Raw genomic sequence first — 72,089 nt, forward strand, 5'->3', positions numbered from 1 at the left:
GCTAACAGTTGTTTTCTTACCACAGTCTTTCTTTTCTTTTGGCTTCTCGTCTTGAAAAGCTTCCATACCTGCAACAGTTGGGTAAACATGATCAATAACATAATCAGAGGTAGAATAGCTCAACAACAACCTCCTAATTCTTTCATTTTCAATCTTTTCAGTTTCCAACTCTTGCTTCCATCTTGCACTTTCTTCAATATAGAAATTTATAGCTTTTTGCTTCGACATTAAAGTTGCATTCATCATCGTCAGCGCTTGTTCTCTTTCTGTGTTTGTCTTTTGGAGACCAGTTACTGTTTTGTTCAACACGTCGTACGATTCTTTCACATAATTGAGATTGAACAATAACTGCTCTTTCTTTTTCTCATACTCAGCTATGATGTCGTCTTTTGCTGCACACTCTTTGCAGGCTTCCAAACACTTCTCACATGGCTTGACGACTTCAATAATCTTCTCAACTTCGATTGTTTTAATAACTTCAACCACTTTTTCTACTTCGATCACCTTTTCTATTTCTTTCACAACCTCACCAATCTTCTCAGCAACATTTTTAGAATTCTGAACATTACCTTCAGATTCAGATTGTTGTTCTTTAGCAGCTTGTTTCTCTTTCAGTTTCTCCATTCTTTCTGCAAAATAAAAATGAAAACTTTCAGGAGACATATGAGATTTTGCAATATTTATATGTTTCTCTTCCTCATCATCACTGCTACTATGATATGGTGATTGATCAAAATGTACAGATTTTTCAGAATCATCATCAGATACACTAGAATCAGATGGTGTTTTGTCAAATACAACATCCTGTTCTTGAACAGTTTCATCTTGTACAATTTCATCTGAATTATCTGAAACATCCCCAGAGTTTTCTGAAAGTCTATTAGTACTATCTGAACTTTCATCAGATGACACAGATTTTTCATCTCCACTTGACACATTCTCTCCAATGGATCTCATCCAAGTAGCAAACAAATTTGGCTCTCGGTTGATCTTGGCAATGAAAGCTTTAAAACTTCCCTTTTCATCCACGAACATATCCCAACTGAAACCTTCTGGTAGTTTCTCATCATCTTGATCAATAACACGTTCTGCTGTGGCTTCAGATGATATGTAATCACTCCAGCTGAAATCTACAACACATGCTCTTTTGGAATCTTCAATCTTTCTCCCATGAGCTATCTGCGGTTCTTGGGATTGACCAACTTGTTGATAGATAGCTTTGCGGTAATAATCATCTTTCCCGAATGGATTCTGTGCTCCGCTAGCTTCTCTTCCTTTGCACTCCCGCTTGAAATGGCCCTTCTCCCTGCATCGAAAACAAGTAACTTTAGATTTATCAAAACCTAAAGTAGAAACATGTGCATCGAGAAAGTCATTTCTCCCGGTAATGGTTTTGAATTTCTCAGCCCGACGAAGAACACTCGCAAGACACCATTTGATATCCATAAGTTCCATTTCCTTGGCGTCTATTTGATCGTAATCCTCTTTGGTGAGCATAGGATTTCCGATCCGACCAGCAACAAGACCTTCATAAGATAACAGAACTGAACCCAGAAGTGCCATATGATCTTTAGCAGTGTCTTCGGAGAAGCTTTGACCTTCTGGAAGGTTGAGAGCTATGTTGCATTGAATCACGTATCCATTTCCGGTTTTTGTACTCTGAGACTGAAAGCTTGTGTTAGTCTCTTTCGGATTCACACTCGGAAACGATGAAAACCCGCTGCTGCTCTTGTTCGAATCCTGATCAGCTATCTCAGATGAATCTCCAGCACTGAAAGCAGTTTGAATCTTTGGACTTCTTTCAGCTTCAGAAACTGGAATACTACCTTTATAATACATTTTAACATCTTGTTGACCACTAGGATTATTCATCCTCGCGATCTTTTGCTACTCAAGATCATGACTTTCAATTTTCTCAATAAATTGACCAATTGTAAGTTTGTCATAAACACCCGTGTTTTTCAGTATCATTAAATACGTTCCCCACTCTTTTTGAGGTAACGCGTCAGCCAATTTATCAACCCATTCCTCACGACCTTTTTCAACTCCCAACATTGATAACGAACGCACTAAGTGACAGTATCTCTCAATCAGCTTTTTAGTATCCTCTCCCGGCAAACTACTAAACAAATCAAATTCTTTTTTAAGCAATGCCTTCTTGCTTTTGATCATACTTTCACTACCCTCGAATTTTACTTTAAGAGCATCCCAAATTGACTTCGCAGTTTTGTCGTGTTGTAGCAAAATGAATATATCTTCTTTAATCGCCTGCTGTAACAAACTGATCATCATTTTCTCTGCTCTGTACATTGCACGTTCTTGTTCTGAGAATTCAGATATCTGTTTAATGACTTGCAATTCTGTTCGAGGCAATGTGTACTTTTCCAATATGCATTCCCACGATCTGAGATGATTTGCCTGAACCCAGTTTTCAAAACGATCCTTCCACCCGTAGTATTCTTCAATACTCATCAGTTTCGGGGGTTTCTGAGTGGTTCCAGTCTCATTTTCCAGGTTCATAGCTTGAGCAATCGCGGCTGGAGTAGTCGATGTAGCAAAGGCGTTGTAAAACTCAGAATTCATGATGACTTGGCACAATTTTCAAGACACCTGACAGAAAAGCGATTCAACAATGAACAGATAAGCGAACCAAAAATATCCTTTGGAGCGATCCAGCACCAATGTCCTAAGAGCGGTCCAATATGAGCGATCCAAACAAATCTTTGGAGCGGTCCAACAACAATATCAATTCGAGCGATCCAAGAATGTTCACAAGAGCGGTTCAAGAGTAAAATTTCGAGCGGTCCAGCAACTTTCCTTGGAGCGGTCCTAAAATGTGTACTTTGGAGCGATTCAAGAATCAAAACTGTACGAATAAGCGGTCCAAAACAGTGAATTACGAGCGGTTTATGATGACGTCATTTGAGCGGTCCACATTTTGAATGTGTTTTGATCTGTAAAAACTTTGAATTTTTGCTTCAAACTTTCCAGGGTTTGTCTCGGTATGATAATGAACAATCTGTGAGTTTTTGAATGAATTTCAACCGTGAAATCTCTCCGAATCAGAAAAAGAAGGTGTAGAAGTAAGAAGAAATGATGAAATCCGGCTATAATCTGCAGAAAACCTCCTTCCAAGCTCTGATACCACTTGTAGGATCGTTTGCTGACCCGAACGAGTCGTTCAGAGGTTGTCTCTTGCGTTTCAGATGCGGAATAATAAGAAACGTAAGTAGATATAGCTCGTTTTCTCGTATAACATGCCCTATGATATACAATACAATACAAGACCTGATCCTAGCACTAGCTCTGATTGACTCATTAGTGTGGTCAAAACTGATAGAAATGAGTAGAAAACAGAGAGATCTACACTTTAATCACTTTTACTTCACTTGATAACGATTGCCAAACGGTCAGCAGTTCGACGTACAGCACAAGACAACGTTACAAATGAAAGGAGCACAGGGGTATATATAGATATCTGGAACCGCTCATGTGACATGTCCACATGAGCGATCCAGCTTGGGTCGCTTTTGTGGACAACTGTCACAAAAGCGGTCCAGCAACATAACTTTCATACAATTACACTTTTAACCCCTGAGCTATTACAAAATAACCTATCTAGACCATATACGTTAATCTAACTTCACAAAGACGCAGGCTTCAGACATTATGCACTAACAAACTCCCCCTTGGATGAAGCCGCAGTCTTTGTCTTGAAAATTGGTCTTCAGATAGCAGCTTTGTAATTTTCTTCACGCCCTTTAGGCTTCCTGCTCAATGCAACTCTGATCTTTTCACGCTTACGTTTCTCTGCCTTCTCTTCTTCCTGTTGTTTCTTCAAAAACTTTCCTCTTTTCTCTTCCATCCTACGATTTTCAAGTTCACGTTCACGTTTAGCCTTCTTCTTCATCTTTTCATCCAATGCCCACCAAGACGATTTCCACTTGCTTTCGGAATTGATTCCTTTTTGAAAGCACAGTAATACCACACGCTGGAACTGTTGAGCTTGATCTTTATCTTCTGCTTTATAACGAATCTTGTGAATAAACAAGCATTCGATATCTTTTGCCGAACAATTCACCAGCCACATCGGATCATAGACACGAATATATCTCAGCTCACTACCAGCTCTGTATGTAATGATAGCTTCAGTTGTAAGACAGCTATACACCCAATCAATGAACCCTTTGTAAAAATCTTGTTCCATTTCTGGCATAGGAATCGTCGTCATGGTTCTTGGAGGCTTTACATTCAGAATAGTTTCCCGTACACCAGTTTCAGGATCTACTCTTTCAACCCGTCTTGGACGATGAGGTTTCCATTTCAGATAACCTCTGAGAGTCTCATACTTGATATATCCCCACATTGCTTTATCATTCTGTCTCACCTGATACTCCAACGTTCTCACCTGAGATAACTCATCAACATCCCACCATGGTAATGACATAATGTCATATAAACGTTTAAAGTATTGGACACCATATTCTCTTCTAACTACATAGGCGTTGACTTGAGGAAGAAAACCCCAACTGATGATATCACCAAGAGAAATAGATCTATCACGTTGAAAAAACTTCAAAGGCCTCTTGAACTTTCTTTCATGACTGTCTTTAAACCATTTTGAATGATCTTCTCTATCAACATTTGATTGACTTTCTTGTTCAGCTTCTTTTCTCAAGCACTCGAACACATTTTCATTCACCGCTTCAGTCACTTTCTGACGCAACTCTTCTCTGTTTTCTGCTGCGAAAAACTCCATTAACGTCGGAAGTTTTGATGTATCTTCAGGGACATCCTCATTATCAGAACAATCCTCTACTTCAACCCTATCGTACTGATCTGCATCCTCAACATAGTTATACTTGTAATCTTTCTGTTTATTGATATCAAAAGATTCCAGATCAGCTTCAAGATCAATTGGATTCTCGGGATTTACATCATTTAACATCTCCCTATACACGTCTAGACATAAGAACAGGGGTTCGTGATGCTCTACAATCTGATTCTTGCTCGACTCCCCCTTTCCCCCAGCTTCCTCACTTTCCTCATTGACTGTGTCGTTCAGCAGATCTTCAACGACTTTTTCTTTTGAAGCTTCAAATATTCTAACACCTGTACCTCCTGCAGCGTCATCGTCATCATCACCTTTTGAACTGTGACTGCTTGCAGAATAAACAAACTCTTCCTCATCATCATCTTCATCATCCTCTTCTTCTTCGCCACCAATTAACTTTGGCGATTGAATTTCTTCTTCAACTATACCAGGAACTGAGGATATAGGCACTGGATTATCTGCCACCATTGAAGGCACAATAGACATTACAGAACTTCCTTCAACAGCTTTACCTTTTTCTTTCATTTGCCTTTCTACTTCTGCTTTACGTTCAACACGAAGATCCTCTAACTTCAATTCTTCATACTTTTGTTCCACAGACGTCTCCAACATACTTTCCACAACCCTATTCAGCATGTAGAACTTATGTTCATGTAGTGCTTTAGCAGCCATAAGTTCTTTGTTCTTCAGCTTATAGTACTCGTTTTCACTTTCCCGACGACTCTTCTCCTCTTCTAACTCAGACACTCGAACTTTCAAAACATCAATTTCTGTCTGATCAACTTCAATCTTTAGTTCCAACACTTTGTTTTCACCTTCTAATCTCTGAACCTTTCCAGCAAGAGACTTTTCTCTTTCAGCAATTCTTTTGCATTCATCTTCCAACTTTTTGTTTTCTGCTATCACCTCATCAATTCTCTTTTCCAACTTTAATACTTGAGAATTGTTTGCAAAATCAAAATCAACATCTAGCAGATTATCATGCGGTATTGCAAGACCTCTACTTGAAGAACCATGTTGTGCTTGAGCAAGAGGAGGTGTGCCAAAAAGATTTTGTGAAGAATAAAATGTTTGATATGGAGGTGGTGATGGTGGAAACAAAGGAGATGATTGTCGTTGTGGAATAGGTTGTCTGGGTGGAGTTGAATGTGATGGAGGAGTAGGTTGTTTTGGTGATTGTTGTGGTGTTGGTTATCTAGGTGGTGATTGATGTATTGGAGATTGTGGAGGTGTTGGTTGATGTGGAGGTGTTTGTTGACGTGGAGGTGTAGATTGTGTTTGCATGATCTTTTGAGGGCGCTTTAATACTTTTATCTTTGGAGTAGCCTTCTTTCTACCTCCAGCTTTCTTTTTACTCTTAGGAGTAGATTGAGATGCAGAAATATGTTCTGGAGACGGTTCATAAGGTGCATCTTCTTTCTCTTCTCTCCTCCTCTTTCTGAGTAACTTCTCTTTTTCTACCTCCTCTCTCATTCGCTTTTCACGTTCTTTTGCATCAACTATCTCAAACACAGACCCACTAGAAGAACTAGTAGTGTCTTTATCAACATCGTCGCCTTCAACATCATCTATCACTTTCTCTTTCTCCTTTTGAACCTCAGAAGTAACTGGTCTATCAACAAAATCTGCTTCTGTTGTGAACAAATCAGTCTCAATTTCAATATGTGCTACACTAGCCGCCTCTTGTTCCTCTTTAATGTTCACCTCAGGAACTTCTTCTTCAGACTCATCTATTAACATAGTTTCAGCCTTCTTCTTTTGTTTCTTTCTTGGCTTTGATGAAGAACCTTCACCTTCAGCTACCGGAGATACAAGTCTACGTCTGCGCCCAGACTCCTTCACATACCACTCATTCTTGGTTGGTTTGAAACCCTGAATTATCTTCAACTCCGCAGCATACAATGCTTCTTTCATTTCCTCTTCATTTCTCCAGTTTTGATGATTTTCTGGATCAGGATCCACATAACTTGCATCTTTAAGTAATCCGAAGTTTTCAATCACCAACTCCGGCTCTGGATGATGAGGATGGTACTTGATCAAGTTCTTCAATGAGATATTAGACATGTGTCCTTAAACAAGAAGATCATCTTTAATGTGTCTGTCAATACCAGGATAAGCACGATCAATCATCATTTGAACAAAGCGTGGATATCTCCAGACTCTAACATCTGACGCTAGATTCTCCACCATATAATGAAAAATAATGTGCGAGAAGTTGTATTTCTTGTTCAATACTAAAGCAGTTAACATATTCATTTGATAATCCCTCATCTGATCATAACTTCCCTTTGTGTGACTCAGGGAAATCAAAATACAGTGAATCAAGAACTTGAATGATTTCTGGAATTTTGACTTCAAGTAATTTCCAGTATTCAACGTGCTTCTGTATCCCAAACGTAGCATGCAACCCTTCACCATCCTTTCAGGAAATCTAGTTGGGTAGTTGTCTTCATCAGGGAACTCCATAACTTCTCGAACCAACGCTTCGGACACTAGTATAGTCTCTATCTTTCCATTCACTTCCACTTCTGCTGAAATCACTTTGTTTTCCTCGTCATACTTTGCACTGTTCCAAAATCTACTGATATGCGATCTATACAACGGCCTCTGTTCCGTCATCGCTTTCTTTACTGGTATACGATCCATGTAACTCAAAATACTGCTGAATTCAGATAACAGCGGATATTTCTCCACATCTAAATCCACACAACTGTTGTGGACTGGATCGAACAACACATTCGTAGAAGCCTGCATAACAACAATAGAAATCAATACTTAGCAAATTTTGAACTTTTGAAATTGACCAAAAAAAGCGATCTTAGATAAGCGATCCAAACTCATTTCACCCATAAAAGCGGTTCATAAACTGTACAACTCTAAAAGCGATCCACAAGAATGACTAAAAAGCGGTCCAACTAAAAACATAAAAAGCGAGCCACCCCTAGCCACATAAGCGACACACCCCTAATATGCCTTAAAAGCGGTTCAGAATTTGTTCCAATGGGCGGTCCTAGAAATGTATGAATGAGCGATTCAACATGGGACCTATAAGCGGTTCAAAGTACATCTGCTCACAAAAGCGGTTCAAGAATAATCTATGAGCGATCCTAAACAAACCCAACTGTAAAAGCGGTCCACATATCTACAACGTGTAACAACAGCTTAAAACTTAAAATTGATTCGAAAATCAGATTCTGCTGAACATTCCGATCCTAAGGGTGTCTTTTAATTTTGTTAGAATAGCCTAAAATACCCTAGATCTAGATCTAAACACCTTCAGTTCCGACGACCCTCATCTAATGTACAAATCTCATCAATTTACATGTAACATAACATCTCATATCATCATACGACACTGAATCAACAATAATTTCACACAAAACAGATATTAACATGCTTAAAACATGAATCGTTCAGACACACACGCCGACAGACATGGTTTATCACATTAGAACTGAAATTAAAAGAAGATTTACCTTGCCCATGATGTAAAAAGTAGTAATCTATCACGAACAAGTGAAAACACGGTCAAAACAGCACGAAATCTTGATGAACACGATAAACAGGTGGAATCGCCCCAGAGACAATTGTCGTATAAGCGGTTTAGGTTAATGGTAGAATAAGCGGACCCTGTTCCTTATATATGAGGGTCTGAACCGCTTATTCGTCATGCCCTATGAGCGGTTCACACTGTTACTTTGCACAAGAGCGGTCCATAGATGTCATAAAGGCGATCCACCCTAAACTTTTCAAAAAATTCAATTTTTAATCATTTTTCAACTTGTTCGATTTCACATGCTGGCACCCAGTTGACCAAGTCCAAGTTAATGACCTTGGAACAACTGATTGATCTTCCAAGTCCAAGTTAATGGCCCTGGATAATCAGATTTATGAAGTACTCTGTCTTTTTGTTACAAAATCAGTTCAAATTAATGAACTTTTCTACGTTTAAAACATTTGCACATTTTATCTTTCAAACATCATCCCAGATCTTTGTTTGCAATCACAGCTTACCGAAACCTCATCAAATACCGACATGAACTGCACACAGGCTTTGAACTTCCAATCCCCAGTATCAGTTGTCGAAACTAAAATGAGAAAAGAAAATCTTTTTGGGTTTAAAGCTGTACAAACAGAAATATATACACACACTATTTTTTCGAGCGTGTTAAGGGATCATATCAGCTGCCGACAGAACACAAGCACCGTTAAGCTTATTTCATTTTAAACATTTAAACAATTCGCGTTGATTGTCGGTATATTGATCCACTTTAAATTCTCACAGAATTTTCAAACTGTTCGGGATACGTTAATAGTGTTTTAGAGACTTAAACGTCAACGTGTGTTCCCACCTCAGTATATACTCCCGTATCCGGATCCCAGTATTCAGTCTTACAGGTGAATATACCACAACTGATATCTGTTAGGGGTTAAATGCGAAACCGTGAGAGCTCAGGTCAGAACTTCCGTTCAGCAGAGAGATGACGGCTCGACTTTTCGGTGGGTCCCCTTTAGAGGATCTTTTGCATTTCAACAGCAGCGACTATCAATTTTATTGTTTCATCAGCATGCTGAGGGTGAAGCTTATGTTTCAAAGCTTTTTGCATAAAGTATTATCCGGGGACTAGGTCAGTATTTCCATACAGCAGAAGTCCCGGGATAATACCCCAGATATCACCGAGTATAAAGACCTAGTATCTCAGAATACGGGACCTTTCAAACAGGATTTCAGGGGTTACCTATATATCCTGGAGGTGTTCCCCACGAAAACGCAAGTTAAATTTAGTTTATATCCCAAACCGATCTACTAATTTTGTAAGAACCTACCGGCACATCTTTAGCGAGACTGCTTAATTGTATTTTTCATTACATATCACTAGCGTACTGTGCCTGTCTAGCTGATGTATTATCATTTCCCCTATACTACACAGCTCTTTTTGCATTTTTTTAATGTTTTTGGATTTTTATGATTTTATCATGTTTTTGTATTTTTCTGCCAATATCTCCCCCTAAAACTAAAACATATTTTTGTGTTTTTGTTTTTAATCGAAAAGCAGGAAATACAACTGTACAAACAAAAGTTGACAACACGATACGGTTCAAGTCAGATCGCCGCCCAATTCGGCTTCACACTCGATGACCCTCCCAGATTGCAGATTTTTTAACCCATTTAACCTTAAAAGATAATAAAATCTCTTTTTATCAAACGGTTTCGTGTAAAAATCAGCTTTCTGATCATCGGTGCTCACATGTTCAATCCGTATTAATTTCTTTTCGTAACAATCTCGAATAAAATGGTGACGGATTTCTATATGTTTCGTTTTTGATTGGTGAACCGGATTTTTCGTAACATTGATGGCCGCTTCATTGTCCACAAATATTGGTGTATCCAAGAATTGCAGACCGAAATCGCGCATCTGCTGTTGAATCCAGAGAATCTGAGAACAATAGCTAGAGGCTGAGACGTACTCAGCCTCGCAAGTTGAGAGCGCGACTGCAGTTTGCTTCTTGCACTGCCAGGTAACGAGCCGAGTTCCGAAGAACTGGCACCCAGCAGTGGTGGACTTAGCGTTCTGCTTGCAACTACCAAAGTCTGAATCTGCAAAGCCAGATAATGTAAAATCACCCGAGCGAGGGTACCACAAGCCGATGCTTGGGCAACCCTTCAAATACCGTAAAATGCGTTTGACGATCGTCAGGTGTGATTGCTTCGGGTTTGACTGATATCGTGCGCACAAACATGTCGGATACATGATGTCGGGCCGGGAAGCTGTAAGATACATCAACGATCCGATGATCGATCTGTATAATGTTTCATCCATCTTCACACCTTGTTCATCCGGACAGATACCATGATTTTGTGCGAGGGGGGTTGATGCAGGACTGCATTCTGTCATGTCAAACTTATCCAGCACGTCCTTTACATATTTCGATTGATGAATGAAGATTCCGTCGGGTAGTTGTTCAACTTGTAACCCAAGGAAGAACTTCATCTCCCCCATAGAACTCATCTCAAATTTCTTCTTCATCACAACTTCAAACTCTTTGCATAGCTCGTCGTTGGTGGAACCAAAAATAATATCATCGACATAGATCTGCACAATCAGCAAGTGGCCAGCTACTTCTTTTGTGAACAAGGTGCTATCTACTGTCCCTCTTGTGAACCCGTTGTCAAGCAAGTAGGTCGATAGCGTCTCATACCAGGCTCTCGGGGCCTGGTGAAGACCGTATAAAGCTTTATCCAGCAAATACACCTTGTCTTTGTTTAGCGGATCTGCAAACCCCGGTGGTTGCCCCACATAAACTTCTTCTCGAATCTTGCCATACAGAAATGCTGATTTAATGTCCTTTGAAATCTTTCCATGAAGCAAAGGCTAGAAAAATGCGGATTGCTTCAAGCCTTGCTACCGGCGCATAAACTTCTTCATAGTCTATTCCCTCCTGCTGGCTGAAGCCCTGGACCACGAGACGTGCTTTGTTCCTCACCACGACTCCTCTATCATCACGTTTACATTTAAACACCCATTTTGTCTTTATCAGCTTCTGATTTTTCGGCAGATCGACCAGTCTCCAGACGCCCTGTTTCTCAAATTGTTGCAGCTCTTCCTGCATAGCATTCACCCAGCTGTCCTCGGTCAATGCTTCTTTGTAAGTCCTAGGCTCTATCTGCGAAATAAAACATTTGTATGAGACTTCTTTCTGCATATTAGCTATATCAGAATAAAAACATGAAAAAGCTTGATCTATCTGATGTCTTGTTTTGTCACCACTCTGTAAATCGCCAATAATTTGTTCTGAAGGATGGTAAGACAGTGTCCGTGGCATAACAGTATCAGGCACCACAACTTCCGATTCCAGATTTGAAATGTCGAGATCAACAATTTGTTCAACACCCTCCTCTGATATCTCATTTGGTTCCTCGTCAAAGGTAGGAGCGGGTTCCTCCTTTGAGTCGTCAGAAATGTCAAATGATGGAGTTGGTTCCTCTGGTTCCTCTAGCGGTATATGAACTGTTCCACTTGGTCCAGCTTCATCATCGTGAGTGCCCACGGTGGGCGTAGGAACATCTAGCGGTCTAGATTCCGGCTCGTGCAACTGACTTTGTTGATACAGGTACATAAGAGCAATTTCCTCCTCACTCGGCTCGGACGGCAGATGAAATGATTCCCAGAGTTTGTCATAATCAAATAGGAATCTTTGTCCAGGAAGTTGTTGTGACGGCGTATGCTTCTGACAATCCACATGATGGACCTGAATCACCTTCCCCAGACACGGTACAAACACCCTCTTTAACGGGCTGGCGTATCCTACGAAAAATCCTTCATTTGCTTTCGCTCCGAATTTACCATCAGCATCGATGAACGTACACGGAGAGCCAAAAGGTTCCAAGAACTCAAGATTTGGCTTATAGCGATGTAACAACTCAAAACAAGTCTTTTTATATTTCTTCACTGTCAGTACTCTATTCAGAGTATAGCAAGCTGCTGACACTGCTTCACTCCAGAAGAAAATTGGAAGCTTTGAATCGGCCAACATAGTACGTGCAGTCTCGATTAGGGTTCTATTCTTTCGCTCAGCCACGCCGTTTTGTTGTGGAGTATATGGCGCACTGAATTCGTGAAGTATCCCCTTTTCATTGCAGAACTCGTACATTTTGTTGTTTTTGAACTCAGTTCCATTATCGCTTCGAATTCTTCTGATCGGCAGCTTGTACACCGTTTCCATCTTTTTGAACAAAACCATTAAAGCCTCAAACGTTTCATCCTTCTTTTCCAAACAAACGACCCACGAAAATCTTGTATAATCATCCGTAACCACCAAACAGTAAGAATCTCCACTGATGCTTTTGACGTTGACCGGCCCAAAGAGATCCATATGCAATCTCTCGAGAGGTAACCGGATTGTGTTGATCATCTTTAGCGGATGAGACTTCCTTACCTGTTTACCTTTCTTACATGCAACACAATCGTCAGATAAATGAAAATTTTTAACATTCACACCTTCTACCAAATCGTTGTGCACAAGAAAGTTCATTTTACGAATGTGTATATGACCCATCTTTCTGTGCCACATAACCGACTCTTTTTCAGTCGCTTTAGATTTTGTCACAAAGCATTGTTTTTGAGGAGTTGTTGGTGTTGCAGCGCTCATGTCTAAAATGTAAAGATCATTAACCCTAGGGGCGCGCAACAGAACCAACTCATCAGGGACTTTAAACCCTGGTTTTAAGACTAAACATTCTGTTTTTGTAAAGTGTACGCTAAAGTCTTTGTCGCAGATTTGCGAAATACTTAACAAATTGTTCGTCAGTTCAACAATATAATTCACTTTATCAAACGATATGATGCCGTTCGTGAGCATTCCCTGACCAACAATCCTTCCACCTTGATTACCGGCAAATCCAACGTAACTTCCATTAATCGCTTTAACATCATACAACAGTGCTAAGGATCCCGTCATGTGTCGCGACGCTCCGCTGTCCATTATCCACCTTGAGAGCACAGACTTGGGCAGCTCCTGCAATCAATACACAAACACATCAGTTAAACAATGATGCCCACGATTTTTTAACTTCCGACACTGTACCAAAAACTACATTGCATTTCTCACTCGTTTTAGGAAAGTTAAATGTGACATTTGGCTCAATTTCTTTTTTATCTTGTTTCACATTGCTATGAAGTTTGGGAAATTCCGACAAAAACTGATCAATTTCAGACTCAAAAACAGCAACATCATCTTTCACAGACAGTGACTCATTTTTCAAGACATTTTCCATCTTTTTAATTTCACCAGATGATTTAGATTTCGCAATCCATGATTGTTTTTCAAAAGTTTTTGCTTTAAGATAAAATTTTGAAGTCTTGGGGGACATAGAAGACTCGCCAATTTCGAAAAGCGATTCTGGCTTATCCTCCGACTTCAACTTTTCACCTCGTTTGAGAATTCGAATCGGCGAAACCATCACTTGTTTATCTTTTGCAACGACCGGTGATTTTGGTCGAGGTTTTTGAATAGTCTGTTTTGGCACATATTTGTTTTTATCCTTAGGTTTTTCAACCTTCGGTTTCTCAACCACTTGTTTCTTAACCGTTTTTACCACAACCGGTTTTTCAATCACTTTCTTACACTGCTTTGCCATGTGGCCGACTTCATTGCAGCGATAGCATACACGTTTGTCATACTCGACAAATGTGCTACCAACAGTTTCTGCTTTCAGCTTTTGCGCTGCATTGAAATCGTCCACAGCCTTTTGACTAAAAATATACTCTTTTTCAGTCTCAGTGCTCGGACCACAAACAAATACATCATCAATTCTGTCCTTTGGCTTTACCAACTTCTTAGTCATTTTCTTCTCAAAACCAAGACCCTTATTTTTAAACTGATTTTTCTTGTTTTGGTTCTTGCCCACCCCCTCTCTCTTTTCTGAACTAGTAGGACGTGACGAACCAACTGACTTATTTAGTTTTGAAAAGAAATCATTTTTCTTTAACTCATTTACGCTTAGCTCAATCAGCTTAAACACTTTTTGAACATTCTCAAATTTAACATTCTGAAGTGGAAACTCGATGTTGGAGTAAAGTTTGTCAGATCCAACCATAGTGTAAGCCACCATGATTGAATCATCATCCACACTTTTATCCGTTTTCGTCAAATAACAATCTAAAAAGTTTCCGTCCTCCTCAGAATCACTACCGGACTCCACTGATTTTGCCTTCTCAGATTTCTCACTATCATCGTCCAACACCTGATCAATAACATTTTTGATTACCTGGGATTCGTTGTCAGTGTCAGACGCAGTAAATGTGATATCAATGTTATCAGGTAAATCATTCTCAAGTGTTTTCAGTTTGATGTTTAATGCAGCTTCCACCCCATCTGGATATTTTTGTGTATAATGATTCCACATTGGGGGTGGAACACTGTTAAAGGCAGGTGACGCATGTGGTTGTTGTGGTACTATTTGCTCTAACACATATGATGACGCCACATAACTCATCAGTTTCTGATCAATTCTATCATTTTCAATTTTAATCAACTCAAGCTCTTTTCTTAAAGATGCGATTGTGTCTAAATGAAAGTTTACTTCTCTTTGTTTGTCAAATAAGGTTGATTGTGCCAGCTTGGTTGCTTTATCGTTTTCAAGACTTTCTTTTTGGATCATTTTTACTGACCTAGACAATGTATCATATGCCTCTTTTAATTGCCCTAAGTCAAACTTCATCAGATCTGCATGTCGTTTCAATTCCTGATACATGGTGTCTTTCTCAAGACACTCCGTGCATGGTTGTGAACAACATTGGCACGGTGTATCAGAGACTGAAACTTTTTCTACTATAATCTCATTCTCACAAACAATTTTGTCACACCCCGACCGCGTATAACATGCAACCGCGGCGGAAACGTCGGGGAGTGTTGTAACAGAATCAATTGTTTCAAATCCATGGCAAATGAAGTTTCGTTTTATAAATCAAACATGAAAGTTTACATTGTCTAAACAAGAAATCAAAGTGTACATAACATAAATTAACTAGTTCTTGTCTCGTTTTAAGTCACTAAGGCACAGGTCTGCCTAAGTATGTCTTGATAAGTCCTATGCATCATCTCCTGAAAACACATGTGAAAATAGGTACGTCAGCATAAAAATGCCTGTGAGATACATTGGTTTTGTGAAAACGGAATTCATGACTTGAGTTTGAGAAAATGTTTAGTCATGAACCTCGTATTTTGCTATGTCTTGTAAATTATTTGAAAAACGGTAAGATCAAATGATATGTATAAATAAGAGAACAATGCATGGTTAACTGAATAACCATGTAAAAAGAGTTTGTATAAGATTTGTTGTTTGTAAATCAATGTCTTGTGAAAAGCGTGTTATTTGTATAAAATGCTCTATGTCTCAAATTGAAATGATTCAAATAACGCTACGATGTGTAATACCATACAAACACTTATATATAGGAAGTACCAGCGGCGTATCCACCATGCTTGTATCATATTACACACGCCTCGTTACTTAATCACTTACTCAAACCAAACCATCAAGATGAAATGTTTAACAACGGTAGAAATGTTCATGTATAGTCAAATGTCTATTGTCAAATGTAATTCATGTCAACGGATGCAACTGGTTTACACGGTTCAATGGTTACAGACGGTTCATGATGAGGGTGACTAGACTTCCATCTGGTCCTTTTAAGTAGATCGACAGGGGATCTTCTTAGTTAGGCACCAAAGAGTCCTTTCAGCTATATCATCACATGATATCCCTAACCAAATTTTTTGGATCAAATTGTTTCACTGGACCACTCAAGGGGTCTAATTATGAAGTAGTACTTCATAATCCAAGGGACTTAACTATAACTTAGAAGTCCACTGAGGATTTTAAGTAATACCTTTGGGTATCCTACTATGAATCTCTTGTACAAGGATATGTAAAATTCTACGAAGATTTGGATAATATAACAACACATAAGGGAACACATAAGCACAAAGTCACATAATTGTTTAACTTGATTATAATTTGTTATTAACTTGTTATTGATTGAATACGGATATGGAAACCAATCGACGGGTCTCAATGTTCACTGGAATCTATCTGAGAAGATAGGCAGATCTCCCAAAATTCGATTTTTGATTACAAAGAATCACCACATTCGAAGGAAGGTATACAACAATTAAAGACTTACGGGAAATCCTTAGGCACCCTATTACGGATTTATAGTGGTACCTTGGGTATTCGTCTTGTGTTGTAACCTGCGCCTTGTACTTCGTTTCCTTAAAATAAACGGGTACTTAGGAATTTTGTGGAAGACGCAAGTGATTATAGAATGGGAGAATTTTGGGGGTAGTTTGTTCTTCAAGGAATACGGTTTCTTGATTGTCGGTATTGTAAGGGATATGTCGTTTATACATGCAACCATCGAAATACATTGCAATGTAAATGAAAGATTTATTTATAAACAACGATATCAACTGTTCCTTGGATCTTGACAACAAAAGAAACTTAATACATAAGACATGATTATTTCTAAACGATGTTGTCTTCTAGTCAGTCGGGTGATCATCCTTGTGCCGGATTTGCATTAGCAAGCTTTGGGCAATTTCTTCGGAAATGACCCATCTCGCCACAGTTGAAACAAGAACCTGGTAGGAAACGACCTTGAGTGGGATTGTTGCCAGCTTGGTTTGGTGCAGCTGCAGCTGGGCAGATTCTTGTTGTATGGCCTATGAGTCCACAAGTTTGGCATTTGCGGCACTGTACATTGGCGTGATGATGGAGGCTACATTGGTTGCACAAGGGTGCAGTTCCATTGTATGGTTTTCTAGCAGGGGGTTGAGCTGGTTGGTTGGGGACGGCTTGACCATTGTGAGCGACCACGACGAAGTTCTGAGAAGCCTTTCGCTTCCTTGACTTCTTAGGAGATTCAGTCTGTTCATCCATGGTCTTTGATTCCTCGATTGGGTTCGATTCCCCGGCTGATTTCTTGTCACCTTTCCGAAAAAGTTTATGCTTTCTGATCTGCGATTCAGTCAAGGTTGCAGATAGCTCAATGGCCTGACGGAGTGTGGTAGGGTTGCTACCAGTGACAATGTCTTGTACCGAGTCAGGCAGGCCGTCGATGTACCTTTCGATAGCCTTGTCGAGTGGGGCGACCATAGTCGGGCAAAGTAGACTCAACTCCTCAAACCTATCAGTATATGCCCTGTGTTCGCCACTATCTTGTTTCAAATCATCAAACTCCTTCTCCAACGCTCGTTGTTCATGACGAGGACAAAACTCTCTCATCATAAGTGCTCTCAGTTCAGCCCATGTTTGTGCTAGAGCAACATCTGCACCACGGTCTCTCATTACCCCGTTCCACCATGTAAGAGCCCTCTTCTGAAACACACTCGAAGAAAACTCGACCTTGCGATTTTCCAGACACTGCACGTGGCGAAAGGTATTCTCGATGCTCTCGAACCATTGGAGAAGCCCAGTTGCTCCCTCAGAACCACTAAACTTGAGTGGTTTAGCCGAGTTAAAGTTCTTGAAATTGCATGTACCATTGTTGTTGTTGTTGGCTTGGTTCCATTGAGCAAAGAGATTTGGGAATTGAGCAGCCATCTGCTGCGCAATAATTTCTGCCAGCTCGACAGTTGCTATCTGGTGTTCGCGTCGAGGAGGCATTCTAAAAGAGGAAAACATGAAAGGAAACAAATAAAATGGTATTGGGTAAGAATCGGATGTTACAATCACTGACCATAATCACGGTTGATGGTCACTTGTTTGAATCATGAAGCAAACAAACAACACCAGGGCTGAATCAAAGCAAATAGATCCACATAGTGTATCGCGAAGACATGCTCGCCTATAAGTGGACACTCACCCCAAGAGTTCCCAGGTAAGAGTGACTGGTCCGATTATGCGGATTTGTACGAACACTCTAACCTTAGACAGAAAACCCAGGGTACAGGCATTCACCCTTCCAGTTCGCACGTGTTCACACTATTTAGGACCCAAAACTTTGACGGGAGTTTTGAAAATTCAAAGGGGTTCAAAACCTTACAATAGAGGGTTCAAAACCTAGTAATCAATCATCCTGGAACAGATGATTAGCTTTCAAGGCGGTTTTGAAATTTATGTTCTTGTTGTGGTCGTCGCCTAAGGGTAGGTGACGGTATTGTTTTGTGACTAAACGCAAGTAAACTCGCGTTAGGTTCCTAGGAAGGTTATAGACTAGGTCAAAGCATTACTAATAACCTAATTCCCTATAACCATTGGCTCTGATACCATCTTTTCTGTCACACCCCGACCGCGTATAACATGCAACCGCGGCGGAAACGTCGGGGAGTGTTGTAACAGAATCAATTGTTTCAAATCCATGGCAAATGAAGTTTCGTTTTATAAATCAAACATGAAAGTTTACATTGTCTAAACAAGAAATCAAAGTGTACATAACATAAATTAACTAGTTCTTGTCTCGTTTTAAGTCACTAAGGCACAGGTCTGCCTAAGTATGTCTTGATAAGTCCTATGCATCATCTCCTGAAAACACATGTGAAAATAGGTACGTCAGCATAAAAATGCCTGTGAGATACATTGGTTTTGTGAAAACGGAATTCATGACTTGAGTTTGAGAAAATGTTTAGTCATGAACCTCGTATTTTGCTTTGTCTTGTAAATTATTTGAAAAACGGTAAGATCAAATGATATGTATAAATAAGAGAACAATGCATGGTTAACTGAATAACCATGTAAAAAGAGTTTGTATAAGATTTGTTGTTTGTAAATCAATGTCTTGTGAAAAGCGTGTTATTTGTATAAAATGCTCTATGTCTCAAATTGAAATGATTCAAATAACGCTACGATGTGTAATACCATACAAACACTTATATACAGGAAGTACCAGCGGCGTATCCACCATGCTTGTATCATATTACACACGCCTCGTTACTTAATCACTTACTCAAACCAAACCATCAAGATGAAATGTTTAACAACGGTAGAAATGTTCATGTATAGTCAAATGTCTATTGTCAAATGTAATTCATGTCAACGGATGCAATTGGTTTACACGGTTCAATGGTTACAGACGGTTCATGAAATCAAAAGGGTAAGACGGTCCACATAGTCAAATGGTTACAACGGTTCAAAATGTAGTATAACGTGTTCATATGCTGGATGAGCATATGCAACAGAAATGCAATGTGAAACAATGTACTACGTATGCACACAATGGGCGTACGTAGCATGAAATGTATTGTAGAGTACAACGGTTCAAAATGTAGTATAATGTGTTCATATGCTGGATGAGCATATGCAACAGTAATGCAATGTGAAACAATGTACTACGTATGCACACAATGGGCGTACGTAGCATGAAATGTATTGTAGAGTACAACGGTTCAAAATGTAGTATAATGTGTTCATATGCTGGATGAGCATATGCAACAGTAATGCAATGTGAAACAATGTACTACGTATGCACACAATGGGCGTACGTAGCATGAAATGTATTGTAGAGTACAACGGTTCAAAATGTAGTATAATGTGTTCATATGCTGGATGAGCATATGCAACAGTAATGCAATGTGAAACAATGTACTACGTATGCACACAATGGGCGTACGTAGCATGAGATATGATGTACAGCAATGTACTAAGTACGCACACAATGGGCATACATAGCATAAAATGTAATGTAAAGTGATGTGCTAAGTATGCACACAATGGACATACATAGCATAAACACAATGAAATCATGTACTATATATGTACTATCGAACATAGCAAGTATATGATGTGAAAACCGGAAAGCATGAAAGTAACAGATAGGCACATGTGTTTCACCCCAAAACAGTTTGGAAAACAGTAAAAGAGGGGTTCAATGTACTCACCTGAGATTGCTTTGAATTCCTTGTATAATAACCAGATAATGCTAGAGGTCACGGGATATCAAACGGCACCTAATAGGTAGCTATATTAATATACCGGACCAAAATCGGAGGGTCGGATAGTATGCGGGTTCGTAAACCAAACGAGTATGGAGACTCGTGTAATATGGTTTAACAAAGCCTACATACTAAAATGAAACCTAACCTAAGTGCTTACGCCCCATCATGACCCGTTTAGGTAGCTTAGGCTACCCTAACGCGTCGTTCGCGTAGAACGCGTCTGGAACGCCTAACATCGTGACCACAAGGTATAACCTCGGAAGGTTATAGCTATGGTCACCTAATGTGTTTGGTCGGATCCTAAAGATCGACCAAATGGGTCGGGTTCGAAAGTATAAGCGATGGTTTAGATCGCTTACCTTACGACCCTGTATAAGCACTAAACTAAAAGTGACGAGCTAAGCATGTTAGAACATGCTTAACTAAGTTTAGAAAACAGGTTTGACATCAAAACAAACGGCTTTGATGCTCACGAGTAGTTTGGTTACAAAATATGCAAGAATGCACATTTTGGCCGAAACTACGACCCGTCACTGAGCCTAGTTAACGTGGTGATCAGTAGGTATAGTCACTACGGACTATAACCATCGTGATCACGCTCACGTTATGAAGTTCCATGAACTTCGCATCGACCATAAGCTGGTCAATGCAGAAAGTCAACAAAATGTTGACTTTCGGACTCGAAAAGCGATAAAAGAGCGAAAGAAGACTTACGGAAGGTCCCCGAGTGCTAATCTAGATCAAATAGCTCAGGTATGGAACAATGGTTCCAACTTAGAGCCTTAAGATCAGATTTTGTGGGTTTTTGGAACAAGGGGGGGGGGTATTTATAGGAAAAGTGGAACCGTTAGGATCGTTTATCGAATATCGTGCCGCGATCTCGAGCGTACACTTGTCAAATTCTTGTGGTAAGTCAGAACTTGGCCCTTGGCTCCTGATTGGGTGAAAGGGCATTGCCCCTTGATCGAACGAAAGGCCAAACTGCATTAAATGCAAAGATTTTTCTGTCTGACAGTCTCACGCGCCCCGCGTAAGGATTTGGTAAATCCTTACGCGCCCCGCCTAAGGTTCCCAGATCAGAATTTACAATTTTGGTCCCTGCACTTCAGAAACACGTATTTTGGCCCATTTTTGGCACGTTTAAGCCCCGTTAACCTCATTTCAAGGCTCTAAGATGAAGTTAAAGTGTAGGGGACATGAAATATGCTCAAAAATATTCCGGATGTCGGTTCGTTTGGCCGTACGATTGCGATGTTCGCTTAATTACGACGGAATGCGCATAAGCGCGAAAGACGATCCAAATGACGCGACGAATGGATTTTTCTCATGCCCAACACTAAGGCATAATATAAGGATGCTTACATAAATTTTTGGATGTCCGGATGTATTCAGAACGTAAGTTATGCGCGAAAGTGCAAACTTGTGCACTTTTTGACACTTTTAGTCCCTGAATGATCCAAAAGTTTGTTTTAGCATACCAAACACCTCAAAGCCTATTTCTAAGCTATGTAGAGGATATTTAGGGTATGTTTAACTTATGAACATGTTCCGGAATGTTCGTTACAGTTCAAATTGGCATACTTTCGCAGTTTGTCAAGTTTAGTCCCTGTAAGCGAATTAACTTGGTTTTGCTATACCCAAGCCTTCAAAACTTATTTCTAAGTTATGTAAAGGTTATTTAAGGTATGTTGAGTATATGTTGATGTTCTGGAGTATTTGTCGCATTAAACTGAGTACGTTTACGCACCAGTTTGCGTATAATGCTCTAGAAAGCAATGTAGAGTTTGAAATTGAACAATAATTGATATGTGCAAAACATACACGTATTTATACAAGATCCCAAGTATGAAATACAATATTTCATCGGCTTGGTATTTGTTTGATGGTCGTGGTGACACGGGTGTCACAAATTTTACCAACAGGATTTGACTCCAACTCAGACGACTTGACCATGTTGACTACTAAGACTCCAGATTCCTCTCCTAGACCTGACACTTTATCAACCGACTCCTGAATGTCTGAATCTACCTCTTTTAATTTGCTCATCAGTGCTTTATCCGCAATCTCCTTTAGAGTTTCTTCAGTCATTTCCTTTGACACATCAATAATCTCCTCGACCTCTTCTTTCTCTGCTACGAATCTCGGACACGTTCCGGTTCTTGGATCTTCAAAATAATCTGCAAAAGAATCAAAGACGTTAGGAGGTAAAATTGATTTCATAGTATAGACAAATTCCTCCCGTCGAGATTGAAAACTAAGAACATCAGATACAGATTCCTCAGTTTTTGCAGAATCTTCCATAGAAACATCTTTAACGATCTCCGGAACTTCCTGATCAACAACTTCAATAACCTCTTCAACCACGATCTCAGGAACAGACTTAACAGCTTTAGTAACTGCTTTATCAACCACCTCAGAGCCAGACTCAACAATTTCAGTAACTTCTTCACCAACATTCTCAGTAACTACCTTCTCGAAAACCTCTGGTTCATCACCCGTCTCGGTAATCTCTACAACTTCAGCCATCATTGCTTGATCGTCCTTTCCTGGAATATACTTATCCCAACTAAAACTAGACGCAACCTTCTCATCATCTTGGTTTACGATCAACGCTTTCTCAGGTTTGTTCTCGATCTGAGGTCTCTGAACTGTAGACTGTTGGTTCGGGCGATGATATATAGCTTGTTTATAATAATCATTGGTAAACGGATTCTGATGATTTTGCACCTCACGATTCGGACATTCACGCTTGAAATGACCTTTCTCTTTGCATTTAAAACAGGTAACCTTGGTCTTATCGAACCCTAATTTCTGATCCGGACCCGACAAACTGTTTCTACCAGTGATTTCCATAAATCATTGAGCTCTTCGAACTAAACTTGCCATACACCACTTAATATCTATCAATTCTAGTTCCTCCGGATCGATCTGATCGTAATCCTCTTTCGTCATATCAGGATTTCCGATCCTACCAGCGACCAACCCTTCATATGCTTCCAGAACTGAACCCAATAACGCGATGTGCTGCTTGGCTGCATTTTCGGAGATTTCATTTCCATTCTTGATGTTAATTGCAATGTTACATTGTACTCCTGACACAACTGTTTGTTGATTTGATCCAGTAGAGCTTTGAGGAGTATTTTGATCTGAGACTTTGGCATTCGGCTCGTAGTTGGCAAATGGAGTCGATTGACTTGACTGATAGACATTTGGAGCAACAGATGAAGTGTTGTCTGCACTACTCTTGTAATACAAAGATACATCCTGTGGCATATTCGTTGCATTCATCTTCTTGACTTTCACCAATTCCAACTCATGAGCTTCAATTTTCTCTATGAACTCACTTAAGCTGTAATTCACGAAATCCGAACTGTTTTTCAACATCATCACGTACGTTCCCCATTCCTCATAGGGAAGTGCATCGCACAATTTGTCTATCCACTCTTCATTTGTCTTCTCTATGTCCAACCTTCTCATCTCTAACACCAGATGACAGTACCTCTCGATAAGCTGCTTTGTTGACTCACCCTTAATCCCTGTGAAGATATCAAACTCTTTCTTTAGCAATGTCGTTTTACTTTTAATCATTGACGCGCTGCCTTTGAATTTTTTCTCTAATGCTTGCCATATTGACTGTGAGTTATTTTTGTGCTGTAGTAACACTAAAATATCTTCTTTTATGGCTTGTTGTAAGATGCTGATCATCTTTTTCTCGGCTTTGAATTCGACCTGCTCTGCCTCTGTCAGACTGGCAATTGTCTTTTTTATATTCAACCCGTCTACTGGAGGAACATACTCTCTTTCGATCTTGATCCAACTCTCTAAGTGATTTGCCTGCACCCAATTTTTGAACCTCTCAGACCATCCTGAATATTCATCCAAACTCATCAATTTTGGAGGCTTCTGCATCGTTCCAAGTTCGTTTTCTAAACTGACATTTTGCATGATACTTGCTTGGCTTTGAGTCGCACCCACACCCGAAAACATGTTGTAGAAATCCTGACTTTCCATTTTCAGCTTTATCGGAAAAATCTTTCAAACAGTCTGAATAAGCGATCCAAAGAATGCACTAAGAGCGATCCAGATATGTTGCACAAAGAGCGATCCAGAAAATTTGCTCAAAAAGCGATCCTAGAAACTGTCCAATGAGCGATCCACAGATGACGTATAAGCGGTTCAGAAGACTGTATTTCGAGCGATCCACAGATGACGTATAAGCGGTTCAGAAGACTGTATTTCGAGCGATCCACAGGTGATACAAGAGCGGTTCAGAAGATTGCCAAATGAGCGGTTCAGAAAAGCGATCCAACACCTAAAACAGACATTTGGAGCGATCCAGAACAAAAATTATGAGCGAACCAGCTAAAAATGTACTTATGAGCGGTTCATAAAAGCGAGTCACAGATGACGTCAGAGCGGTCCAAACTTCACAAGTGTTTTTATGTCACTTTTAGGCCATATTTTGATCCGAAACTTTCAAGGGTTTGTTATTACTGTGTTTCACACCTACTGTCCAAATCTCAGTCCATTTCCACCGCTAAATCAGTCCAGATCTACAAAAGTCCGTGAAAACCACTTCGTATCTAGCAACTAACTCGCAACTGGCTCTGATACCAATTGTAGGATCAGTTTTGACCACACTAATGAGTCAATCAGAGCTAGTGCTTACTGAAAATGTGGCGGAAACACATTTTCAGCATGATACGATGATAAAACTGATAGAAATGAGTAGAAAACAGAGAGATCTACATTTTAATCACTTTTACTTCACTTGATAACGATTGCCAAACGGTCAGCAGTTCGACGTACATCACAAGACAACGTTACAAATGAAAGGAGCACAGGGGTATATATAGATATCTGGAACCGCTCATGTGACATGTCCACATGAGCGATCCAGCTTGGGTCGCTTTTGTGGACAACTGTCACAAAAGCGGTCCAGCAACATAACTTTCATACAATTACACTTTTAACCCCTGAGCTATTACAAAATAACCTATCTAGACCATATACGTTAATCTAACTTCACAAAGACGCAGGCTTCAGACATTATGCACCAACAAAAATGGTGTTAAACGAAAATACACAACAAAAAATATAACACACACGACATATAAAATGGTGTTAAACGAAAATACACAATAAAAAAGATAATGCACACAACATATACAACATAAAAGTATGATGCAATGCAAGTATTCAAGAGGGAAAGGCAGGCCTTACAGTAATATCTTAGAAGACATAACATATATAACATTCATCAATTGTGTGGTGATACAAAAAACACCAAAATGAACACAAAATTGAAGCACAAACAGAAACCTAGAGAAATAGACCGACACCGGTTTATCCAATATCTTATAGCTGAATTCAATTCTTTCACATCTCTATTCATCCAACCGGAATATAAACGATGTTAACTTCGGAACATGTACTTCAGTTTATAATCCAATATATTATGCATTTATAGTTTTATTTATTTTATTCCTTTATCTTGTTCTTTAGGCTTGGTTTTTCTCAAGGATCTATGCAACCTCGATTACTTTCCCGGTGTTGAAATTGCTTCCCAAGGACGGATTGTACTTCTCTCAAAATTCACGAGGTTGTGGTTTTACCGGCGACTTTAATTTGGTTTTATATTAAATATAGAGTAAACTAACATTTTGGTCCCTGTGGTTTGGGCACTTTTGCCATTTTAGTCCAAATCTCAAACTTTTTAAATCTGGTGTCCCTGTGGTTTGCATTTTGTTGCCATTTTGGTCCAAAAGTGAAATTTGACCAGAACCCCAAATTAAAACCCTCTGTTTTGTCCTTACCCTCAAGGGTATTTTGGTCATTTTAGAATTATTATAACTAAATATTAATTAAATCTTTTTCTATTTATGATTAAATATAATATTGTCTCTCTCCTCTCTCTCTTTCATAATATCATTTGTCTCTCTCCTCTCTCTCTCTCTCTTAAAGAAAGCTGACTTCTGGTTTTCTTCAATCCTCATCTCTCTCTACATCTCACCTTCTTCATTTCAAGAACTAATAAAGCTGAAACAAACAACTATCTTGATCACTTTTACGGATATTTGATAAATACAATAAGCCGATTAACAACAACATCAATCCGATTACACCGAAACTCTTTCAGATCTTGAATATTCTTTCAGATCTTGAAAATTCTTTCGGTGGCGGTGGTGTTCGAGAGATCTTGAAAATATGCTCACCGGAGTCACAGTAGGAGGAGCAGTCACAGGGGCCATTGGCAGGAGCCATTGGAGGAGCTTCCACAGGAGCTGTCGGAGGAGATGCCACCGGAGCTTTCATCGGAGCTACTGGAACAGTAGAAGGTGACGTAGCCGGCAGCGTTGTTACGACAGTTGACGGTGGATGGCAATTCGCTCGCTGCTCACCCGTCTTCAGTCACTCCGGTATGCCCTTTGTCTCAATCACTGTATTTATACATCAAATACTCAATACAGACAACAAATCTTGTGCAGTTAGGGTTCAATTTGATTTCTGCGTTTGATGTATGTGTGAAACAGATACAAATTAGGGCTAAACAGGATTTCTGTTGTATGTGTGAAAACAGAACGGTTAAAGAGTGGAAAGGGAACCTGCTCCGACTAGGATGATGATCTTAGAGAATCCCATGCCTGCTTGCATTGCCATGGCTGCGATTCAAGATTTGCAGAAACGAACGAATTCGTGTGAAGACGGAGATGATAGAGAGGAGAGAGAGAGAAGAGAGGAGAGATGGGTGGTGGGGATGATGCGGTGGTGGGGGTGGTGGTGGTGGGGATGATGCGGTGGTGGGGGGTGGTGGTGGGGATGATGCGGCGGTGGGGTGGTGGTGGTGGTGTGGGAACTCTGAAGAAGATGATTTATGTTGAGAGAGAGAGATAGATGTCTAATGAGGTTGAAGATGATGATGATAAGGGGTTTTATTATAATTGAGTTATAATAAAGAGATAATAAATTTAAAATGACCAAAATGCCCCTGAGGGTAAAGACAAAATAGCATGTGATTGCTGGAAAATCTGGTCAAATTTGAAATTTGGACTAAAATGGCAACAAAATGCAAACCACAGGGACCCAGATGTAATAAGTTTGAGATTTGGACTAAAGTGGCAAAACTGGCCAAACCACAGGGACCAAAATGGCAGTTTACTCTTAAATATATATTATTTTATAGTAATTACTAAAATACCATTGCTTTTCACTTAGTTTTAGCCAGCGTTAGTTTTAATACGCAACAATATTACAAAAATAAACATAAAGCCATAACCTATTACTTAAAAACCCTAGTACCCAAACATGTTACTTTTGAAAAACCAAATAGAGTAACTGCGTAATTAACTCTATCTTTTAAGAACAAAACGATGCAAACTCTATAACATGATTTGGTGTTGTCACGAAACTAATCATTAACTTACAAGTTTCAAGTTATTAATCATTATTTGTTGGTATGATCTTGATTCAAACTGCAAGTAGCTGCTCCACATTCATTGGAACCATGAGCTGTTGTGATCCACTATATAAGACTTCAATCCTTGTAGCATCATCTTCAGACTATCATTATACTTGGTCGACCAATAATTTAGTTCAACGTTGCATTCACTGGCTCGGTTTGCCTTTCTTTGAGAGGAGAAACAACCAATCGTTGGAGCTCCACTCACTACCAATTTCCGCGCACCCAGTCCAGACAACGTCTGCATTTCTTTCAAAACTCAATCATTTAAGTCATTCAAATATAACAAGCTTCTTAGTTAACAAAAGTTGTACCTTGAGGAACCCTTTGAAGGTGGACAACATCCGATCAACGTATTGTTGTGGGCTGTACTGTCCAATTTGTCATGGACCATCGTGAAGTAGTCCAGTTGTTGTGCTAAAGAAATTGATTGTTTTTTCATTGACATTTATAAAACATCAAATTAGTTAAGTCTAATAAGCTAGCGGGGATAGCTCAGTTGGGAGAGCGTCATATTGAAGATCTGAAGGTCACGTGTTCGATCCACGTTCACCGCATTCTTTTTAAGTTTTAGTTTTTTAAAATTTAGTTTATAGGGTAATTGGTATCCACTTTTACAGTTGGGATAACTCAGGTTGCACAGATCAGGTGCCGTGGGTAAATGGTAACAAGTTTGGGTTAAGTACATTAAATCTTTATAGTTTTATTAATAATAACAAATTTCAATAATAATACTAATAATAAATAATAACAAACATTAGGATAAATAATAAATAAACACTAAATTAAGTTACAAAATGGGTTTTAAGATTAAATAACAACAACAACAATAATAACAAACATTAGAATCATGGTTGTAAAACAAGGTTTCCAAGGCCGAGTACTCCCCTAGTAGTCGCTATAAAGTAGGCTGCCGAGGCGACTTTCTCTAACTCCGCCTTAAGTGTACTCCAAAGAAGCTTTGCTTATTACCACTGGGCTACAACCCAAGTGGCAAATAATTGAGCATTTATGACCGTTCAATAGCTTTGGACCAAATTGACCATAAGGTTTTCTCATTAACCATAACTAAAGATTAATGACCCTAGTTGACTATCAATCAATCACAATGATAACCGTAAACAAAGATTATTGAACATCTACGACCTTATTTTACCATCTTTGGCTCAAATTGACCCTAAAGTATCATCTATGGACCTAATTGAACATCATTCACCGTAGTTAACCACAACCACCCTTATTGACATTAATTTTTAATGTTTTCATATTTTTGAGATCAATTTGCGGCCACAGTTTTTTATTTTTAGTTCACATATCTGTGATCACTATTTACAATTTATTTTTAATTAATTTAACTTGAATTCATGGCTCCGGTTTGGATCATCTCGAGATATCTTCCGAAAGCTCGTTTAAAATCTTGTTGATTTTTGTATCACATAAAAAGCATTTTTCCTTTATTTATAACTAGGTTATAACCCCGTGTATTACACGGGTTAAGTAAATAAAAAATCAAATAGTTAATCTATCTATACTTTCTATAAAAGGAGAAACCCAAGTGACATAAGAAAAGTTGATGTGTCAGCTAGAGAGCATGTGCAACAAGGCTTTTCTTATGTGAGCAACAATGAGGTGGAAGCCAAAGAGAGAGTATGGTGACATCATAAATTCAAACCACTGCCCCACTTTAAAATTAAAAGGTGACCCACATTCACCTTTTCAAAGGTCTGCCCAAGATGTTCATACAAAACAATCACTGATATTCGAACCACTGATATTTCATTCAAATGGAAGGGTAATTGAAACCTTTGATGTTTATTCAAAATTCAAATCTAATCAGATTCAAAATTCAAAATCTTGGCTCGAGATTTAAAATTCAAACCATATCCATGTAAGTTCTCTCTGCTCTCTCTCTTCGATGAAGGAATACGAAATATAGTTCTCTCTACTCTCTCTCTTCGATGAAGGAATACGAAGCATCAGAAGCTGCCATATGAGAGACTAAATGAGAGAGAAACCCTGTGTTATGTATTAGGTTTATAACAAATCCCCAAATTAGGGTTCCAAGTTTCTCAGAAAATCTGTTCAATTACCTTCATATCTCTCTTCTAATCATTTAATTTTTATATTTGCAGAACAAGGCACGTTAAAGAAGAAACAAAACAACCATAATCAGACATATCAGACTTCTTATTGACAAAAATGTTCGAATTTCTTTGCACAAAAGGTATGTAACTCATCCCCAATCATTCAATCGATAACCTATTTCTATTTCTATTTCTTTCTGGCTTTCATACGATCTTAGGGTTTGTAATTTGTGTTAGGATTCTGTTTTGTATAACTTCGTTTGGATCTTACATCTTATGAGTTACGAGAGTTCGTTTGGTTTAGTTTGTGTTTGATTTCTAAACGTCCAAACACAAATTCAAAAAAATACGCGGAGAAATTGCGGGTGGTAATCAACAATCCGGAAGCCTAAAAGTCGACGAGTCTGACTTACCATTGAAAAAATTGGATAAATTTAATGATTATCTGCAAGAACTTCAGAAAGAGAAGGTACAATTTGACCTAAATCTTTTAGCAGCCAGTTAGTTAAAGCATAATTTACATCTGATTGGACGATTTTTTTTGGTGAAAGCATAATGGCATGCCTTATAGCGTGAGCAGGGTTTTAAACTGTCATAGTCAGTGTAGAACATTTGAGACGATAACATATCTGTATTGACGAAATGTGGTTATCTGATATCATGTGTGTAATATGTTTGTGTGAAAGTTGAATGTAGTAGTGAAATCTGTGTAATAATCATGGGAAGGCAGTTACTGATAGCTAACTAAGAATGCCGAATTTTGATAGTGGAGTTGAGGCATTAGGGGAATTGATTATAGCACTAGGGCAGTGATTATAGCACTAGGGCAGTTACTGATAGCTAACTAATTATGCCGAATTTAACAAATTTTAACAAAATTAAACAACAAGAACCCTAAATTTAACCCTAAACATAAACAATCGAAGATAAATTCATACAAAAAACAGTCAATTTACATCTGATTGGACGAAATTAGATAACTTTCAGCAAAATAAGTACTTACAGAAGAGTAAACAGAAGATCTGGGCTGCCGATTGAGATTTGAGGCGTTCGATTATCACAAAGATGATAAGATCTGTGGTTTTATGGAGTGTGTATATGATTGTATGTGTATGGGGGGTGAAACTGGGATTAAAAGGGGGATTTGCATGTAATTTGTGACCTTTTTTAAACTGAAATGCCGAATAATCTTAACTATATTTTGATTCGTAGTAGCCAAAAGATCTGACCTTTATTCCATAGTTTGATTTGCAGCAGCTAAAAATTTGTATCATAGCAACTTATTAGTAATGTTGAATGCCAACTTTGTAGCAGCCAATGATTTTGTAGCAGCATATTTCAAATCCAATCGTGTATCTACTCACTATATCTCTCTCAAATCCAACCATGTTTCCACAGGCCTCCACCACCGACGCCACAGAGCCTCCGGCCGCCGCTATGAATTCCGACAACAGGTCAGTAATTACTTCCATCATCCGCATTCCAAAAAACCAGACATCAGGTCAGTTTTCATTCATTTTCGTTGAAAATAACAATAAAATTTGATTAATTCGTTAATAATTTGTGATTTTAGGCTTTCGGTGAAGAAGAGAGAGGCTCCGAAGCAGAAGAAAGCGCCGGTGAAGAAAGCGAAGGAGGCGAAGGATCCGAACAAAGTGAAACGGCCTACGAGTGCGTTCTTCGTGTTCATGTATGTTGCGTTAATCTACGTTTTCTGTCCGTTCTATATATAATTTTGTGTTGTTGTTACGAGTAGCTTCATTGTTACATAAAGTTAACGAATTTAAAGTAATTATAAACTTTTCGTATGAGGCCTGCAAGAGAAGGTGATATACCTGTTAGGGTTAAAAATTCATATAACCCTAATGCTCCTGGTACCTTAATAACCAAATCAAGAGATATGAGTAAGGTTAGTAACACTATACTTCAGAAAAAAAAAAAATTAAAAATCTAGCTGCTAAATGCTAATTAGTAATTAGATCTTCATATGACTGATATAATGTCCGTTTATCTCATTTTCAGGCAGTACTAACTAGCATTGTTTGAAACGTAATGTAACCATGTTAGACATCGTTAGCACTCGCATGCTCGGTCAATGTGGATTTCTTGCCAAGGTAAAACGACTTCATATTTAACGACATAACGTCTACTCTTTTTGTGTGGTGCACCGACAGTTTTCAAATCTGCAATTTGTACATCATTCAGGTTTTTTCAATATTCGAGGATTTGGGTATATCGGTGGATGTTGTCGCTACGAGTGAAGTTAGCATTTCGTTAACTTTAGATCCTTCGAAGCTTTGGAGCAGGGAGTTGATTCAGCAGGCAAGCGTATGATATCACTCTCAGTTTTATTACCATAAAAAATAATCTGAGTTTAAGTTAGAAGTTAAGCTGATAAATGCATACCATTTCTATATGTAAACGTTCAACTGTTTGTGCAGGAACTTGATCATGTTGTAGAAGAGCTTGAAAAAATCGCTAAAGTGAATCTTCTTCAACACAGATCGATTATTTCGCTGATCGGGAATGTTCAGAGGTCATCACTTGTATTAGAGAAGGTATGCTTTGTTTTGAGTCTTTAATTGTATTGCGGTTTTTGAAACTGAGTTTTTTTTATGTTAATTTAGGCGTTCGATGTTCTTCGTGAGAATGGAGTGAATGTTTAGATGATATCGCAAGGAGCATCAAAGGTGAATATATCACTTATAGTAAATGATGATGAAGCGGAAAGATGTGTGAGAGCTCTGCATTCGGCATAGATTGAGATGCCTAGATTGAGATGGACTCCAAAACTTCATCACGCGTTTGTTCGTGTTGTGAAACGACTCGGTGGTCAAGAAAGTAAGAATATCAGTTAAATCTTTCTTAAAATTCAAGTTAATTTTTGTTTTATTTAATCTTGTAAATGATCTTTCTTAATTGATTTACCATGTATCTGTGTAGGAGCAACCCCTTTGAAGGAGTTGGATGAGATGAACAAACGTTTGAAGGAGATGGAGGAAGAAGCTGCCGCTCTTCGCGAGATGCAAGCCAAAGTTGAGAAAGAAATGGGTGTTCAAGCTCTACTTACTTTTTCTCCATTATTTTTATTTTTATTGTTATCTGATCTGTGTGATTTGCACTAAGTTTGCAGATGGTGGTCATAACGATGGAGATGTCGATGAGTATATTTTTATGGAAGCTTTTATCTGACCCGGAGGCCTATCAACAATTCTTGCTATCAATTGATCCTGTGAGAACTCAGAACAATGTAAGCACTAAATTATTTTTCACATACAATAAAACAGCGGTTGAGACCACTGTTCGGTTAAAACATCGGTTGAGACGACTGTTCGGCTAAAACAGCGGTTGAGACCACTGTTCAGTTAAAACAGCGGTTGAGACCACTGTTCGGTTAAAACAGCGGTTGAGACCACTGTTCGGTTAAAACAGCGGTTGAGACCACTGTTCGGTTAAAACAGTGGTTGAGACCACTTCATCTTGCACCAAAGTGCTTTTCAAATGGTCAATTTGATTTTACCTTTGGGTTTCATCAGTTTGTGGAGATTGAACGACATTTATCCTAAGCGTTTCTTAAATCATCTTGGCTTGTTTGATCTAAAACTGTAAAAGGTTATTGCCAGTATTGAGCTAACAGATTGTTTAAATTGCTTGTAACCACTTTGAGATTCAGAATCCCTTTTTGATTATCACAAACTATAGTGTTGTCCTTTCAGTTCTTTGTTTGAACAATTCTTACTTCTGTAACAAAAATAAATATGCATACAAGTTTATTAACCGTTTTACCTTTTCGGTTTTCCAATGCAATTCTAAATCCATATGATTCTGATTTAGCTATAGAAACACCTCAAATGGAAGCTCTGTTCTTTCAGTTTTTGAAGATAGTTGGAGTTGGTTTCACAGCAAGAGCTGAATTCCAAGGGCGGCTTTTGTTTCTAAAATTGAGTTACAGTCATGAGGTTCAATTGACCATTCCTCTTGTTGTTAAAGTATTTTGTTTCAAACCAAATATTGTGTGCTTCACTGGAATAGACAACCAAAGGGTGCACCAGTTTGCTGCTGGCGTTCGTAGCTGTAAGCCCCCTGAAGTTTATAAAGGCAAAGGTATCATGTATGTTGACCAAGTCATAAAGAAGAAATAAGGAAAGAAATCAAAGTAGGTTGCTGTTTTAATTAATCATACTGTAATGTTCTTGGACCAATTATTGAATAATGATGATTTGATCCAGTAAAATCATACAATCATTACTTGCCCCTAGCTTGGTAAGTGTTGTTGATTTTGTTTTAATCAGTTGTTAATAGAAATCGATTATTATTGTGCAGGCACACATGTGCAGCTAGTACCAATTTGTGCTCTAAAACCCTGGTGAACTAGAATTATTTTCTGTATGTCGATATTAAATCTTTCTTAAAATTCAAGTTAATTTTTGTCTTAAAATTCAAGAATATCAGAAACCGATTATCACCTCATTTTGGGACATTCTTGCATTTGCATTGCTCTGTGTCATCTGCTATATGTGGACACCATCATAGAGTTCTCAAAGGTAAAGTAGAATTATTTTCTGTATGTCGATAAACGTAGCGAGTTATCTGAATCAGGTCAACTAGGGTTGTATTGCCAAACAGTAACATATAGAGTAAAAGGTAGCTAAATATGACATTGGTTGAATTTGTTAAACAGGTCGAAAGTCATTAAGATGTGTTCAAATGCTTTGAAACATATATGCATATTCATAAGAGAAAGGTGAAGATTCTGATGAAGAAACCAAAGCACTTAACAGTGGATCCCCCAAAGGTGACATCAGCTAGAGAAAAACGGTCATAGAGGGTTAACAGAGAATGTGGATTACCATGCTTTGATTGGCTTGAGACGCGGTTGTTCACGATCCGAGTTGGAGCGAGCGCATTTGTTGATTATGCTACGTCACAAACCGGATAAATCGATAACCTTCATTGATCGGTGCGAACTCACTGGTGAAGTTGATGTGCATTCGATTAGAGAGCGGGCAAAGATGTCTGGTATATTGTTATACAGATTGATTCAAAGAGGTTACACCAATGTTTTGCGCATGATTCCAGAGGATGAAGTTGCTGAAAAAGAGAGGAAGAAAGCTTCTGCAGCTTTACAACAAGAAATGCAGTTGCTACATCAAGAGCACATTAAAACCGTGACCAAAATGGACGATCAGGATTGCGAAAACAAGCTGAAGATTGTTTTTAATTCCCTACGGGATTGACAGTAAAGAAGCTGAAGATGTTTTGGCGCAAGCTGAAGATTGTTTTTAATTCCCATTTTATTAAATCGTGTGACTGATTTCATACATGTTGATCGTGTGATTGATTTTATCACAGGATATGATAAAGCAATTCGAGAATGATGGATTCAAGTCGGTCATTACCCTTTTATACTTGTCTAATCTTCTTTTGATTTGATCTCATTTTATTTTTTCATTTCTTGATTCAGTTGACGAGCTACTCAAGAACACATTCGAGGTTTGTGCTGCTGGATCTGCTGTTTATGTTTCAAGATTGACCCACTTTTTGAATCGGAAGTCAACATTTAAGTTGTAATCCAGTCTGAAGTTTACTTTAGTATTTGTTGTGAAGGCAACTTGGATTTTAGTAATCTAAATTATTATTATGTCAATTTAACCAGGGCAGTGGTTGCCCAGGCACACATATTCGTTATAGATTCACACTGATTATAATAATATAAGCCAACTGGGGAAATGTATCTTCTGTGTTAACTGTAACTCCATGATGAATATGTTTGTGGTTGACAACAAACTTATGATATCCCCAGTCTATAAGGTCAAGTCAAGTTTTGCCAAATTTAATTTTTTTCTACTTTTATTGCCTTTGAGTCCCGGGTCTGAAACCAACTTTGATCGTGCGATGTTATCATACAAGTTGATCGTGTGATTGATTTTATAGTTGCGATGTTATCATACAAGTTGATCGTGCGATGTTATCATACAAGTTGATCGTGCGATGTTATCTTTGCTAAAAGCGACCCGTGTTTGCACACGGGTCTTACCGCTATCTATACTTTCTATAAAAGGAGAAATCCAAGTGACATAAGAAAAGCTGATGTGTCAGCAGGAGAGGGTGTCCAACAATGCTTTTCTTATCTTATTATTACATCATAAAGCCTAATATTAAAAGACTTTAAAATTCAAAGTTGGCCCACATCAAACCACTGCCTTGGTCTGCTTTATACTCAAAGGTCTGCCCTGATCGTTTATATTAAAGTACTGATGTTAATTGAAAATTCAAAAAACCTCTTCTCACGTTCAAAATTCAAAATTCTGGCTCCATATTCAAAATTCAAAATTCAAACCATATACATTCTAATTCTAATCCTATAAATAAGATATAATTATCTGGCTCCTTCAAATCTCTCTCGCTCATATCTACATATGAATTTGGCTCCACATTCAAATTTCAATTTATCTCTCTACTTTATATTTGCGATCATATCTCTCTTACTCAAATGCATAGCTCTCATGATTGAGCCGGTTAATCTTCAGATACAGTTCTTTGTTCCAGTGTCATTGTTCCAGTATCATTGTTCCAACATCGTTGTTTCATGGTAGCTCTGTTTCACACACTCGCCTTTGACCTTGGCTTTGCGGGTTATTTTAGGTTTGTGGATTCTTTTAAACTGTTGATTATGTTGATAATATTTATTTTAAGGTGTTGATATATTTCAGCTTTTTTTTTTTCCGAGCGAGCAATGGGAAGTTCTTCTGTACTATTTTTGAAGTCTGAAGTGCAGAAAGTGGAGTACTTCTTTATGATAAATGAAGAACTTAATGGTAATTATGAGAATCTGTTTTTTTTTCTAATTTTTTTGTTCTTTTGGTTTATTGATATTTAACATTTTACTACGATTATGATATCCTTCTTTTACATGAGGATAGGGCTACTATTCAAGAACTGAGGAGCTGAAGAGGTGTTTTGGTGATGTCTTTCTGCACTTCGGAATTCAAAAACAGTGCAGAAGCTTTTCATCATGTTTTACTACCATTGTATCCTTCTTTTACATCGGAGTTGAAGAAATATACAAGTTAAAAATGTCATCATATCCTTCTGTAGGTCTCTTATGATTTAAAGTATTGCTTTTTCAAGGAAGTTGAGGATCAAGTATATGAGGATAGGACTACTGTTCAAGAGCTGAAGATCTCTGGAATTTCGTTTTTCAGTTCTTAATATAATTGTTGATCTTTGTAGAGCATTTTATTTTTACTGATTTGAGCATCAACAGTTGTTAGTGTTGATATCTGCTATTGTAAATGTTGAGTTGCTATTGTTGCTAGCATCTGTTTAACAAAAGATTTATCCACTGTTTAAAGGTATTGTCTGTTCTCATAATTCCTGTTTTTTGTAACGACTGTTGAGTTGCTACTGTTGGCGACATCTGTTATTCTCATTAGCGGTTTCTCATCTCATAAAATGTTGTTTTTTGTAACGACTGTTGAGTTGCTACTGGTGCGAACATCTGTTATTCCAAATAGCAGTTTCCAAAGAATTGTCAATGATTAACTTTATAGAAGTTCTGAACATCTGCTATTGCTCAGCTTCTTTAAATGAAGACGTTTTTACCGCTGTTGATTTACCACTGCTCAACAGTGCTGAACAGCTGTTATTGGTCAACTGTTATTGCATCTCACAGTTGCTACTCGCGCGAACAGATGTTATTCCCAACAGTAGTTTCCAAAGAATTTTCAATGATTAACACAATAGAATTCTGAACATCTGTTATTGCTCAACGTCTTTAAATGACGAGGTTTTTTTACCGCTGTTGATTTACCACTGCTCAACAGTTTTGAACATCTGTTATTGTTCAGCTGTTGATTTACCATTGTTTGCCATGTAGATTATTGTTGGTCTTTAAATGAAGATATTTTTTTTTTATATTTCTTTATTGCAGAGGTTTAAAATTTGTCCTTTCAGTTTCTTGATATTTAATTTTATAGTTTTCACATGAAAATTTATTTTTTAAATGTTTTGCGTTAAATGGCTGCTGATATTAATATCAATTTATTTGTTTATATTAAAAGTCTGTTGAAAGGACTGCTAAGTTACTATTGTTGTATAAGATCTGTTGTTGCCCAACAGTGGTTTCCAAATATTGCTAAAGGGTATTGTCTATTCTCTTAACATCTGTTGTTGGCCAACAGTGGTTTTTGCAACAACTGTCAACCATTATCAGAGCAGAGGTTGTGACGTGGACAAATGTTAGCCATCAGATCTTTCTAACTTCTGACACGTCAACATTCACCTTTTCACTTTATAAACCACTGTTTCATCCCCAAACAGAGGTTTTACTTTCGTCTGGAGTTTAAAATTCAGCAGTAAGGTTTCCACCTTCTTCTTCAACACTTCTTCATCAACCTCTCGCAACTTTCAATTCCGATCATGACTTTGGTGATGAAAAAATCGCATAACTACGTTGCTATTTTTGAGAAAACCGAGAACAATGCTCTATATCATTCGATGATTGATATTCTTACATCATCAAAATATAAGGTCATTCTTACCGCCGACGCACCCATTAAAGAGGGAAAAATTGCTGCTATTAAAAAGGGCAAAACTGCTGTTATTAAAAAGGGGAAAGCTGCTGCTATTGAAAAGGCGAAAACTGCTGGTTTTCTTATGTTTCCTAGACTATTAAGCTACTTCCTGCAAAAACATGTTTCTCAAAAATCTTTTGAAAAAGGTGAAGCTATTAAAATGAATAGTCTAACTTTTACTCGCCTTATGGCTAAAGAGTCAGATGTTTTCAAAACTGAAGCAAAGGGGAATGAGGAAATTTTAGATGAGTCTACAACTGCTCCTCAAACGTCTGTTGTTGAGCCCACTGCTCTTGGTGATCACAGCACTACAACCATTGTTGTGAAACCCCCACCAACAAAACCCAAAAAGACCAAAACAAAATCCAAAAAGCCCACCGAAACCAGCAAAACGGGTCTTCTGGAAGATGAGATCCCAGAGGTTAACCCCGTGACAACACAGATGTCACTACAAACCACTGTTGCTACTTCCTCACAACATGTGGAAAGATCTCAACCCATAAACCAAACTCCTCATGATTCCTCACAAAAGGAACATGTTGTATTCACAGGGACACCACAATATGATGTCATACCCTCATATGAGAGTATACTTAAAAGCCCTTCTCCCGCGGCAATGTCTCTTTCGACAGCAATCCCTTCATCTTCCATTCCACCCAAGTTTGAAACACTGCTTCAAGCTATTGACATTCAGAGTGATAACAATCCCTCTCACAAACACTTTACTGAGAGTTTAACTTCAACAATAGCTATGTCTGAACCTTTTCAATTACCTAACCCAGAAATAGTTAAGGAGGCTACACCTCTTGAATTTCAGCAAATTCTTGATGGTATTTCAAGTGGAGCAGCTACTACAAATGTCAAATCCACTGATTTACATTTGGACAATAGTTTCATCAGTCAGACTCCCTTGAAGGCAACCACTGCTGTGTCTATCAAGGTATCCACTGGTGAGTTCAAGTTAACCACGGGTGAGATCACTAAGGTAACTACTGATGCAGAGGGAAGTCCCCAGAACCAAGAACAAGGGGCATCTGCTAATGAAAATTTGGAGATACCTCCTCTTTCAAAAGCAGATACAACCACCTCTGTTGGGAATTCGGATGATCCTATTAAGTTAGGTGATGGATTAAAATACCAGGATTTGACGGACATGATATCTAACTTGGAAACAACTGCTGCTGATATGAAAGATCAATTGAAGCAGTTGGTGGATGCTTTCAAAAGTCGACCTTCTCATCAGCAGTTATGCCAAGAGCTTTGGAATTCAGTACAATCCATTCTTGCAGCTCAAAGGGAACTAGCTAAGATTCAACTTAATTCCCACATGAAGCTAAGTAGGGTTATGGTTGAAGCAAGATACAAAGACACACAGGCTAACATCAAGGGCATAAAAGAATGCATTGTAAAGTTAACTGGTACTACCCCTACACCTGTGTTTGAAAAAGAAGATGAAGATGATGCCGATAAGAGGGAAAAGGATTCCATGAAAAACTTTGGCAAACCAACACCAAGGAATCAGCCAAAACAAAATCCAAAGGCTGCCAAGCAAACTTCTGCAAAATCTCCAAAAAAAATCTGATACTGGTAAGAAAAATGGAATTGATGATTCCGTTAACAAACAGACAGATAAGGAGATTGAATGAAAATAGAAGAGGAAGCATACAAAAGAGGAAGATGAAGTGCTCAACATTGGAACTTCAAATAGTAGAAAATCACAGAAAGATAACGAATCACCACCAGAAAAACCAACCACTGCTGCGAAACTCAAAACCACTGCTGAACCTAAGAAGTCAAATTTTGATACACCTAAAACAAAACTCTCACCACAAAAACCACCTGTCAAAAAGCAGAATACAAAATCCTCATCACCACTGCCAACCTCGACTGAAACAATTGCTGATGCAACAAATGTTTCAGCATATCTTAAGACAACAGCGGTTGAGACACCAGTTGTTTCAACTGTTGTTAGTCAATCCACTGATTCTACCCAATTTCAATTTCCACCACAATCAACCCTTACAGTCATGGCACCTTTTTCTTCCCTAACTCCTCCTTCTCCAAAATCTGTTTAAACAAGAAAGAGAAAATTCATGGTGTATGAAGAAGAGAAGGAAGATATACCCACACCAATTCCGTTATCAGCTACCCCGTTCATTCAAAGTTCATTCAAAGTTCACCTAAACCATTCGTCCCACCTTCATCAACAAAGATCAACCCATTGGCAGTAACTATCCCTCTGGAACTGCTTGCAGTTCAAGATGAAATGACTCAATTTTACACAGAGGATGATCCATTGAAAAGAACCTTCCCATCTCTTCAGGGATTTGAAACTCCAAAGAATATTTATGAATATCTGAAGCTAAAGGGCAAGCAAGCAGAAGATAAGGCAAATGAAAAGGGCTAGGAGACATTAATTTATCAGCTCGCATGCAACATTGGCTTGGTGAAGTCAAGAAGCTGGAAGATTTTGCTAGAGACCTGAGTAAGAATATGTCAAATCTGTCACCAAATGCTGAGCTAGAAAAGACATTAAGAAATGAGTTCTTGAACACTATCATGGAAACCAAGCCCTACGAAGCCTACAGATCTGATTTCAAAGACTGGCCCCCTGAGGCTCTTAATGAGGAAGTTAATAGAATTGAAAAGATGAATAAAGATCATCAAATGCCAAAATCTGCTCCCAACTGGAAACAATACAAAAAGGTTGAAGTGGATGAAGTGTTGAAGTATAAGAGAATGAAGGTAGAACTTGTAGCAGCTAAGGTTGGGACTGCTAGACATATTGGAAAATGGACTAAGCAGTCTATTGATCTAGCTTACAGTAGGTTAGAAGAGCAAAGAAAGACAGATCCATCCCTTCCTAAAAAGCCAGTATACAAAGATGAAACGACTGTTATACCTCGGCAGACCGTTACATCTAAAAAGTTGTTCTCATCAGCAGATGTATCCATTGCTGCTTTGAACCAAAGAAAAAGACAACAACTGATGGATGAGGAAGATGAAAATAGGTATGTTGAGCACAAAAAAGAGTCTATCAAAAATCAGTTACGATATGGATTGGATGATGCTTCATTGAAATTACAAGCTCAAGTTGCTCAAACACTTCAGAAGTTGGCAAGCAGGCCTCAATCGCCAAACTCCTCTCAAATAAAACTTCTCCCAAGAAACCCATCAGACCCAAAAATACTAAAGTGGAAGTCTGACAAACAGACCCATGAATTGACTTTGATGAAGTCTGATGGTAGTGTTGAAAAGATATCAAGGGAGAATGCACTTGGTCTGAATCCAGTTGACCTCCAAGATCTTTTTAACCTTTAGCTTGATAGGGATGAAGATGATACTGATTCTTTGAATTTTAAGCTCCAATTCAAAGGGCAAATCCGGGAAATGTTGATGAGAGAATAAAGAAAAGTTGATTTCTAAAATCTGCTGATTCCTTGATTTAGTTTTGCTGAAAGTTGTTGAGGCAGGTGATTGTGTTTTTGTAGTTAACGTTTGTTGAACTTTAAGTTGTATTTAAATTATATGAAATACGTATGTCTATAAGCAGTTTATATTGTCTTTTTGGGTAAACAGTTAAATTGTATGTAACTAATATATTAACCGATAATCTATGTTTATAGTTGTCTTTTAGCTATAATAGATAACACGTTTTGGTACAATATCTATGCACGTATCCATATGTTCTATTAATATGTGTTATGCATGCTTGTCTAAGAAACGACTCGTGTTTGCAGCTCTCATTTTTAATGAGAGTACTAAATTCGTTGTTATTCTCTTAACATTTGTTTACCAACCTTTGTAATTTTTGTTGACCGACCTTTTTAACATACGTTGACTAACATGCATATCTGTTTACTATCTATCCATCTGGTAAGCTCTGTTGGAGATAATGGATAATTTTTTTAGTAAAGTCTGTTGGAAAGCAACAGAGGTTTTTAACAGTTAATAGACAACAGTAGTTTGCTATCAAATAATGGAATTGCTGTTGAGTAAACCTATAGACCATTAGTGTATATCAATTTTATAAGTCTGCACTAATTATTTTTTTACTCTCTGTCAATATGGGCTATGCATGGTTTTCTAAGAAACAAATGTTTGTGCTTAAACAGATGTTTGGTCATAAACAGATGTTTCACCTTAAACAGATGTTTTGCCTTAAACAGATGTTTGGCCTTCTATATCTGATATTTGGACTTAAACAGATGTTTGGCCATAAACAGATCTGTGGTGTTAAACCAAACATCTGTTTAAGGTCAAAATCTGTTTGACTATTGGTCAACATCTGATTAACTTTTGGTCAAAATATGTTTTAATTTTGAACAACCTATCATTAATGTAATTTTGTAAAGTAGTTTGCTCTCAACATAATGGAATTATTGTTGAATAAAGCTATTGATCATTAATTTATATCAATTTTGTAAGTCTGTAGTAATTATTTTTTTACTCTCTGTCAATATATGTTATGCATGGTTTTCTAAGAAACGACCCGTGTTGGCACACGGGTCTTACCGCTAGTACTATATAATAAAAGAAACCATTTTTGGGACACTTGTCATCATATTAGACCATGTCTTACGGATAATTATTATTTTACTTTAATCTTTTCTAACTAATTATAGATAATCCTCTACTAAATATTATTTAGTTTAATTATTACTTTTATGTTTATCTATTTACTTTAAATTCAAACTTATTTACCTAAAGTGATATTAGAGTAAATTATGATTTTGGCCCATGTGGTTATATCATTTTTACCCTTTTAGCTCAAAAAGGAAATTTTTAACATCTGAGCCCTCAATGTCTTTTTTTCTAACCATTTTGGACAACAACGTCATTTTTTCTAACCCTTTTTGCCCCTAAAAGTAAATGGATGGGGTTAGTGTTTGGGGCCAAAAGGATTAGAAAAAAAGACGTTGGAGGCTCAGATGTTAAAAAGATTCATTTTTTGATTAAAAGGGTAAAAGTGATATAACCACAGGAGCCAAAATCGTAATTTACTTTTGATATTAACTATATATTTGAACGTTTTGTTTAGTTTGGTATCAAATAGATTTTACGAAACTTAAAATACAATTAACTAATATTATTTATCATTTCTACATTTACAAGTTTTAAATAAATGGTTAAATTTATTGAGACTTCGTTACATTCACAAGTTTTAAATAAAGGGTTAAATTTATTGAGACTTCGTTAACAAATTTTACTACAATGTAATAATCTATTTATATCAATCTAAATATATATATCTATACTATACTATATAATAAAACATTAATGTGTGACACCTATCATTCATTGTAAGCATTTATTTTATGATTTTCTCGGTTCACTTCCAAACTTATCTTATATTAATTAAATAAATAAATAAATAATGAGCTAATATTAAATTTCATCCTACTTTAAATTTTGAATACCATTCTTCTATTTTTCTAATAAGATATTATTCTAAAGATGTATTTTTTTATTATTTGGTATATAAAATTAAATTTATTCAACCCGTGTAATAAATGAGGTTTTTTAAAGATGTATTATTTTATTATTTGGTAAACAATATTACATTTATTCAACACGTGTATTACACATGGTTTTAAAGATATAACTTTTTTTATTTGGTATATAAAATTACAATTTATTCAACTCGTACAATATAGTTCTTATAGATATAATTTTTTATTATTTAATGTATAAAATTATACTTATTCAACCCGTACAATAAATGAGGTTTTTAAAGATATATTGTTTTATTATTTAGTATATAAAATTTATTTATTCAATCCCGTGTAATACACGGGGTTATAACCTAGTAATGAAGATATAACAATTATAAAACAATATTTTTACGACACTTTTCTAATATCTAAACAAAATTTTATGTCATGTGTGATCAAAACTTGTGATGTTTGTCAAGTTTATAAATATGAAAGCATTTGAACCATCGATTGTCAAGTTTATAAATATGAAAGCATTTGAACCATCGATTAGAAGACAAACTGTATCATCGACTTTCTCACGAGTTTTAACAGTCATGTGAGCATACATTTAATAACCCAAGTTTTTTTTTAAATAGTGGTATTAATTTATTAGTTCTAAAAAAATGTTGATATATCCATATTAGGCGTATAGCAATTATCCAATTAGATAAACTTATATCAAAAAAATAATGTTTAAATTTAAATTAATTAGATAAGTATAAATTATCAGTAATTATTAAATTATATAACTTTAAAATTTAAATATCTGGATGTGAGTTGCATCTTAAAAGGATGATTGTTTTTGGATAAATTTATTAGTATGATAAATGTTGTTATTATTCTTCTTGCATTTTAAATATATATTAAATTTAATAATGTAAATTAAATAATAATTTAAATTAAATGATGGTCTAAAATAATGACAAGTGTCCCTCCATTGGTTTCTTTTATTATACTAGTTGTAACACCCGTGTGAACACACGAGTATGTTTAATAACGATCGAAATCAAATACTAAAAAACAGATTATAATATATCATTTAAATACTAAAAAACAGATTATAATATATCATAGGTGGACGCGGGTATTAACCAAACATCAAAATCCATACATAGCAATTGAAACGTGCAAATTAATATCTAACGCCAAATTGAATGATCGCGAAACCTCCAAGTAGTTAATCGTACACAAAAATAATTAGATTCAACAATTACATACCGATGATGTCGACGATAGTACGAATCTGCAAGGTATCCATCGTCATATTTGGCACCGGAGCCAAGAAGATTCTTGGCGGAAGGTTCTTTCTCCAAGTAGCCAAGAAGATATTGGAATGCCAAAGGCATGCTCAAGTTTGTTGCTGATGTAGATCATACCAAAGAAGAGGATGCCATTGCAGAATTCTTGTGTTGGTTCACCAGCTAACTGATTCTCGTGAAATCGATCCGAGTTGGCATGTTAACACCAAGCTTTATGGGGGCCCACCTGCAGAATTGTAATTTATTAGATATGTGCTGATAAATATGTGTGGGTCAGGTAACGTGTCAAAACAAGGTTGCATTAAAACATGTCATTTTTAGTTATGGCTGAAAACGACCTGGCTTGGTTTGACCCTCAAAACACCTTTTGACCATTTTTTATACAAACAACCAACCACACACGGAGTGTAAAACAGATTAAAAGGAACACAACATACCTTCATCAAACGACATAAAACAACTCCTAATGTACCAACAAATCGCGTATGGACCTTGCACAAGAAGACAGTTTTCAAACTGCAACAAAGCAAACTGGAAAAAAAACTAATCATTACATACAGTATGAAAAACGAAAACAATTTATTTGATAATATAAAGTTGTTATGACAGGCTAAACAACATAAAGAAATACAAATCCGGATAACAGTTGATATAACCATCTTATGAGTTGTATGTGCATTTATCCATGTAGGCCAACAAGTAACCTACTCATATACACAGATACAAAAAAGTAATAGCAACTCGAAATGGCTGTACAACCATAACTACAATCAGTTACACCAACAGATTACAAATACGATGTTTTTATGCCTTGATGAGATTGTTGATGCAAGGTAGGGAACTATAGCTTTACATTTATATCAGTGACTCTAATTTAAGTTCACTTTCTTGTTCATGTCCTAATTAAACATGGTTCGTGAGTAGATAAAAAAAGCAATAATGTTATATAAAAAAAGAACACCTTTAGAAATTATGGTCGAGGATTATTTGACCTTTCTTTGAAACGAACTTCAGTTATAGATGTCTCTCTCATCTCCTCTTAAAGTCTGAATAGACTGTAATAAAAGAAACGGAAACAATATAAAGCCATTGTTTTTGTTGGCAAAAATAAACACAACCTTTTTAGGGGTGTCATAGTCGCATCAAGATTGTTTCAAACCAAAATATTGCAAGGTCTCATTTCAAACCAAAGTCAGTTTTGACCTATTATCCAGCCCGACTATCTACCTTGAAAAGAAAAGAGTATTTTTTTTATCCATTTGCTACTCAAACCCGCACTGAATCTACCCATTCCAAATCGATCCAAGATTTGGACCATTGTAGAACCCAACCATCTATCTTTATAAAATTACTTGAAACTGAGTTCTAGAAACAACAAAATAAATGTTATAAAATCCTTAAAAACCATGACAGCCCCTTTTTCAATTAGAAACAAAATAATACAATAAGAAATACACTAAAAAATCTTATTTAATGTTTTAGACTTGATATAAAGTAAAAATATTTTTAGCAATAATAAGAATAACCGAATTTAAGTGTAAAAAATGGGTTTAGAAACACGTCACATGTGTGTGCGCGAGATAGTGTTGGAGAGATCTAGAGAAAAGGCGATTTTTGGTGGGTGTGATGTCGGCGACATCTTCTCCATAGCATCTCTACCACCTGTCCACCTTTACAACCACCATTTATATGCCTGGAGTTCCGCCACAACATCAGCACCACCTAAGCGTCATGCCGTCATAGTCTTCGTTTCGACAGCTGAGTTGCTCGAAGTGCAAATCTGAAACTCCATCAGATTATCATCGTCTCCATCTTTATTTATTCTTCTAGCTAGAACTGTTGTTAGTATGATTCCAGCGGCTGGAACAACTTTCTGGTGACCATTTAGGCTTATGGCTAGTTGGTTAATACGCGAGCTCAGAACTAAACGGCGACTTATAAATTTTAGAGTTAATTACGATTTTGGCCCCTGTGGTTATATCACTTTTACCCTTTTAGCCCAAAAAGGAGTCTTTTAACATCTGAGCCCACGTCTTTTTTTCAAATGCTTTTGGCCCCTAACACTAACCCCATCCATTTACTTTTAGGGGCCTAAAGGGTTAGAAAAAAAGACACAGGTGCCAAAAGGGTTAGAAAAAAGACGTTGGGGGCTCAGATGTTAAAAGATTCCTTTTGGGGCAAAAAGGGTAAAAGTGATATAACCACAGGGGCCAAAATCATAATTTACTCTAAATTTTATAATCACATCTCTTTTGTAAAACAAACAATTAACAAAATAAGTCACCATGTAGCTCTGATATATGCTTGTAAACAAATAGATGAGTTAGCCAAAGTGTAAAACAAACGATTAACACAAAAACCATAACTTTATATAAGTGCAATACTATCTCCCTACTGTTACATTAAGAACTACAAATAGTCATTAAATTCATCAAAATCTACATCAATTTGGGATATTAATACTTACCAGACTGTTGCCCTTCAAATGTGAAACTGGCCCTCCAGATCTCGATCTCCTCTGATTCTACTTCTGAATAGGCTTCCTCAATCCACTGGTCAAACCTCCGATAACCCAAACTCAAATCACCAATCAAACTCACTCCCTTATCTTCTACAACACACACTGAACCATTATCCTAAAAATCAAAGAAAGGATCAGTTAAAAATACTACATTAAAATTGAAAATAATCAAAAGTAAGAATAATATAGAGCCACTTACGAAGACGATAAACAACATAACGGTTGCTGGTAAGGGTCAAAAATCTTGAAAAACACCTAATCATTCAAAAAGAAAGATTTAGATGAAGTTTTAGAAAAAAAAAATGGATAAATGCAGGGTATAATCGATGACTTGACACAGGTTTACCATTTCTGTCATCGTGGCGTCACTCCGTCGATTGGAAACAGATCTGAATTCAGCCATCAATGACAGTTCTTTTCTTATTCGCTTATACTAAAAAAACAATAAGAGCTGCAAACAGATCTGAATTCATGAAAATCAGATCGAGACTAACGGTATGTTCAAAGCATGATTAGAACAGATCAAAATGACGTTAAAATTCAGCCGAAAACCATTCTGTTTCACCGTAATTCAAATGAAATCAGTTGTAATTCAACTCGAAACAAATCTGACTATCTTTTTTCTAAATCGAACACATAGTTTCAGATTTCGTTTTCATTTTTTTTAGAGAATACACACAACTCAGATCTGAAACAATTTCACAGAAAAAATAACAATTTTTCAACTCGAAAATCTGCTTGTTTTCAATACTATGAAGATGATATGTTCAATACGAATGAATCAGTGATGTGTATTATATGAAGATGAATGATTATGATTTATAATTCGTATACGACAGTTGTGAAATGAAGTTTTGAACAATATGCTGATTTTCGTTCAGTTTCAGCCAATCAAAATCTCTAAAATTGATGAAAACATGTCCAAGATCAACCAAAAACCAGTTGTATAACTTTTAAATGATCTGAAACAACCTGTAATCACAACTAAATCAACCCAAATTCAGACCTTTGATTCATTCAAACAACAAACCTGAATTCACTTTGATTCGTTAATCAGATTCAGTTAATAACACTTTTAATCGTAAACGATCAGAAAGTTCAAAACATGACTGAAATTTACCGAAATATGTTTGAAAAGTTCGATTTTTTTTTTTCACTTAAACTCACTGGTTGTCTTAAAGACTATGAAACTTCAATCAAAAGTCTTCAAAATCAATTGAGCCAGACATAATTCTGAACACTTGTTTTTGGGAGTATTTCACAGTAGAAAAACATGTCACTGGATCTGGAATGACAACCGAAAGGCCACCATTGCCTATGCTTGCCTACTACATTAAAAATATTGGGCTTGTTAACAATCTTTTAAAAACAAAAAGAAGCTAGAAACAAATACCCTACTTTGAAAATTCAAACCATGTATATTATCACAAAACATGACGATAACATATAGTATAGCCCTTCAATCTAACAGTTAAGAAATACCTGCATTGCTAGTAATTTAGACTGTAAGCATGACGAAAGAAAACACTTAAACTCATCAATCTAATAAACTCACTTTGTCCCGTCATAACTTAAATGTTTGACCTGTCAACTGATTAAGTAGATATTTCAACTATTAATTAAATGTCTGAACTCTCAAACTTCACTAATGACAAAATACACGAATCTTGTAATTGAAATCAATAGCATAAATATGGAAGGAAAAAAATGAACAAATAGGTCATTCAGATTTTACACCCACTTTTCCCAATAGATAAGTAACTTTATATTAATCCAGATGTTTACCTGTTGTTCAGTTCTTTCACAAAACTCAAGTCATCGATTTAAGACACATTCGAAATACAGCTTGCAGCCTTTTCTCCAGCCTTTATGATACAACAAATATTTAACTTTAAACCTTCTTGTAAATCTTTGAAAGACATACTTACCTAACAAAAACCACATATGTGTCTATTACATATACAATTACTAAGTGCAATACCTGAATTGTAACGATGTCTTCTCTTTTATAGGATTCATCGGTTAAAAGCTCCTTCCAAGCTGGTTGAATAATTGAAGCTACTGACTATTATTTGAGTAACAAAAGCTCCTTACATTAATTGGGTTTCCAAGAAACAAAACCCCTAGTTCTAAACATTAATGGACAACCACTAAAGGAGACTGCTTAATAGATATCATATGAAACCCTAACTACAAAAAAATTAAAACAATAACTACAAATAACGTGAAATAAAGAAGCACCTCCTTCTTTTGCTTATCGGAGAAAGACAATGCTTGTGAAACCAGTCCAGTCTTTTGAGCATACTCATCCTGCAAAAAAGATAAACCAGCAAAACAATACATAGATATTTAAATCAGAATATTATTGTATGACATCACATATATAAATGCAATTTTCTTTAGGTGATATCCATGTCAAAAAAATTACAGTCAATACTAACCGCATATAATTCGCCAAGGCCCTTCTTACTCTGATTTTCATCCAACAAAGTTAACATTCAAGCTTTATATCCCCACAACCACACATAAAACAAACCAATAAATAAAATTAATTAAAAAACAGTTGGATATAGCAGTTTGTGGTGTTTTACGAATTCCTTTATTTCCCTTGGTGCTTTAGAAGGCAACTTATTAACTTTTTGAACATCATCAAAGTGCCCCTCAGATATACGTTTCATGATTAGTTCTTCAATGGACTGAGAAACCTCCTCCGTGATTACAGGTGGCGGCTTTACATTCCGTTCCCAATCCAAATTTTCTCCTAATGCACTATTTTTCTATAAAATATCATTTACATCAAAAAATTAAATTTTCATACTGCAAAACCTCTATTAAACATGTAATTTCTTATATCCATTTTGAACCCTAATTTACTTATCTAAGATCAAATGTTAGTAAATAACAATAATATAGCACCAAATACAGTAACAATCAAGCTTCCAACAGATTTTTAAACCCTAACTTACTCATCTAGGATCAAAAACATTAACAATTAACGATCATAAAGCAACAAACAAACAATAAATAAATCAACAAAACTAACAACTAAATTGAACATAATAACAAAAAATATAAACAAACAACTCGCCTGAAGCCCTAATCGACATGAAAAGGGGGAGAAATTGCTACCAAAAAAGATGACAATTGCTACCTTTGATCCGTTTAAATCGAGTTTTGCATTGAGGGCAAAACAATAATGAAACAAAATTAGGTTAATTATGATTACCTTGAAGAACTTGTTGATGATTTGCGATCTGATTGTTGAATTCGAAGGCGATTGTGAAACGCTAAAACCCCAATCGACATGAAAAGGGGGACAAATTGAGACCGTAGATGAGTGGAGGCCTGATCGGAGATGGAGAGTAGCATGAGCAGGCCGGATCAGAGATCGCTTCGATGTTCTTCTGTTTTGTTCAGAGTCGATGTTCTTCTGAGTTGAAGAGAGAGAGAGAGAGAGGTGTGAAGATGAATATGTTTTGAATTTTAAAAATGAAGGCTGGACTATATTTGATTGAGAGAGAGGAGGATTAAAATTACAATTTGAATTTTGAATTTGATTTTGAAGTTCCCTCATAAACAAATCAGTAATTTATCTTAATAAAAATCGGATTTAGGACATCACCTTGCACTACAAGAACAAGGCACCTTTAGCGGCGACGGCTGTCGCCGGTATTGACCGCTTTTGTCGCCGCTATTGACTATTAGCGGCGACATGTCGCCGGTAAAGCATCGCCGGTATTGCTCGGACGCTATTGACTGACTGTCGCCGGTATTGACCATTCGTCGCCGCTATTGGTTTAACCAGGATAAGATTTGTGTGGCTAGGGTTTAATGTGGGACACAGACTTTTAGCGGAGACAGCTGTCGCCGCTAATACCCTACTTTACGTCGCCGGTATTGCCTTTTAAGTCCCCAACCGTTAGATCAGGATTTTGATCAACGGCTGGGGTTTGGTCTCAGGGTGTGTGACACGGATCGACCAATAGCGGCGACATTAGGACCGTCGCCGCTAATGGTGTCGCCGCTAAAAGCCTCCCTTTCTTGTAGTGTTGGACTATGTAGCATAGCTGAATGGTTGACACGTAGGCAGATTTACATCATTATTTAAGCTCCCTTAATAGATACTATAGATAGTAAGTATAGATTAATTTAGCTTAAGAAATATTCATATTCTGGATATTAACTATAAATCTATAATCATAACTTTATATAACACCTTCTAAGAAGAAAACAATGCAACTTTGCAACTTTATATGATGGCTTTTGCTTAATTGCCACATTCTTACAAAATCATTCATTCCATTACAAGTTTTATTTACAAAATCATTCATTCTGTTACGAGTTTTATTTATTCGACGTATTATTATTGTTGTTGTTGTATTGATAACACTGGGAAGAATAGTGTCCTTTCTGTCTTTTGTGTGCGTTTTCTTTTTAACTTTAAGATTTTTCATTTTTCTAATAAAAATTTTGTTTTTATAGTTTTGCCACAAAAGTTAAATAAGTTTATTTGTTTTTGTTTTATGTTTTTTTTCCGGATTTGGTTGTCGTTTGTTGCTACTTAGCGCGGTTTTTGGTAATACATGTCGCTATAAATTCGACTTCATCTACGTTTCATGACACGTGGGTAACTTGGTTAGAAATTCTTATTTTCATTTTACGTTTCTTTCTCGATCTTGATTTTCGTCCGGTTGCTACTTAGCATGGTTTTACCCCCTCTCTTGGCAATGCTGGGAGCACGGTTTTACACTGCCTCACCGCAACGCGGTAATTCATATAGTATTATCTCTTATCTATATATATTAATTGATACATTGGGATGAATAATGTTCTTTTTGTCTTTTTTGTGTGTGTTTTCTTTTTAACTTTGAGATTTTTCATTTTTATAATAATACTTTTGTTTTATATAGTTTTACCACAAAAGTTAAATAAGTTTATTTTTTATTTGTTTTTGTTTTACGTTTTTTCCGGATTTGTTCGTTGTTTGTTACTACTTAACGCTGTTTTTGGTAATACATGTCGCTATAAATTCGACTTCATCTACATTTCATGTCACGTGAGTCACTTGGTTAGAAATTCTTATTTTTATTTTACGTTTTTTTTTGCTACCTAGCAAGGCCAGAGCTTGAGCCTTGATCAATAGGAAGATCTTTTTGGCTCGTCTAGCCTTAATGAGCCTTGAATATTTTTAGTGTTAACTTAACTCCTTTCAAACTTATATATTTTAATAAAGATACAACCAAACTCGAGCCAAGCTTTGGCTTGTTTAAGGTACTGCAAACAAAGTTGAACCGAGCTTTGGCTCATTTAAGGTTTTTCTTAAATCATCTCGAGCCGATCCGATCTCGAGCTTCAACACAACCAAACGAGCCGAGCTCGAGTAGTGTAAGGCTTAGGCTCGACACTCAGCTCGTTTGCACCACTAGATTAGCTGAAGTGAACTTTAAATAAATATGATGCGACACCAAGTTGAAGGATTCTAATTCATTGTGTTTTTATGGAAACCATACAAATAAAGTTTTTCATTCCATTTATAATACCATAACTCTCATTTTGGAAGAGGTTGATCCAAGCACCATAAAAATCAAAGTAAGCATACTTCATTCCCGGTAATTCAGACTTCAATCCTCGTGGCATCATCTTTAGACCATAACTATACATGGTCGACGTATTATTTAGTTCAACGTTGCATTCACCGGCTTGGTTTATCCTTTACATCGGGCAACAACCAATCACGGAACTTCAGGCACCGGCAGTTTCTGCGCACCCAATCCATACAACATCTGCATTTGTTTCAAATTCAGATAAGTCAAACAAGTTTTGTATTTCTAAAATATCTTGTTAGTGAAGTTCTAATCCCTCACATCCTAAAGTACGAGGGTTGTTTAGTAATTAGTTATTAGATAGTTTATATTAGAATTAGGTTAGTTATGAAGTACAAGGGCCAAAGGTGGAAAGATGGAAGATTGTAACCAACTCAATTAAAGGATGCTACTCCTCCTGGAGTCATACCTATTGATCGATGGTAGCAAGGGGAAAAGCAGGAGACACACTTCTTCATCATACAATCTCATCCACAAGTTCAAGAGACATACCTATTCGTGAAGAGACACCTTCGATGGATGTTGATGGACCTCGATAGATCATCCTTCGAGGTATATATATAGATCCTTCGACAGGTTTAACATCGATAGATGATCCTTCGATCAATCTACCTGATCCTTCGGACAGACAATCTGTGACGGGTATATATACCCATGTAATGTGTTCACTTCAAAATAGACACGAGAGATAGACAGACACTAGGAGAGACACTTCACAGAGAACACACACACACTTAGAGAGTTTGCAAAACAGATTTGTAAACATTGAGCTTGTAACCGAACCTTTCATTCGTATTAATACAAGTGGTGTTAATCGGTGAATATTGTGTGTCTTGTGTTTGTGCTTGTTTCATCTCGGTTTGCACTCTAGGTTGGATTCCGCACTTGCTAGTGTATTTAACATAACAAGGTTAAGGTTTGACCTCATCCTCCGAGGGACCTACAGAAAGATTCAGTATCATTCGTCTTCAACTTCCTTTCTCTTATATCACTCGCAGCTAATCCAACAATCTTCTAAACATCTCTATCAAACATAACAAAAGAAACACTACCAGTCTCATCTTGCACTCGGACTTGCAGCTTGAACCTGAAATATATATAAATGCCTAAATAAGCTCCCAAATTATATTGAAATATCAGTCTTAAACTATATAAATAAAATGTTAAATAATCATCATTGCTTACTTTGTGGTGATGGATGTACATTCACTATGACATTTGGGACAAACCAAAGCAGTCGATATGAAGAATATCTTCATAAACATTTTCAAGATTCTGTAAGTATTCACTTTTAGCTATGACCTTCTTGAAACACTTACGACAGGCAGGATAAAACCAACCATACTCTTCTTGCACAATCTTTATCATCGCAACCACAACACAACACAACACAACACAACACAACACAACACAACACAACACAACACAACACAACACAACACAACACAACACAACATAACACAACACAACACAACACAACACAACACAACACAACACAACACAACACAACACAACACAACACAACACAACACAACACAACACAACACATCACAACACAAGACATTTCCTGTAAAAATAGTATATCCACATGTAATCTATAGTTTGACAAACATGTAGGTGATAAACTAAACAACTAACCAAACTATATAAAAAGCTGTGAAAACTTTTCTATCTCACTAATCTCATCAACATGTTTCTTCACACCATCTATTACAAATTCTTTATGCAATGGAAAAACAGTCTGAGATGAAAGTATTGTTTGAGAAGTAGAACCACTCCCTTGTCCTTGATTCAGTATAAGACTATTCGATACCACAAATGATTAGAATTAGTATACAGATAACATGAAACAAAGTATTTGACTTCAAAATATATACAGTCCAAATTATGTTGACAAATTACCTCCTCCTTAGCTGATTAACTTCATCGATTTCTTCATTCAGAAACAGTCGAGTTGCAAACTTATCACTTTGAACTGTAAATTGATCTACATGCAAAAGTATATAAATATTTAGTCAACCTGTTATTATATTGCCAAAAATAAAGAGTATAGTTATGATTTGCAGAAACTAACAAAAATTAGCTTTCCATTCTTTACACTTTTCGTGTTGTATAACAACCATCACATGCTCATGAGGTGGGGTTTTAGAGATGAAGTCGTTAAACTGTAGAGCATAATCATTCCACATAGTACATCGCAAAAACATACCCCTACATGAAAACAATATTCATATGGCCATTTTTTTTATAATCTATAAAATCAAAACTAAATTGAATGAATAACAACATAAAATCAAAGGAAATTTATGAGCATTTATTAAAGTAATAAATGAACCACAAATTAACTAACATATTCACTTGAAGAATAAATTGTTGTTCTCATTTATTACCATGATTTCACATTAGATACAAACACTATTGATCTCATTTATTACCATTATCATGATATCATGATTCCACATTAAATACCAACATTCTTGATCTCATTTATTAACTTCATTGCACCTTAAATACAAACAATCATTTGTACATGACTGAACATGTAAACGACCACTTACTCCAAGTCTTGAATATCGAAATTCATCCTCTTAGTTTCTTTTGGAGGTCCGCCAAAGAATTCAAGATCTCCACACCAAACCACAGATCCAACAACATCTATATGATCACATTATACAACAGAGTAAGTAAAAATTTCTAATTTTATACAGAGAAGACATGATTACAAAAATATACACTACCAACACTCAAAGATTTTACTGCCTCTCCTTGAAGAATATCTTGATAAGCTCTAAAGTTGAAACCATTCTCAAAACCTTGCCAATCTCTCACATGTGTAACAATTGTGCATCGATAAAAGTTGATTTTATAAGTCATGTGCTACAACTTTATATAAATCTTTATTTTCACCCGCACCAAATTTCGACAGAATAACAACAGCATCTTCTTGAAGTTGTCCATCAAAAACAGGTATCAAATGATTTTTAATACCTTCTTGAATCTTAGCACCCAGAAGAACATTTAAACAAAGTATTTTTTAGCATACAAAACCTACAGTCTTTGATAGAACGGAAAAAACACAAATACAAATTACCTTTTCATCAATGAAGATGGGATACATTTTATAACCCTGATTCCATTTTCGGATGATCCTCGCTTTCATGTGCCACATATCTTTCTCAGGATTCAAATCGTTAACAAAACTAAGATTGTTACTCTCACCTGACGTTGACATGCTTCTAATTTGGAATGAATTCAAATTTCAAAATCCGAAATCAGAGAAGATGGGAGTGTGATGATATATGAGGAGGTAAATGAGAAGAAAAACCTTATATAAGAAGATGATTGACATGAGTGAGTGAGTGACATGCATTAATTGCAAATTACGTATTCCCATGCATTTTGAATTTGAAATTTCCGGCAATTAACCTCTGCTGATATAATGGCATTGTATCAACCTTCAACCTCTGCTGGCTATTAAAGTATACATGGATATGGGTAGTGGTTTTCTTGCCAGAGGTTTAAATTTATTTTAAAGTAATTTTATATATTAAGACTTATGATACAATAATGACATAAGTGTTGGTGCACTTGTGTCTGTACTTTGTCTGTATTTTGTAATGTTATAAAACGATGTCTTTTGTTAGTCTTGTTTACGTCTTTTGTGGTTTGTATATGTGTTTGGATGTAAGTTTGACCAAGTCAACCATCCTCCTGGTTTGACTTGGCCAAACAGTCAACACTTAGTTTGTAACATATGTTGTGTCGAAGGATGTCATCGAAGGATTGTTCATATCCTTCGATGACCTCGAAGGATAACCTTCGATGGATACAAATGGACCTCGAAGGATATACCATCCTTCGAGGTATATGTGGATCCTTCGGAAGGTTTCTGGTCGATAGATGATCTTTCGACAGACATTCTGATCCTTCGACACAATCTATCTGTTATGGGTATATATACCCATGTATGGGTTCATTTCAAAAAAAGACATCAGGAAGACATTTTGAGACATCCGATAGAGTTGTATGTGAGTGAACCAAGTCTCGTAGAGAGTATTTTCAGTTTGGTCAAGGGCTGTAACCGTGTCCACTGAAATACAAGAGAAAACTTTGATATCTCGTGTGTCTACCTTTCTCTTTGTAGCTTGTGTTCTCATATAAACTACCGGTTTGCATTCTAGCTTGGATTCCGCACTTGCTAGTGTGTTAAACATAACAAGGATAAGGTTTAACCTCGACCTCCGGGGGACCTACAAGTGGTATCAGAGCCATGGCTCTTTTCCTTGTTAAAAACCGAGTTTATACAAGACTTTGGAGTGTTTGGACAAAACTCACTTGGTTTAGCACCCGTTTTTAGTGTTTTTCTTGGATTTCTTGATGTAAAAACGTGTTCTAAACTAACCGGGTGTGTTAAAGGAAGGTTTGGGTAACTTAAAATCTTGTTTTAAAAGGTTTGGTAATTTCCGGCCAAAATTCCGGCTAACTCCGGTGACCGGTTTCTGGATAAGAACCTTCTATTTTAGGCAATTTTTTATTAGTCAAATCTGAGTTGGTGAAAAGGTAAGGTCTGAACATACCTTCTGCCGAAAGTTGTCTACCAACCAATCACCTTTTTCACCAACCTATCACCTTTTGTCAACTGTGTCAGATCTGTTCGAAAGATATCCTTCGAAGTCGAAAGACTATCTTTCGATCAAAGGAGGTTCGACAGATATTCATCCTTCGAACATCCTTCGAAGTCTGTGAGTTATCTTTCGAGCCAAGGAATCTTTTCGAAGGATATATTGTTCGAGCTACTGTTACTATTCGAAAGATAAGGATCCTTCGTCTTGGAGAATCTTTCGAAATTATTGTTCGAAATTCAACAGTGATCTTTCGAACACTGTTGATCCTTCGAACAAGTATTATCTTTCGATCCTTATCTGTTTAAGTTTAACAGTTGTGTTTTTCAGGTCTTTCGATCCAGGATCTTTCGGCTGTTTGTTTCTTTTCAACATATTAACATAGTTTGTGAACATTGAATTTTCAAAAAGAAAAACTTGTTTTTCAAATTTTAAATTAATTTTCACTTAATATATTAATTTTTATAAAATGGGAACAAACGGTCAGTGGGATCCATCCGCGTGGACTACAACATCTTTGACTCCACAATCATCAGCTACGCAATCATCAGCCACGCAATCTGCGTCAGATTTCAACAAAATTGCATGGATGCAGGCTATTGCCCCACCTCAAGCTGCAATGATAACTGCAAATCAATGGGCATTGGTCACAAATCAAAGCAGCAGCATCCAAGCCATGATGCAGAACGACAGTGAAACTGGTACAAGCACAAAACCGCCAAAACTAAATCACATCAATGATTGGGGATGGTGGAAAGAAAGGCTCAGAACTTATGTTCAGGGGCAAGGTCAAGATCTATGGATGTGCTTCTTCACCCCATTTGAAAATGAGTTGGAAGTTGCAGGATCCAATCCAGAAACTTACAGCACTATGTCTGATGATGATAAGAAGAAATTTGAGTTAGAAAAGAAAGCATTCATGATTCTCACACAAGCTCTTCACAGAGACATTTACCACCAGTTTGTTTACTGCACGACTACTAAAAGCTTGTGGGATATGCTCACGTTACGATGTGAAGGAAATGCTCAATCTAGAAAGATCAAGCAAGAATTACTGAAGAAAGAGTTTGAAGGATTCACGTGTATGGAGAATGAGACTTTGGCAGAGTTATCTACAAGGTTCCATCACTTGTTGAGCGAGATGTTTGCTTTTAGAGTCACTGCCACTCCACAAGAAATGGTGAAGAGATTTGCTGATAGCTTACCATCAAAGTGGAGCAGTTTTCTTGAAATTCTTAAAGAAAATGGTGTTCTAGACACAATCACCGTTTATGAGTTAATTCAAAGATTGGAGAACAAGGATGTAGAAGAAAAGCTTAAGGCAAAAAGAACACTAACTCCTCAAAATCCAGAGATGTACTATGGGATTGAAGGAGGTATCAGTGGAGAAAAACCAGCCTCTCAACACGCGAAGCTTCAAACAGCTTTCATCTCAAACACCGGACCTTCCACAACAAATCAGTTTGATCCTTCAGCATACACGATGATGTATTCAAGACCAGATTCTTCTTCTCAACAACAGACAGCTCAGCAATTCACACCACCGCCTTTCTTAGACCCAAGCAGAGCTCAGCAGCAACAACCGCAACAGCAAGGGTTTTATGGAAACTCTTCAAACTTTCAAGCCACTTCCAATCCGAACACAGTCAGATTAGACACTTCAAACTTTTCCAAAGTCACTGTCGAAATAGCCAAGGAGCATATGGAGATGTTGAATACCTTGGTTAGTGCTTATTGTGGATTAGTTGCAGGTCAGATTGGGAATATCAATCTAACCAATGAAGATTATCAGCAAGTGGATAAAGAAGAGTTTGAAATGATGGATATCAAATGGGCTCTTGCTAGTGCAATTCGAAGAGCAAAGGAGTTTATGGAAAGGACGGGGAGAACCAACTTGGAAAGCAACAACAACACCAAGTATGGTTTTGATAAGAATGCTGTCACTTGCTTCAATTGTGGTGAAAAGGGTCACTTCAAGCGGGAGTGTCAGAAGCCACCTAAGCAAGGAAATCAGAATCCCTTCAGGAATCAAGGACAGCCACAACAGCAACAGAACAACAATACTGTCAGATCAATAGTTCCTGTTGGAGGAAATGCATCTGGATCTACAAACACTAATCCCCACAGAGGATTGGTTGTTCAAGCTGATGAAATCTGTAACTGGAACCTTCAGCTTGGAGAAGGAGGAAATGGTGGAACAGCATGTTATGCTAAAGTGGTTGAGAAGGTAGTTGAACCCGTGTCTGCTGGTGAATCTTCGGAAGATGAAGATAGTTCGGGTTATAGTGGAAGCATGGATGGGGAATCACTTGATGCTGGTGATCTATCAAGTGATGCTTTAGACTTGGAGGTTGATGAGCTTTTGGCTGAAGCTGAAGCATTAAGCAAGAGGAGATCTATTCTTTGCCAGAAATCTGCTGGAACTTCCGAGAAGCTTGCTCAGTTTTTCTCTGAAGATGGATCTTTTTCTTTTCATACAGCCTTTATGGCTCATGTAGAAGGTCAAACCTCTCAGGTATGTGATACTAACTCTGACTCTATTTCTGCTTCTATTGAATGTGCAAAGTGTTTAGAATATGTAGAAAAGGTAAGTTTGTTTGAAATCACACACAAACACAATCAAGAATTGATTGTTGATCTTTCTAAAGCAACCGAAGCTAACTTGTTTTTAACCAGAAATGAAAAGGAGTTTAAAGCAACAATTGCGTCATTAAAACATGTTGTTTCTGAATTACAAAAGGCTGTTTTGAGAAAACAACATGCTAACAATAATCTAATTGACACAATTGAAAAACAAATGGTAGAGTTAGCAACAGCTCGATGTGAATGTGAGACAATTAAGCAGAAATTGGAAAGCTATTCCAATTCCCGCTATGTTCTGGATCACATTATTGATGTTCAAAAGAAAAAGGGGGATGCAAAATGTATTGGATTCAAATCATGTCCTCCCCCGATGAATCACAATTACTCCAAGTTGCCTGATGACGAGGATATGCCCCGTTTTGAACCTACTGTGCCACTCGGTCTAGATGATTTTGCAGCAGGCCTCGGGTTCACAACTGGTACATCATCCTCGGGTCAATCAGAATCTGAGAACGTGACAGATACATCGTGTGTTAAGGAACAGAGTCCTCCCATTATTGAGGATGCTGATTCTTCGGACGATGAAACTGAAGAAATAGTGAAACAACAGTCTAACTCGGTTACAACAGATATTCCTATCGAGAACCACATTCTGTGTGATCCACCAGTGAAACCGAGTAAGACTGAAATGTCAAAAGCAATGGAGTCCCTTGTAGTTAGCCCTGAAGGGAATAACTTGTTGTATACGCTCAAAGGAGATAGCAAAATTTACTCTAACAAAGATTTTCCAATTAAAAATGTAAATCAAGATTTAATTGAGCAAATTTTTGAAGGATGCACTGATAAGTTTTTAGGGAACAAAAGTGGCAAAGTTACAGTCACTCAATGTGATCCAATTCCGTGTGAACAAATTAGAAAACAATACGGAAACCAAAAACTACCAATTGAGCGAAAACAACAAGTCAACTCCGGAAAGGGTAAGGTACAGGGAAAGAAGGCTCAGAACAAGAATGTTCAAGCACCTAAAGTTCAGCAGCCTAAGACTGAACAACCAAAGGTTCAACAACCTAAAGTTGAACAGTCTAAGGCTACTCAACCTAAGGCTGCACAACCTAAAATTCAACAATCAAGGGTTGAACAACCTAAGGTCCAACAACAAAAGGTGCAAAACAAAAGAGCTCCTGTTAAGAGACAAGAACCAAAAATGAACTTTGTTGGATCCACTAGTTCAGACAAACTTGAAACATTTCAGGATAAATCTAACGTTGATTTTGTAAAACAAGTTAGAATTTTAAAACGAAATGATCAGAACAATTACACCCAACACACCAACGGATGTGATTTAGGTCCTAGTACGTCTAGATCACAAAGTTCATTGTCTGGTTCTCCGTCTGGTCATCAACATGTTTCTCCGAGGTTTGTAGAGCGGAGAACGTGCTTTGAATGTGGCACAGTTGGGCATATTGTAAGATATTGCCCATACCTGCAAAAGTTGAAGTAAAAAACGAGTGCTCCCCAAGAAATCAATTACCAAAAACGACCAGTTTCCCCGAAACAGGACCCACGTGTCTTGAAAGAAAGGGAAAAGAAGCTAAAGCAAAAGAATCAAAAGGTAATTGAAAAGGCCTTAAAATCAGAGGTCAAAGAAGAAAAACCTGTACAAGCAAAACCTGAAACTGTAAAACCAGTAAATGCTAAAACAATAAATTCAAATACTGGTAAATGACAAACAGCTTGGAAGCAAAAGCAGGTAATTCAATCAGGGGGAGCACCACAGGTTCTTTTTCCTAATCATCAAGTGATTGAGATCACTTTCCTTGATGATCAAGGACGACCCAAGTCCACAAAGGCTTGGGTCCCCCTCTCAAACTGATAAGTTAGTTGCATGTGCAGGCGGCTCCAGGAGGAACTATTAATAGTCATTGGATTGTTGATAGTGGGGCTTCCAGGCACATGACGGGCGACTATCGTCTTCTTTTCGATGTGCGAAGTATAAGAGGAGGTTATGTCGCGTTTGCTGGAGATAAAGGAGGGTATATCACCGGTGAGGGAATGATCTCAATTGGAGTTGTGAGTTTCGACAAAATCAATTATGTGCAACAGTTGGATCACAATCTCCTGAGTGTCTCTCAGATCTGCGACAAGAAGTTCACCGTGCATTTTGATGATGCCGGTTGTTATGTGCTGAAGCCAGGATTCAAGATTCCCGAAGAATGGATTCTCTTATCAGCACCAAGAGTTAATGATTTGTATGTCCTTGATATGAGCCAAGCAATAACTAAGTCCAAACAAGTTACTTGCTTTATTTCAAAAGCCACTGAAAAGGAGACGATCTCTTGGCACAGACGGATGGGTCATATTCACCTCAGAAAAATGAATCACCTTGTCAAAAACAATTTGGTGAGAGGTGTCAATGTGAAGAATTTTCAACTTCAAGATGTCTGTGTGCCGTGTCAGAAAGGGAAGCAAATCAAGAAATCACATCCATTGAAAAAGGTTAACACTGTAAACATGCCACTCGAACGTCTGCATATGGACCTTTTCGGCCCAGTCAAACATAAGAGTGTGCACGAGGAGGTTTTCTGCTTGGTAGTCACTGATGACTATTCAAGATTTTCATGGGTTGACTTCATGGTTCACAAGAGCGAGACTCCAGAAATTCTAAAGAATTTGATCACCTTGTTGGAAAATCTTTATAATCTAAAGGTGAGGCGAATTCGAAGCGACAACGGAACCGAGTTCAAAAACAGGGTTATGGATGAATTTTGCACTGCAAAAGGAATCCTTCATGAATACAGCTCTCGGTACACACCACAACAAAATGGAGTCGCTGAAAGAAAGAACAGAACCTTAATTGAGACTGCAAGAACCATGTTGGTTGAGTCTCAGCTTCCAGTTCGATTCTGGACTGAAGCTGTTGCCTCAGCTTGCTACACGTTAAACAGGGTTCTCACAGTGAAAAGACATGGCAAAACGTGCTTCGAACTCCTACACAAGAAGACTCCTGACTTGGAATATCTAGAACCTTTTGGTGCACCATGTACCATGATTGAGCCTGACGGGAAGTTTGGTGCCAAAGCTATCGAAGGCTACTTCCTTGGGTATGCTACTCCTAATCTGCGAGTATGGAACCTGACTACCAAGAAGATTGAAGAATGGGGTGAAGTAAGAGTTCAAAGATATTCTAATCCTCCGAAGCCTTCTGGAGATCCATGGATGTTCGATTATGATGGTCTTTTCGACTCATTTAATCTGCCGACATTTGATGATGACAATGCAATTGCTCAAATGTTGTCTGAAAGCGAGAATGCGACTGGCTCTCAGTTAGCTCGCCCAATCATTGTTGACTCACAAGCATCCTCTTCTGTCAACAATCTCGTTTCAAATGAGGTGTTTAATGATGCTGTCGATTACAATTTGTCATCGGAAGATGAGGAGTATGTTGATGCAAATGATGGTGAAGCACCGCGGTTCAAGGTACTTCAGAAGCAACGGATCCAGTGTCTGCGCCAATTATCCAAGAAGAAAATGCATCATCTTCTACAACTCAACAGCTTCAGAATGATATCGGGAATTTAAATATCAATAACTTGAGGCCAAATGTTGAAATTCCTCCAGTTTCTGAAACCCGAATTCATAACATCCATCCTCAGCAGAATATTATAGGTGATGTTCTCAGTGGTGTAAGGATAAGGAATCAAATCAGAAATAACGAAAATGCTGGCTTGTATGCTGAGATACGAGAATCGGGACAACAAAATGATTGGTCTTTCGCCTGCTATGTTAGCCAAGAAGAGCCTAGATCTTGGAAGGAGGCATTGAAAGATGATTCCTGGGTGGAAGCCATGCAAGAAGAACTTCAGCAGTTCGAGAAGTTGGGCGTATGGAAATTGGTTGATAGGCCCGACAACTACAAGAAGATCGGAACTCGTTGGGTGTTTAAGTGCAAGAAGGACGACCGTGGGGTTGTTGTCCGAAACAAAGCAAGGTTAGTTGTTCAAGGCTTCAGTCAGATAGAAGGTATTGACTACAATGAAGTGTATGCACCTGTTGCACGTCTGGAGGCTATTAGAATCTTTCTAGCCTACGCATCCTTCAAGAAATTCAAGGTGTACCAGATGGATGTTAAAAGTGCTTTTCTTCACGGAGTAGTCGAAGAGGAAGTATATGTCGAGCAACCACCGGGGTTTGAAGATCCATTACATCCTGACAGAGTTTTACTGCTTAACAAGGCGTTATATGGTCTTCATCAAGCGCCTCGAGCCTGGTATGAGACACTGTCTACCTACCTGCTGAACAACGGGTTTAGACGGGGTTTGATCGATTGTACCCTCTTCATCAAAGAAAAAGGTGAAGATCTTCTGTTGGTACAAGTGTATGTCGATGACATTATCTTTGGTTCTACTGATGATAAGTTATGCAAGGAATTTGAGAAGGTGATGCAAGATCGATTCGAGATGAGTGCGATGGGTGAAATGACGTTCTTCTTGGGTTTGCAAGTTAATCAGTCCGAATCTGGAATTTTTATCCATCAAACCAAGTACGTCGGAGACATCTTGAGCCGATTCCAGATGTCCGATTCGAAGCCAATTTCTACTCCTCTTCCGCAGAATCACGGGATTACTCCGGATGAAAAAGGGGATGCTGTAGTCTCTTCACTTTATCGTGCTATGATTGGATCCTTAATGTATCTCACCGCATCAAGACCCGACATTATGTATCCAACGTGCCTTCTCGCCAGATACCAAGCAAATCCGAAGGTCTCTCACTATGCTGCTGTCAAAAGGATTTTTCGTTATCTGAAGGGTTGCCCTGACACCGGGTTATGGTACCCTAAGGATGATAACTTCGATCTCAAGGCTTACAGTGATTCTGATTTCGGCGGCTGCAAGAAAGATGGCAAATCAACTACAGCAGGATGTCAGTTCTTAGGCAATCGCCTAGTCACTTGGCAGTGCAAGAAGCAGACATGTGTGGCTACATCTACATGTGAAGCGGAATACATTGCTGCGTCTAGTTGCTGCTCCCAGGTTCTATGGATCCAACAACAGATGCGGGACTACGGTTTTGAATTCCTAACTACTCCTATTTATGTTGATAATGAAGCTGCTTTACAGATCACTAGAAATCCTGTACAGCACTAAAAAACGAAGCACATCGATATTAAATATCACTTCATACGTGATTGCTTTGAAAAGAGACTTATCGATGTGGTTCACATTCATACCAATCACCAACGTGCCGACCTTTTTACCAAAGCATTTGATAAATCAAGATTCGATTATTTACTTTTGGTAAACGGCATAAAGGTGAAGCAAGAGTAACCGACATCAGGAAATCGTTTTTGTAAATATTTTTCTAAAACCAAAAATCCAAAAATATGTTTTTGCTTTATTTTATTTTTGAATTTTAGGGGGAGAAAGTTTCAAGAAAAATACAAAAACATTGAAAAATCTCAAAAATACAAAAATATGTCTTTAATTTATTTACTTTCTGCATTTAAGGGGGAGAAAATTCAGAAAAAACACAAAAACAATAGAAAATCAAAAATGAGTTTCTTGGTAATATAAGAGAAAATGATATTACATCAGAGGTCGGTCGGAACATGTTTCTAGAAATCAAAAGAAAAGGAAAATGATAAGTAGCTCTACTAATGATGTACCGGTAGACTCACGATCATTTTAAAGTATGCAGGAGATATAAACATAACGAACTGAAAACCGCGTGGGAACCGCTCATTGGCATATGGTCTTGGTACCGAAATTTCGTTTGATAGATTGCCGAGGTTCTGAGATATTCGGGGTTTATGCTGTTTATCATCTGGGTATCATGGTTGTTTCTATAAAAGACAAAGTCTTAGTTCTTCCATGATACCATACATACGTGTACATATCTCATACTGCATTCGACCTCAATAAGTGATAAACAATCACATGTCCATACAAAATAAGTGATAAAATATCACATTTATCCGGGAGTCAAGTTCGTCTCTCTGCTGTACGGAAGTACTGACCTGTTCACGGACTTGCTCCTGTGCCCTCATGCATCGAAAATCAAGTTCCTCATCAATAAGTGATTCTATCACATAGGGCTTGTTTTCAACTCAAATAAGTGACTTGTTCACATGTTATATACGTTAAAAACGGATGATAAATGGTATACTCCCCAGTAAGATGAACTCTCGTGCATACCTTGATACGGGAATGTGTCGTGAGTGGATGAACACCGGTCGGTAAGTATAAATCATACCTTAAATGTATCTCATTGTATTATGATTACACTTGATCGCTGAGTTTAAGTGGATAACAATATCGGTAATTGTGGTAGAATACTTATCCGCGTCTGTAAAAGAATTTTAAAAGGAAATGTGTTTTGACAAAAGACCGCAAGCTGATATGATTCTCTTCGCCAGAAACTCGCAAAAATATTGTTGTGTTTGTACATATTTATTTACTGCTTAGTTTTATTGTCTTATTTTAATCAGTTTTGTCGTTTGGTGCATATCAGCACGACATTAGCGGTGATGTCGTTTGATAACATTCAAAGGATATTAAAATTGTTGTCTTTTATTTTATTAAAATCCAAAAAGATTTTCAATTTAATCTTATTTTTGATTAACTGATGTTGGTGCTCGATCCGATACCTGGCAAGCCGAGATACTTCATAAAACTAACCTTTGCAGAACTTCATAACGGACAATTTTTCAAAATGGTCAATTCCGAAAACCTCTAAATTTTTGAAGGGTTTAAATTGCAAATTCCCAAAATCCAAAGTGTTGGTGGAAATCTGATCCTTCGAGGAAGCAATGGCCCTCGAAAGATCAGATGGTCAATGAAAGTCAATGAAAGTCAATCATCTCAGTCGAAAGATGATTTGGTCAACGAAGGATTTGACCAATTTGATCTTTCGAGCTGATCAGACCTTGTTGAAAGATGGATAAGGTTGAAAGATATCCTTCGAGGATTCCCACAAATATCTGGTATCCTTCGATCCAGATCTTTCAAATATCTGGTATCTTTCGATCCAAATATGGATCCTTCGACCCAAAGCTGATCTTTCGAAACACCTTTTCATCTTTCGAAAGGTCATTGATCCTTCGAGACGGTTCGACTTTCGAGGTCAGAGTATAAAAGGTGGTCATCTTCTTCATTTCAACATAACTGTTCAAAATTTCATCACACAAAACCCTCTGATTGTGCCGAACTCTGCCAAAATCAAAACAAGTTAAGATCAGGATTTTTATATAACATTCACGGTAGGATAATCATAATCATCTTAACACACAACGACTCAAACATCAACATGATCATGTGTTCTTATTTTTCTAATTTTTATTTCTATGATAGGATAAAATGTGAAATGTGAATATGTTGTAAATGGGTCATGGTAGATTTTGATGATCATATGGTTTTCTTTTTATCTGTTTCTTTGTGTTCAGATGTTTGATTTGAATCTTGATGTCAAGGGTTTTGGATTTTGTTTAAACAGAGTCTTGTTTGGGTGTTTGGTTTAAATCAGTGGATGTGTATGGATTAGTATCCGGGGTTGGGTTTAGTGTTCGAGTTGGTTTTGAGACTGATGTGGTTCAACGTTTAATGTTGATGCTTGAATGTTTTGAAACCTACTTAAAACAATCTTAAAAATCCCCACCGGAAAATATTCCGATGAACTGTGTTGCCGGAAATCAACACGAAGGATGTTGATTCTCAACTTCGAAAGATGTGTTGCAAAATATCTTTCGAATTGAGATTCGAAAGATGTTAAGTTTATCGAAGGATTCATCCTTCGATTGATCAGACCTTTCGAATGATCAAGATATCTTTCAAATTTATGATCTTTCGAAAGATGATCCTTCGATAAGGAATTTCATCCTTCGAGGAAAGTAACATCTTTCGAACAGTCTGTCATCCTTCGAGCCATGTTTCAATCCTTTGATGGCTAAATGGCATCCTTCGAGGATTCAACACTTAGAAATTTTTCAAGAAATTGAAATTTTTCTAAGTGTGAAATCCTTGTTGACTGTTTGACTGTTTTCTCATTACGTGTCACTGTTTTGATGTACAAAAATGGCACCGAAAGTGAGGAAGGAACGGGCAAAGCCAACGAAGAAAGAAAAATCTGAGGTTGAATCTATGTCTGAACCTAGACATAACATGGCCGCTTATCTTCAACCAGAAGGCAAAATCAGTCCGGAATTCACGGGAATAATGGAGTATCTTCATCGCGCTCGTATCAAACTATGCAATCACTACACAGCACACTGCTTATCAGTCTCATATCAAGGAGTTCTGGAATTCGGCTGTGGTTGAAACAGTGGATAACAAGGAAGTGATTAGTGGATCAGTTGCTGAGAAACCCGTGGTGATCACAGAGAACACCATCAGAGCACGTTTGCAACTAGGAGATCAACCAGAAGATTCTACTTCTATTGATTTACAATGTCAGCGGGGCTTACTGATGAGGCTATGGTACAGCGATAACGTTCTTGCAAATCAGATCAACAAAGGGTTTATGCCGCTTCGATACAAGTTCTTATTGCATATCCTTATTCACTGCCTGAGCAACAAACGATCTGGATATGATCTGTCGCCGATTGAATTAACGGGATTGTTTACGGCTTTGATTCTGAACAAGCCGTTCAACATATCACGTTATATTTTCGACAATCTGAAAGAAAATGCTCGAAGGCCACTCCCGTCAGCAACCCAACGAACATCTACCAAGTTTTGGCTATATCCTAGATTTCTGCAGATGATGATTGATGATCAGATTCCTGATCTTCCAAAGGCTGAGGCAGATGTTCTACCTGTCAATCCTATGAACGAGCGTACACTCCTGATCTTCAAGTCCATGTCCAAGTATAAGGAATCGGATCCAATTAGAAAGCTTATTGGTCATCTCGATGTTCCGACTTACGAGGCACCGCAGAACAACAAATGGCATCGAGATGCGAGTGATTCTGATGATGAAGAGCCAAGGTTAATCGCTTTGGCTAACACGCAGCTCGGGGCTAAGCACGGAATCAAAGCATCAAGCAATAGATCTGCTGGCAGTTCTAGTGCTGCAGCACATGTTGAAGTTGATGTTAATGTTGCTGCGGAAGAGTTCAGGGTGTATTCATCGAATCTGATGTCCGTAGTAATGTGGTTAGTTCTACGGCTGGTGAGACTGGTGGTACTGTAGTTGGTGAGACAGGCGGTAGTGCAGGTGGAGATGGTGGTCCTGCTAGTCAGTCAGGGATGTTGCACTGACAAAGGTAAAGGAAAGGTAGATGAGCCGAGGAGAGTGATGAAAGTAGTTCGTCTTCTGAAGATGAAGGAGGTTCTGGTGACGATGGTTCGTCTTCTGAGGATGATAATCCTCCTCCTCCAGGGATGCGAAAGGTCTATGATAATCGCGGGAATCTCCGTGGTTTGAACGAATAGAGAAGACGGTTAGAACGGAGAATCTGACAAAGATGAGGATTATATCCCTGCGCTCCTGGTTTGATTAGAAAGAGGAAAGCAAAAAGACAGGGTATTCGTGCTTCAAAGAAAACTGCTGGTGATGCTCCTATTCCTGTTTCTATTCAGCATTCAACGCTCCAGAGCAACAGCTACCTCCTGTTAGTGATCAATTGACTGCATCAGAGATGCTGGAGCTGATGTCTTCTCCTCAGACGTCTTCTGGGACGCGCACGGTGACTGTTGATCAACAGCCGCCTGCAACTCCCGTCTCAGGTACACATGTCCGACCTCCTCTTGTTATTACTGGTCCAACAGGTGCTTCTGGTCAGGCTGGTCAGTCTGGCTCCTCAGGACCTGAGCCTTCGCGACCGACTCTGGCAGAGACTTTGTCTGTTTTATCTGAAGCTGAAAAGATTCAATTCCTGATCGAACAAGTCAGTGAATTGGGTTCCATAGTCGGTCGGCATACAAGAACGATTGAAGAGTATCGTGTGCAGCGAACACAGGATGTGGAGGCACACAACAGCTAGTTCAATTGTTAATGCTCAGAATCTTAAGATAAGAACAGGCTAGAGATTGAAAGGTTGAAAGAAGCAACAGGGCTCGTGATAGGGAGGTCGAGATAATGAAAAGGCATAGTACTGTGTTGGAGAATGAGGCAAAAGCTAAGGCAGAAGCATGAAGAGCTGTCAGAGCGCTATAAAAATCCGATGATCGATTAATAGAAGGCTTCAAGCCTGTTCAAGCAAACTTCAAGAAGTTGGAACACAAAGTAGGTACGCTGTGGAATGAAAGGTGCAAGCATTAGGCATCGTTCCCTCAAGCGTGGGATGACAAGATGATGATGCAGCAAATCCTGATCAACCAGCTGCCTCAGGTTCCGGTGCAACTGCATCCGGTGCTGCAGGTGGGTCTGGTACATCTCAAGATGCTCCTACTGCTCCTTCCAACAGCTACTACTGGCCCATCTGAGCAGACAGAAACGCTAGAAACTTCGACAGGGCTTGAGCATGTTAGTCTGGAACCAGAAGCGTTTGCAGATCTCCCTGAATCCTCAGTGTTCATCAGTATCATCCAGTCACGGGTGAACTGTTAGAAGAGGGAGAACATGTTACCGAAATGTCTGATGAACGGTACTGGCTCTGAAGAATTGGATGAAGTTGATGTGAACATGATTGATGCTACTCCGTTGGTTCGGACCAAACCGATTTCTCTACAATTGATGAAATCTTCATCGGTTCGGATCCGGAACGTCCTGTCTATGTTGGGCAAGATAATGAGGAGTTTAATGCTCTTGATGATGAGTATGTGGCAGAAAAGACAGCAGAATTTGCCAATCTTTCTTCAGATTCTCCTACAGCTCAAGAAAACCGTGAGAAGACTGTGAACGAATGGCGAGCGGATTTCCTAGCTAGGAATCCTCCTCCGCTCGCTCCGTTGGATCAGGTTAATTACATGAGTCTGGAAAAGAATCAGGCTCGGGGTCGTATCATTAGTTGGATGTTTTAAGGAACTTCACTGCATGGTTGTGAAACGAGAATGCGGTCTTCAGTACTTCAGGACTCTTCTCAGCATTCTTCACTTCCTTACTATGATGTTGCAGTTTTGGCTCAACTAGATGTTATTAATCGAGTCGAAGACAAGATGGTGGATCTGTTTGCAAAGAAGATCAGGTTGGAAAGAAGAAGGGGTTGGAAGGATCCGCTATACAAGCCGCAGTTTCCTCGATACGAGCAGATCAGGTTTACACTTGATCCAGAACAAACACTGCTCGCTATCGTTTGGTTTATGATCCTCCAAAGTGATGAAGAAGATACCTTTGTTGAAAATGAAGACAGATTTCTGGGAAACTTTCGTTGCTGGGTTATGATGCGGATACTGGAGAAGCCGTGATCTTATTCCGAGATAGTCAAGAGAACTTTCGAATAATAGATCCGATGTGGATTACTAACATGTCCAGGTCGGATATTATTTTCTTAAGGATCACGAGATCAACTACTTGGTTAGGATCGGAACAAGCAATGAAGTTTCAGAAGATGGCCTTGTACTGCTTCAATCTACTGTTAATGCGGGAAGTGCATGGTCATCGCATCACTTGACAGTTGAAAGGACGTCCGAGACTTAAAGACACGAAGATCGAGACAAAGCTACAGCCAAGGGGGAGTTTGTTGGTGCACTTGTGTCTGTACT

The 72,089-nt window shown here is 37.7% G+C and overlaps 2 protein-coding genes, 1 long non-coding RNA gene and 1 other non-coding gene across 59 annotated transcripts; 2 read left to right on the plus strand and 2 right to left on the minus strand.

Annotated features, from left to right (window-relative positions):
• Positions 1-28,212: 28,212 nt before the first annotated feature.
• TRNAF-GAA lies at positions 28,213-28,285 on the plus strand. Its single transcript has one exon. It is a non-coding gene; the product is annotated as a tRNA-Phe (tRNA).
• A 1,312-nt stretch (positions 28,286-29,597) lies between these two features.
• Positions 29,598-35,546, plus strand: LOC110890224 (60S ribosomal protein L6, mitochondrial-like). 41 transcript variants are annotated; one of them, XR_004871244.1, is made up of 16 exons: positions 29,623-29,760; positions 29,861-29,952; positions 30,050-30,281; positions 31,055-31,266; positions 31,386-31,502; positions 31,602-31,721; positions 31,835-31,926; positions 32,018-32,140; positions 32,254-32,370; positions 32,440-32,653; positions 32,756-33,062; positions 33,685-33,923; positions 34,136-34,178; positions 34,257-34,356; positions 34,494-35,199; positions 35,277-35,546. XR_004871244.1 is itself a non-coding variant. In XM_035979246.1 (3 exons), the coding sequence occupies exon 1, from the start codon at positions 33,571-33,573 to the stop codon at positions 33,952-33,954; it is 384 nt and encodes a 127-aa protein (XP_035835139.1). In that variant the 5' UTR covers positions 33,069-33,570; the 3' UTR covers positions 33,955-34,356; positions 34,494-35,199; positions 35,277-35,546. The 41 variants fall into 41 exon arrangements, 1 of the variants encoding a protein (XP_035835139.1); XR_004871235.1 differs by lacking the exon at positions 31,602-31,721 and having other exon boundaries at positions 33,685-33,968; positions 34,136-34,198; positions 34,265-34,356; XR_004871233.1 differs by lacking the exon at positions 31,602-31,721 and having other exon boundaries at positions 33,685-33,968.
• A 9,357-nt stretch (positions 35,547-44,903) lies between these two features.
• On the minus strand, positions 44,904-51,152 carry LOC110890223. Of its 16 annotated transcripts, XR_004871257.1 has the most exons (11): positions 50,872-51,142; positions 50,087-50,422; positions 49,887-49,955; positions 49,627-49,710; positions 49,431-49,510; positions 47,992-48,096; positions 47,845-47,900; positions 47,592-47,760; positions 46,086-46,179; positions 45,562-45,655; positions 44,904-45,350 (listed from the first exon to the last, which is right to left on the minus strand). It is a non-coding gene; the product is annotated as an uncharacterized LOC110890223 (long non-coding RNA). The 16 variants fall into 16 exon arrangements; XR_004871256.1 differs by adding an exon at positions 46,690-46,904 and having other exon boundaries at positions 46,117-46,179; positions 47,992-49,510; positions 49,627-49,955; positions 50,872-51,152; XR_004871249.1 differs by adding an exon at positions 46,690-46,904 and having other exon boundaries at positions 47,992-49,510; positions 49,627-49,955; positions 50,872-51,152.
• A 3,738-nt stretch (positions 51,153-54,890) lies between these two features.
• On the minus strand, positions 54,891-56,480 carry LOC110888226. Its single transcript, XM_022135761.1, has 6 exons — positions 56,340-56,480; positions 56,156-56,246; positions 55,807-55,903; positions 55,323-55,459; positions 55,151-55,235; positions 54,891-55,050 (listed from the first exon to the last, which is right to left on the minus strand). The coding sequence occupies exons 1-6, from the start codon at positions 56,478-56,480 to the stop codon at positions 54,891-54,893; spliced, it is 711 nt and encodes a 236-aa protein (XP_021991453.1).
• Positions 56,481-72,089: the final 15,609 nt, after the last annotated feature.

This window comes from Helianthus annuus, chromosome 11 (genome assembly GCF_002127325.2).
Source record: "Helianthus annuus cultivar XRQ/B chromosome 11, HanXRQr2.0-SUNRISE, whole genome shotgun sequence".
Classification (NCBI taxonomy): domain Eukaryota; kingdom Viridiplantae; phylum Streptophyta; class Magnoliopsida; order Asterales; family Asteraceae; genus Helianthus; species Helianthus annuus.

Coding starts and splice junctions, on each gene's coding strand:
- LOC110888226 (XM_022135761.1), bottom strand. CDS start 56,480: ATGTCAACGTCAGGTGAGAGTAACAATCTTAGTTTTGTTAACGATTTG. Junction 55,460..55,806: donor TTCGATATTCAAGACTTGGA/GTAAGTGGTCGT, acceptor GTTTTCATGTAG/GGGTATGTTTTTGCGATGTA. Junction 55,051..55,150: donor GTTAATCAGCTAAGGAGGAG/GTAATTTGTCAA, acceptor GGTATCGAATAG/TCTTATACTGAATCAAGGAC.
- LOC110890224 (XM_035979246.1), top strand. CDS start 33,571: ATGCATACAAGTTTATTAACCGTTTTACCTTTTCGGTTTTCCAATGCA.